Source organism: Pyrus communis, chromosome 10 (genome assembly GCF_041283825.1).
Source record: "Pyrus communis isolate YQ-2024b chromosome 10, ASM4128382v1, whole genome shotgun sequence".
Classification (NCBI taxonomy): Eukaryota; Viridiplantae; Streptophyta; class Magnoliopsida; order Rosales; family Rosaceae; genus Pyrus; species Pyrus communis.
In genome coordinates, this window is record NC_142574.1 from 13,564,130 (window position 1) to 13,636,218 (window position 72,089).

The 72,089-nt window shown below is 38.8% G+C and overlaps 1 protein-coding gene and 1 pseudogene across 1 annotated transcript; both read left to right on the forward strand.

Annotated features, from left to right (window-relative positions):
* Positions 1-36,347: 36,347 nt before the first annotated feature.
* On the forward strand, positions 36,348-37,256 carry LOC148693539 (uncharacterized; annotated as a pseudogene).
* Positions 37,257-58,261: 21,005 nt separating this feature from the next.
* Positions 58,262-59,586, forward strand: LOC148693540 (uncharacterized). Its single transcript, XM_088677345.1, has 2 exons — positions 58,262-59,117; positions 59,444-59,586. The coding sequence occupies exons 1-2, from the start codon at positions 58,262-58,264 to the stop codon at positions 59,470-59,472; spliced, it is 885 nt and encodes a 294-aa protein (XP_088533471.1). The 3' UTR covers positions 59,473-59,586.
* The last annotated feature ends 12,503 nt before the right edge of the window (positions 59,587-72,089 follow it).

The following is a 72,089-nucleotide window of genomic DNA, read 5'->3' on the forward strand; positions in this document are numbered from 1 at the left end:
TCTATCTTTGTTTTTAATGTTTAAGTTTAATTATCTTTGTTTTGCGAACATGTGGTTATCTGAGTTATCAAAACTTGTTTATGTATGTTGATTGAGGGTCGACACTGATAGGAGCATATTTATGCAACTTTGTTAGCTTGTTTCTTTGCATTTAGTAAGTTAGTTTCTATTTATTATAGTGTTTTAAGCTATTTTCATGTGTTTGTAGGTTTAAATGACAAAGTTGGCAAGAAAGTGCAATTTGGTGCTATTTGGAGCAGTTTTGGGCTTGGAATGGATTGCATATGCATGGAGCAAGGTGGATGAACGAATTTGAAGATCAAGAGAGGCTAGGAATGTGATTAACATCTGGAAGAATTAAATCAAAGACTTGGAAGATAAGGAATCAGCTACAAAGAAGGAATATTATCCCAATTACCTTATCTTATCCAAACCTTATCCAATCTTATCTTATCTTCTCTTATCCTATCCTAATCTTTTCCTACCTTAATTCCAGCTGCAAAGAGGACTCATTTTCACATTAAATCACCTAAACATCTGGTCTTAGAAGCCATATTTTCGTGCCCTAATTTTATGTCACATGTAACCCTTCTAGAAGTTCTAGAATCTGCCACAAGGACCATTCCTTCTCCTCCTTGGAAACTGATTGAAAGTGTCCTTGTTCTTTGGTGATTTGGAGTCCTAATTCCTCTCATTTTCAGCCCAATTTCATGCCTTCCCTTCACCCTATAAATACATGATGCCGCAACACTCATAAACCACCACCCTCTACCACAAATTCACACCACACCATCCACCACACCTCAAGAGCCTAAATTCACACAAATCCCCATTGTTGGCAACAAGGAAAGAAGGAGGAGCCACCTGGAGTGTTCTAGGTGTATTCTATCTTTGTTTTTAATGTTTAAGTTTAATTATCTTTGTTTTGCGAACATGTGGAACTAACTTCTTTTTAGTTAGAGGTGAATTCGAAGCCATGATTATATTTTTTATATGGATTGATTACGTCCAGTTATTGTTTCTTAAGGCATGAAGGTGATTTACTTATCTAAGTTATTAAAACTTGTTTATGTATGTGGGTTGGGGGTCGACACTTAATTTGCATGCATGAATTTGATGCTCGAGTATAAGGGGCTTTCACGTAAAAGTTATTCACTTATATTCACAAGTAGTGGAGGTTGCTAGTCACAATCGTGTTAAGTAAATCCTTGGTATGAGTCTCATGCGTTTCATAGTGATGAATGCCTTGTCAATGCTTATGATTTTCATAGAACTTAACGACTTTTGACATGTATCTCTATCATGCGTTTCATATAGGGAACATGAGAAAGATAATTTGGTTAGATGCGTATTCCATCTAATTCAATGAAATAAGCAAAATCTGATGGTTAGTTGTGCGATACAACTAACTTGGGGCGTTGTCATTCATAGTCTAAAGGAATAATAACTGGAAATTGGTTCATATGCATATGTATCATGTGTGGAGAATGACCCTCTAGCTAGCTTATCACCCATAGTTTTCCCTAATTTCGTCCAAGTTGTTTAGAGTCTTTATAATCTGTTTGTTTTTACCTTAATTTCGTCCAAAATCCAATCCCCCTTTACTTTGTTTTGTCAAATTAGTTAGAATCTGTCCAAGTTGTGTTTTTAAGTGTTTTGAGTCAAGCTAAAAGTAATTTTCGTCTAAATCACCTTTAGAGTCTAGTTTGAGTCTTTTTGATTGTTTTGTGTTGTTTTGAGTCTTTTTAGTTTGTTTTGAGTCTTAGAAGTCTAGTTAAGTGTTTTTAAGTATAGTTTTATGTTTTTAAGTCAGTTTAGAGTAGATTAGCATCCCTTCTAATCCCCAGCCTAAAACGATCCCTATTTTCATATACTACAATCATAGGGTTTTAAGTTGAGTGTTACAATATTTCACATCAAATTTTGGCGCCGTTGCCGGGGATTAGTAAAATGGCTAATCCCTCTATTTGTTTGTTTATTTTTTTCTTTTGATATTTGATTTAGTTTTATTTCTTTGATTTTAGGTACTAGAGAAGCAAGACATGGCAATTGCTAATCTTCAAGCTCAAATAACGAATCTTACTTCTCAGTTGTCACAGTATGCTGAAGGGTCCACAATGCAAAGTGTCCTTACATTTGGTGCTTCTTATAGGCAAGAATATCAAGCAAATCAATGTCCACAAAGAGGTTGGGAGAATGTCAATACCTGGGGTTATCAAGATCATAATAATCAGGGAACAATTTGTTTTCCAACTTGTATAATTCAGATTGGAGTGATCACTCAAACTCTATGTGGTGGGAATCTCAACAAGTTCAAAACGAAGGATATTGGCAGCCATATGAGGAGTTCTATTCAAGCCTTCTGCAGCCACCACAACCTCATATACAATATGCCCAACCAAACTCAGGTTCATCAATAGATTATGATCAAATTCTTGATGAATTAATTTCTTTGGTGCAGGGCTCACAAAATCAAGCCAAAGAGGCTCAACAAGGAGGATATTGGCATCCATATGAGGAGTTCTATTCAACATCTATGAGGAGTTCTATCCACGATAATTCGCGACGTTCTTCAGGAACATTAACGTTCTTATCTCCCCTTAACGACGGGATGATTGTCTCATAGAAGTGACAATCCGCAAAACGAGTGATTAATAGATTGCCTGTCAAAGGTTATAAGTAACAAATAATAGAAGGAGAATCATATTCGACACAGATTCTCATCCTTCGCTGAGGCTTCATTTTTGTATTTAAGAGGGGCGAGATCGGTACATAGACCACACAACCAAAAATGTGCAGATGCGATATGTCGGGTTCATATCCAATAGCCAACTTAAGGGCACTAAATGGTTATGTTGTAGCAGGCCTTAGGCGGGCCAACTTTTCTGCATGCAATATTGCATGACCTCAAGAAGCAGGCCTCAGGCGGACCAACCAAACTAATAAGATCCCCATCAAGATACGCAATTTCATTCATCCATTGAAATAATTACTCCAGCCATATCTTCAACAATTTTCGAAGATATACTTCTTTGCAAGGAGAGATGAAAACACCATCACAATCAAGTCATTGTGGAAATTCAACGCACTATATTCAAAATCCCTCGAAAGAAACCACTTCTTCTGACCAAGGTTCGAAGGTACCTTGACTTCCTGCCACCCTAGGCGTTCATCTATCATGGTACCATGTCTTGCCTAGACAGTAAATAAAGCGCTTGCTAGGAGGCAACCTAGCTGGGTTTGTGTTCTTTCCTTTTATTTTGCGTCTTTTAGTTTTTGTTTTATTTCATTCCGTGCTTACTCTGCCTTCCTGCATTCCTGCATTTCATTCATTTTTTTTTACACATCAAGGATAATGCTTAGTTTAGGTTTGGGGGGGTGTTGGATTGAAATTTTTTGTTTGCTTTTAGTTTTGGCTAAAGTTTGCTTTTGCTTATTAATGTGAATGTATATGATGGCTGTGTATACAATCTGACTATGGTGCTGTCTTGAAAAATTCCATATCATAATTTTTGCAGTTCACAAAGTTATTACTCTTGAATTATGGTGATTAAATTGTCATGCTCAAATTATTGAAGAAGAATAGTGGAGACTACCCTAGTGAGTTATTTTGAGCCTATTTGCTTCTTTGAGAGGGTTTAAAGTGTTTCTGCTCCTATCTTTTTCTTTCAATTCACTTTAAATGATCTCATTATTTCTTGTTAATTGAATGCTAAGAATAATTCTCTGTTGCAAATACCAAGTGCTTGTTATCACTTATGAATGAACTCATTGAGAGGATGTTAAGCTATGCATGTTTTAACCACTAAAAGGCCTAATTCCCATTCCTTTGTGTGCTCCATTCACCCTTGTTGCAGCCAAACACTTAGCCTAGTTCTTTCATCACCTACACCAAACTCTATCCATCTTAGGTCATTACAGCCATACCTTATAGTTTGGGGAATACCGAAGTGATGAAGACATAGATAGATTGAGCTCTAGATCAAGAAAATGGCATGTACCGAGGTAACATGTGTCGGAATTGAAAAGCAAGAAGAAAAAAAAGTTTGAAAAAAAAGAAGAAAAGAAGAGTAAAAAAATGAATAAAGAAAATGCAATTTCCAAATCCTTCATTATCGCACGTGTGTCCTGGACGCCAAGAACAAACAACGAAGTTCAATTCAAGAGGAGAGAGATTGCTGGTTTCACAACAAAGACACTTTGGTATGTCCCAGGCTCTAGTATTTCCTATCCAATCGAATAGATTTGAACGGATAATCAGGGTGGTGAGCACTCAGCTTGATAACCTGAGCCAACAGTTTAGAGAATGCAATTTTCCTTATGGACAACAAGCACATGTGTGACCAACGTGTGGAAGTGTCAACCTGATAACTCATATATTTCATACATTTATACCATCCATTGCTAGTCCCTTTGTGATATTTTTGAGTTAAACTAGTTGCATTTTACCCTTTTTTGTGTTAGTGTGTAGCTAATCGTATTTTAGAGCTTAGTTGAGGACAAATAAGGCAAAATGGTGGTAAAAGTGGAGAATTGAATAAGGATGCTGATGTAGACAAAGAATTAAAAGTGGAAACTGAATATGGTGATGAATATGGCTCTTTATAAGACCAATAACAGAGGAAAAAAAACATGGGAATTAAATGCCCAATTACTAGGATGTATTGGCAATCTGTAACAACCTCTTTAACCTTATAAAACTGAGAGTTTCAACCACTTTTACATAAGCTTCCCCTTGGGGATGCCCATAGCTCTCTCTTTCTTCTCTTTCTTTGGCCTCTCTTCCAGAAACAAAATCCTTTCTCCATTCACCATCCGCAGCCACTAAAGAAACCACGCAGCCACACTGTTCTTGGAAAAGTTCAACATCAGAATTGCTTCAAAGGGGTTTCTTCTATGAACTTTAATTTCACTCATGTTGTTCTTGATATTTATATATTCTGTATTCATGTTATTTAATTAAGTTCATAGCTGGGGATTTCGATGTAGCCTGGCAAAACTATTCTACGTTATTAAGTTAAAGTATTCGATTCATCAATCTGTTTTCTTGTTTCATTCACTAATTTTATAGTTCAATTTGTTTGTTTATCTTAATGTTTGATCATCATTAGGGTTTCTTACAGATTATGATCAAGGTTATAGTACACATCATGCTTATTCTTGGTGGACATGTGAATGAATGATGAAACTGCTATGCATACATCCTGCCATGTGATTTCTTTGGTTCTTTGAAGTTTTCTTGATCTTAATGGATTCTTACTTGCTAATCTAAGTTGAACATCACAACTAGGTTGCAATTAGGAGTACTTGATCACAACCACACATCAAATGGATGATCATAAATAAGTAAAACGAACCCTACTTGCAGATTGGAGAGTTAAATGCGTTTTGACTTAAATTTCATGGAATTGGCTTGTAATGGTGAAATTAGTATCCCTAGTTCCATTCCCATCATTTCTGAATCAATCTATCATTCATCTTTATCTTGTATTACATTTTAAGTTACTTTAGATTCCCAAACAAAAATCTAAATTCAGTTTTCATTTTCATTGTTAATGAGGGTTCACATAAAGCTAGTAATTTGTAGAGTTCTAATCAGTCCTTGTGGTTTGACACCCTTACTTGTGCCATTATACTATCCTTATATTTGCACTTGAAAGGAACACCACACAACCAAAACCATAAAGTATCCAAATGGTCCGCAGGGAGTGTGAATCGGTCCATAAATGTCCCCCTGAATCTGTTGTAGAAAAATGAAAGGATTCAAACGAATAATGTCACAAGAAGACTTAGTAATAAGTTTTCCCATAGAACATATTTGACATGGGATTCCTTGGATCGAACTTAAACTTTGGGTTAGTGGATGCCCATGTGATGATTTGAGGATACGGTGCATCGCTATTCATCCATGATTTAAGGATCATGCCAAAGTGTAATTTTGTGCGCAGTCCCAGTAGGAGGGCCGGCCACATAATGGCATTCTATAGGGCGTATGGTCGTAGTAAACAGACCACTCGGGATGCAGTTCATCTTCTCTAGAATACGCTTCTAGCCATATTCATAGGAGGTTATGCACAGAAATTCAACTTCGTTTTCTACGTGGGTTTCAACATGGTAATTGTTATCTCTATTGTCCTTGAAACTCAACAATGTTCTTCTGGAACGTGGAGAATAAAGTGCCTTATCAATGGTCAAGATTGTACCATTGCACAACATTATACGTGCCTTATCGTATCCTTCTACTAGGTTGGATGGGCCTCAGAGGTTGTCAGAGGTGCATTCTTAGGTATGAAGTTAGTCAAATAGATGCGTTCATACAAAACGGTGTGCATGGTTACACTATTAGAATGAAAAATTAATTTGAATCAGTCACATGCATAAAAGTTCTAAAAAAAAATACCAATTCAAAATAATTTCATTTATTCAAGGATGGTAATTAATTAAAACTTAATATCCAAACCAAATCACCAACAAATAATCCAAGCATAAAGGAAAATTGTTCAAAAATCAACCAAAAAACAAGGGGAGGGTTCGGCCCCACTGTGCAATTTTAACTAAAAAATTGTTTATGTCTAAGATTCTAATCTTCCATAGTTTATCCTCTTGAAAGTCAGAAACCTCAATCTTTGTAGTCTTTGGTTCGTCCACTTGCACGAAGTTTGATTCAAACTTCTTACAACGAGAATGATATTTAGCTACAACCTTTTGGGGAGCTTGGCAAACACAGGACCAATGGTTCTTTGAACCACAGTGATAGCACATATCGGCATCCAGGGTTTCAGGTGCTTTGCCCTTATTCTTGAAGTTCGCCTTGGGAGTGAGGTTTGAGCACTTCTGGGCTTTGTTTCCTCCATCGGATGCCTTAACTTTGTTGACTTTCACGAGATGGCTTCTGGCCACCTCTACCACGCCTCTTTTAGTGTTTTGGGCATTGGTTTGTGCTATAATGTGCTTCAGGCATAGTGGTCGCCCCAGTAGGTTGAGCTTGATGATCCTTCATCAACATCTACTTCTGCTTTTTAATGAGAAGTAAAACAGATATCAAATCCAACTTCTGACCTCTATATTGTTGTTGCAGGATAATATTAGTAGCAGAGAAGGTTGAATAGGTCTTTTCCAGTAGATCCTCTTCGGTCAAGTTTCGTTACAAAACTTGAGAAGTGATCGGAATCGACGAACTTTAGAATTATATTCATTCACAGACTTAAAGTCTTGGAAGCATAAATGTTGTGAGTCATGTCTTGATTCAGGCAGGAATATGTCATTTTGGTGATCAAAATGATCAGCCAAAGCGACCCATAGTGCACGTGGATCTTTATCAGCAAGGTACTCTATTTGCAAGGCATCATCAATATGTCTTCGGATAAAGATCATAGCTGTGGCTTTCTCAACTTCGCCAATCAGATTGCCCATCTCTTCTTCAATGGTGGGATGCAAGTTCTTTGCATTGAGGTTGAGCTTTACATCTTAGACCCACTTGAGGTAGTTCCTTCCAGAGACCTTCAAAGTGGTGAAGTCGAGTTTGTGCAAATTCAACATGTTCCTATCACAAAATAGATAGACAAGATGTTGTTAGTGTAATGGAGAAAAATATCAATCCATTCACATAGGAGTAGAACATTCATGTCCTAATAAACATGTATTGGTTAAGATTCGCATGAAAAAACTTCGGGTTTTCATGGTTCATGCTTTGTTTAATGAAAACTTCAGGCTTTCAAACAAGGTATGTTTATATAAACGTCAGGTTTCAAAATAATTATGAAATTCAGGTTCATATATTCCTGCATACAAACGCAAATATATAGACAGAAATATGCAAAAATAAAATATGCAAATAGAACTTTGGGTTTGTAATTAGAATTGAATTAATTATTTGGACTTCGGGCCAAATTTAAAGCGTAGGTGAAAAAATATAAAACCCATTGGGCCTAAAATATTAGGCAAATAAACTTGAGGCCCAAAAGAAGGCCTAAGCCCAAGGGTGGGCTAAAAATGTCAGATCGTGTAGCCCAGGCCCAAACAAATTGGGCCTCGGGTGTCTCAGGTGGGACTGCAGGCTACGGTGAGAACCGGCCAGGGAGATGGGCTGCTGCAGGCAAGCCCAAAAACAAAACAATTTTTTTTTTATTCATACTGGCCGCTTCAGGCGATCCTAGAAAAAAATGTTTGTTTTTCTTTGCAAGCCAGGGGAAAACGGTTGGGCCGAAGGGAGCTCCAAAGCCCAACGGGCTGGAGCTATCACCGGGAACATGCCAAGCCCAAAGGCTTGGGTTTTGAACCAAACACCCAAGCATGTGCTGGGTGAGTTTCACCAGAGAGGATAATCGACACCAATGCTTCAGGCGGTCGTGTCTTGGTGCAAAAATCACGGTAAATGATCGTGGTTTTGACGACGACCCATAAAGGTAAACGGAGAGTGGCGACTCTCAACATTTTAGAAACCCTTGGAAAATTAATCGAAATTTCGAAGAAAACCCGATAAGATTCAAAACGAATCTTGGCCGAACAACTCATCCGGGGGGGGGAGGGGGAAAGACAATCTGCAAGTCGTCGGATGAGGACCCAAAGTCAGGATTGGGCTGCAGGTCCACTTGCGAAGGAAGCAGAAGCCATGGATAAACCTCGGTCTGTTTTGGGTTTCAAACCAGGAGCCCATTGCTCCGGCTTATGCTTTTCTGGCTCAACTCAGCCTCCCAAGCTGCAGAGTTGGTTCAATGGAACGAGGTCATGGGTTCAAAGAACCCACGTTGCGTTTTTTGCGTTTTTTTTTTTTCAATTCAATTCATATACAATTCAATTCAATAGTTTAATGCATGTATATATAGTTGATGCAATTCATGGCAAATATCAAATTCACATAATTCAACAATTATGAATATAATGCATACACAATTTATGTAGAATCTAAAATTCGAAAAACTTAAAGTTGGGTCATGCATTATGGTGAATGTTCATTGATGTGTTGTAAACTAGCACTCAAATTAAACCCTCTTATTGACAATTGTAGTAAAGATGCAAGTAGGGAACGTTCTAGGCCGAGGATTAGAAGGGATTGCTAATCTACTAAAAACTGACTCAAAAACACAAAACTAGGCTTAAAAACACCTAACTAGACTCAAAGAACTCAAAACAGCACAAAACAATAAAAAGACTCAAACTAGACACTAAAGGGTGATTTGGACGAATTCGAACTTTAACTTGACTCAAAACACTTAAAAACACAAATTGGACAGATTCAAGCTACTTTGACACAACAAAGTAAAGGGGATTGGGTTGTTGACGAATTTAAAGTTTAAACAAACAGATTTGAATAACAAACTAAAGGAATACGAATTTGGTGAATTAATGGGTGATAAGCTAGCTAGAGGGTCCTTCTCCACACATGACACACTTGCATACAGATTGATTTCTAGTTGCTTTTTCAATAAACCATGAACCTCAACACCCCAGATTAACCGTGACATCACTAATTAACCCTCAAATTTTCCTTAAGTCATTGAATTGGACGACAATGCATCGGCAACCAAATTATTCTTCCCAAGTTCCCTACATGAACTGCATAATAGAGACACAAGCAAAGATCATTACGCTTTGTGAAAATCATAAGCATTGACAAGGCATTTGTAACTATGACATCATGATATCATGCCAGGAATTTAACTTAACAAGATTGTGACCAGGAACCTTCACTACTTGTGAATATAAGTTTGTAACGATTATGTGAAACTCCTTTATATTCTAGCATCAAATTCATGCATGCAAACTAAGTAGGCCTCCTTAATCAACATATAAGAATAAGTTCTTAATCAAACAGTTAAGTAAATTGCATTCACAATTTATGAAATCACAACTGGAATTAATCAATTCATATCGCAAATATAATCATGGTTTCAAAGTCTCCTCTAGCTAAAACAAGTTTAGCCTCTCATGTTCACAGCAAAACAAAGAAAATTTAAATTAAACATTGAAAACAAAAGGTAGATTACACCTAAAAACGTTCCAACAATCCAACTTTAATGGCAAAAACGTCCAAGGCTGCTCCTCCTCTCTTTCTTCCTTGCTAGGCTACGACACAAGAGTTTGGAATGGCTAAATTTGGGTTATGGTGTATTATGGTCAAGGATGGATAAATGGTAGGGTCGTATGATGATTGGTTCGGTGCGGAATTGTGTATGAAGGATGGTTGAATGGTTGGTGTGGCTGTGTGTGTGTAGAGAATACATGATTGCTTCAGAATTGTGTATGTGATATATGGATGTGTGAATGGGCGCGGTAGAATGTATATATTTTAGGGAAAAGATCATGGCTTTAATTAAATGTTTGGGAAAGATTTGGACCCCAAATCCTCAAGGAAATAGGCTAATTAAAGTCAGAATCCCAAGGGAAAAGGGAAGAAGGATGTGGCAAGGACAGAAAAATAGGAAATAGGAAAGAGAAAGGTGCAGCCTTGCACGGCAAGGAAAGGGAAAAGGAAGGGTGTTGCGGCATTGAGTTTGGGAATGGGATTTAGGCTTCTAGAACATATATTTAAGTGTCCTAAATTGATTAGGAACCCCTTTGATAGCTGGAACATAAGTAAGAAAAGATTAGGATTGACTAAGTCAAAATAAGGAAGTTTGACTCATGTTTCCTTCTTTGGGGCTAATTCCTTTTCTTCCAAGTCTTGAATTAATTTCTTCTGACACACCCCGAGCGAGACCAGGGCATGCTGGCCATCACGTGGAAGTGACGTAACCATGTGCACAGTGCGAAAGCTAATAAAATAATAATAATAAAAGTACGAATAAATAAAAACCAGCTCTACACAACGTAAGAACATACATGTGCAAGCGTAAGTGTGAAAACAAGTTCAGAGCACGAAGACCTAATGCAGTCCGGGAGAACAATACTACATAAACACGCCCCAAAGGTGGTCCTACACTGGTGATAATCTGTCAGATATGCCGGGAAAATCCTCCGGGGAGCCACCAAGAGTGCTAGCCAACTAGAACCTGGAGGGGCACAAAACAAAAAGTGTGAGTGGGCAAAAATAAAGCTTTTCAAAAACCATTTCATAAATAAGTTTTAACCCCTCGCCGTAAAACCTGTATACTTCCCAGAAAAGTAGAATATACATATATATATATATATATATATATCATGCTCGGAAATATGCCATGCCAAAAGCCTCGAATAAATGTAAGTGCTCAGGAAAATGTCAAAATCAATGCCATGAATCTGTCAGCCGAAGTCACTTAACGTGACCTGTACGGCTGAATCTAGAGCTCAGATCTCCATCTCACTAACTATACCTGCACACGAGTCAGAACCACCTAAACTGGTCTGTACGACAGGACTGGGTGTATAATAAGTACGCTCAAGTGCTACGATCACGTGAAGACTGGGCGAATAATCGCGGGTCACCTACGAGTCGGAACCACCTAAAGTGGTCTGTATGACAGGACTGTGCACCTAACTTGGATCCAAGATGAGCGTGTGGTGCGGGAGGTGAACATCATGTGAAAGACTGTGCCCAACTCTGGGCGGGAGCACTAACACCGGGGGTGCAGGTTATGAGCTCTCTATGCATCTCAAGTCACTACTGAACATAATATAAACCATACTCACCTGGTACTTACCTGTGCGTCTACAACACTAAACATATATATATATATATATATATCTATATAGGCTACTAACAATGCATAAACAAACGGCAACATAATGCATGACATAAAAACGTATAAATGTTTCAATTCATTTTTTGGGAAAAACATAAGTATATAGGTATATACGGAAAACCAAAAGCCCACTCACTGGTATGTAGAAGGGTCGTAACCCCCTTGCCTCGAGTGACCGCGCTCGTCCTCGGGATAGGTCTCACCTATATGCGAAACAACTATAAAAACTTTAATTTTAAAACACATAACCAACATCACGAAATAACTTCTCATACATTGCTCAAATGGGGTGTATGAATACACCAACGTGATCTACTCAACCTCAGGAACATCCCCACATTTTCAGAAAAATTTTCCATCGCCGCACGCGCCCCCACGCGCCGGCCAAGGCACGGCCACACGCGCCGCCCACGCGCAGGCACATGCCTGGCACACTGACGGCGTCAGTTAACGCCGTCAGGAATATTCCGTTAACTCTGACGGATTCCGTTAACGCAGTTAGGAATATTCCATCCAAACTGACGGAATATTCTGTCATCTTCTCCGGCGAAGCTCCGGCGCCGTCGCCAGCGCTGGAAAATCAGGAAAACTTTAAAACCTTATATCTTCTTCGTTTTTCAACCAAATTTCACAAAATTAGTACCAAAATGAAGCTTACAACAAGAGGAACAAATCCATACCACTTTCAAGCCCTAAAACACACGGAATCTTGATGGGAAAACATCACCAACTCCGGCCAAGCTTGAAATTCACGATCCCGACGTCCAAAACCTTCAAACGAACCACCCCGAGCCTCCTAAGGACCGCACAAGGCGTCCTACATGCTTGAAATTCCCAAAAACACAAGAATTAACGTGTGCATAAACAGTGACCAAATCGGGGTATCCCGAGTTCGACGTGAAAATGAAGGCATCCTTACTTGAAATGTGTATGGTTGAACTCCTACGGACCTCACGAGCATGAATATGTAATTTGTTTCCTCGATCTGTGAAGGTTTGGATGGTTTTGATTGTTGTCCGTACAAGAAGGATATAAATGGGAGAGAGAAAGGGCTCGGGACAGGGATGCAGGACAGGAAAAAGGGTGAGGGGGTGTGGGAGAGTGTGTGTGGTCCAAAACTAGCCAAGCAACACCCAAAAACAACCACACAACGAAACAACCATGCTAGGGGCAAAATCATCATTTCACCCCTACGGTACAAAAAGTCCAGGACGGGCTATCACATCTTCCATCTCTTTAGCAGATTCCTAGCCGCCTTTGGTCTTCAATTTTGTCCATCCACCTTGCTCCAAGCATGTGCTAACCATTCCAAGCCCAAAATTGCTCTAAAATGCTCCAAATTGCACTTTCTTTCCACTTTAGCCAATTTGACCTACAAACACTTAAAATACTAAAATAACTAGGAACTAACAGCATAAATGTAAGAAAACAAGCTAACTAAGTCGCATAAATATACTCCTATCAAATTCCCGCACACTTAGCTTTTGCTAGTCCTCGAGCAAAACAAAACAAACAAAACACAATCTAGACCTTCCAACATTTACCTCAGGGATTTCCAATGAACGTGACATATTAAAGATCACTACTGCCACAAATTTTAGCTCTCTTTACACTTAAGCAAACACTTAACCACAGTTACCACTTACTAGCTAAAATTTAATCAATTAAAACAACATTTTGAATGTAGTAACATGCCTTAGATAGTTCACTCAATTCCTCACAAGATATTCTCTCTATTTTCACACAGATTTTCTGATTACAGTCCCTACACTAAGTATATGTGAGACGATTGAACATGAAAACTAGCACTCACATATATTATAACAAAGAAAGCATTTTCTGGAATTATTAATAGGACATGTATATGATCTCATGAACGGAATGCTACTACTTAGAAGCAAGAACCAGGGATTCCATATGCTCATACCAATTTCAAACTCCACATATTGAAACACATAACAATGAATATAGAAGTCTAAGGGTTGTAACGGGGCTAAGGTATTGGCTAACAAGGAAAGGTAAAGGATAAACAAAGGTTCTTAAAGCAATAGGAAGCAAAGTAATGAAATTAAAATTTAGAATTCACTTTTGATGGCAGAAACTAACTTAGAATTCACTTTTGATGGCAAAAACTAACTTAAACACAAGGGGAAAGTTCATGTAACACTTAGGGTCAAATTCAAACTTTTGGACCCTTTCTTCAACAACCAATACTTGTGAGCTTATTCTCACTTATTTCACAACTCTTTTTCTTTCTTTTCACAACTTTTTCTTCTCTTTTCTCGTTTTTATTCTTTTTTTCATTTCAATGAAAACCCTTCCCCCACACTTGTTTTTCTGCAAGTTGTTGATCAAAGGGAATTCCCTCTAAGTCATGCTTCACTATTCTTTAAGAACAAGGGTATGGATAGTCCTATTCTAGGCTAGGTAAGGATAATGTGGCTAACAAAGAAAATAGGCTAAATAAGGCTCAAAAGGGTTAAACCTACAATACATATGCAAAGGGTAAGGCTTTTTGGCTCTGGTTTACTAAACAACTTCATCTTATTATATGCTATGTACTCAATATCATGCTTTGGATGAAATGGGCATGAGTTCTAGTATTTGGAACTATAATGATGAAAACGCATTCTAAGTAGCAACCAAGCAAAGAAACAATGAGATCATGCAACGACTTTAGAAAATAACAATCCACAGATTTATAACTCTCTAAACAAAGTTTAGGCTCAAGTCTCTCAGGGTTGTAGCGTTAGTTTGAGTTCCTTCCTTCAAGCATGTTACAAAAACTGATTTTTTTTCTTTGTGATTACATGTGAATTCGTAAACAACAACTACAACTAAGCATAAACCAAAGAGCAAATCAAACTTCCATCCGTGTTTGTAACTTTCTTTAATAGTCATGCAATTAAAAACCAAATGCTCATCATTGTGTTCGAAGTACCCTAAGACCCAAACAAACACACAAAAACGACTCTAAAACAACTTTTTTTGGGTTTTTCAAAACTGTTTTTCGATTTTTTTTTTTTTAATTTTCGTATTTTCTGGTCAAAACACATTAAAACACTTCAAAACACACTAAAAACACTTAAAAACAGTGAGAAACAACATTTGAAGTGATAGGTGATAAAATCCCATGAAAATCATGTAAAAACAGCTTGTTTACCCCCCCCCCCCACACTTAAACCAAACATTATGCTTAATGTTTCAAAGAAAGACTCACACTCAAACAAGCAAACAACACAACTAACAATCATAACTATCATGGCAAGGTAAAAGCAATAAAGAGAAAAGGTTAGGAACGCAAATCTATTTGTGGATGGTTGAAGATGCCTAGGTCTTCTTTATTTGAATGCATGGGTTGCCTCCCAAGAAGCGCTTCCTTTAACGTCTTCCAGCTGGATCATACCTCCTTTTAAGTTCTATTGGAGCCCACAACAAGGAGGGGTACGTCCTCCACAACCTACACCTCGACATTCTCATAATATGGCTTCAAACAATGCCCATTCACCTTGAATTCTTGGCCATTCCTTAAGCTTTGAATTTGGACTGCACCATAAGGAAAAACATTAGTAATAACAAAATGACCAATCCATTTAAAACGTAACTTACCAGGAAACAAACAAAGGCGGGATTTGAAAAGCAACACTTTCTGCCCTATAGAGAACGTCTTGCTACGAATCATCTTGTCATGGAATGCCTCTGTCTTCTCCTTGTAAATGTGAGCATTCTCATAAGCCTTGTGCTTAATCTCTTCAAGTTCATTCAATTGAAGCTTCCTATGAATTCCATATGCATCTATGTCCATGTTGAATGTTTTGACAGCCCAATGCGCCTTGTGTTCTAATTCCACGGGAAAATGGCATGGTTTGCCATAGATAAGCCGAAATGGGGACATTCCAATGGGTGTTTTGTAGGCCGTACGATATGCCCACAGTGCATCCTCCAAACGCAAGCTCTAATCCTTTCTTGTTGGCCCAACAGTCTTCTCCAAAATCTGCTTGATCTCTCTATTTGAAACCTTGGCTTGGGCATTTGTTTGAGGATGATAAGGTGTTGAAACCTTATGTGTGACATTATATTTCTTGAGCAGCGCCTCAGTGGTGCGATTACAAAAATGAGACCCTCCATCACTTATGAGCACTCTCGGCATCCCAAATCTAGAGAAGATGTTAGTTTTGATGAAATTTGCAACCACTCTAGAATCATTAGTACGGGTGGCTTTTGCTTCCATTCATTTTGAGACATAATCAACCGCAAGCAAAATATAAGTGAATCCATATGAAGAAGGAAAATGACCCATGAAGTCAATCCCCCAAACATAAAAAATTTCAACATTGAAAATAGGGTTCTACGGCATTTAATCCTTTGCACCAATATTGCCCATTCTTTGACAAGGATCACAAGTCATACAAAAAGTTCTAGCATCCTTAAAGATTGTAGGCCAATAAAATCCACATTCTAACACTTTAAGGGTTGTGCGTTGTATGCCAAAATGACCCCCACATGCATAAGTGTGACAAAAAGTTAAAATTGAATTAAACTCAGAATCATGCACACCCATACGAAGAATCTGATCAGAGCAATATTTCCACAAATATGGGTCATCCCACACATAAAACCATGCATCCTTTTTGAGTTTATCACGTTGGTGTTGCTTAGGGTGCTTGAAACTTGTTTAGACACCAAATAATTCACCACATCTGCATACCATGGCTCACTTACCTCAATGGACAACAATTGCTCATCTGGGAACATCTCTTAGATGGGTAACAACTCCTCATTGTGCATCAAAAGACTCAAGTGGTCAGCCACCACGTTTTCACTTCATTTCTTGTCTCTAATTTCAATATCGAACTATTAGAGGATGAGCATCCAGTGAATTAGCCTTGGTTTGGCCTCCTTCTTGGTGAATAAGTACTTCAACGCTGCATGGTCAGAATAAACAATAACTTTAGTGCCAAGTAAATAAAAACGAAACTTATCTAAAGCAAACACAATAGCAAGTTCTTTTTCAGTGGTAGAGTAGTTCAATTGAGCATCATTCAAGGTCCGAGATGCATAATAGATGACATGTGCCTGCTTGTTCTTCCTTTGGCCTAAAACAGCCCCTATTGCATAATCTGAGGCATCACACATAAGCTCAAAAGGTATGCTCCAATCTGGTGGAACTATGATGAGGGCCGAGGTAAGTAGCTATTTTAGGTGTTTGAATGCCTTCTCACATTCCTCGTTGAACTTGAATGACACTTCCTTTTGAAGGAGACGGCAAAGGGGTTATGAAATTTTTGAAAAGTCCTTGATGAATCGCCTATAGAATCCTACATGTCCAAGAAAAGAACGAACCTCTCTCACCGAAGTGGGAGAGGGTAAGTGGCATACAAGATCTATTTTTGATTTATCAACCTCAATTCCTTTTTAAGAGATTATGTGACCCAAAACTATGCCTTATTTGACCATAAAATGACATTTTTCCCAATTTAAAACAAGGTTAGTTTCAATGCATCGTTTCAAGATTAAAGTGAGATTATGTAAACAATCATCAAACGAATCACCAAAAACACTAAAATCATCCATAAATACCTCAATGATATTTTCAACATAATCTAAAAATATACTTACCATGCATCTTTGAAATGTGGCTGGTGCATTGCACAAACCAAATGACATTCAACGATAAGCAAAAGTACTAAATGGACAAGTAAAAGTGGTATTTTCTTGATCATATGGAGCTCTAACAATTTGATTATATCCCGAATAACCATCAAGAAAATAATAAAAAGAATGACTAGCTAACATTTCAAGCATTTGATCAATGAATGGCAAAGGGAAGTGATCTTTCCTTATGGTGGCGTTGAGCTTTCTATAGTCGATGCAAACTCTCCAACTTGTTTGGATACAAGTGGGCACAAGCTCATTCTCTTCATTTTTCACCACAGTGACTCTGGATTTCTTTGGAACAACTTGGACCAGTGAAACCCAACAACTATCAGAGATTGGATAGATCACTCCACAATCAAGTAGCTTGATATTCTCGTTTTTCACGACTTCCATCATTGGAGGGTTGAGTCGGCGTTGAGCTTCTCGAGGTGGTTTAGCCCCCTCCACCAAAAGTGTACAATGCATGCATGTAGTAGGGCTTATTCCCTTGATATCGGCCAAGGTCCATCCAATTGCTGTTTTGTATTCCTTTAGCACCCTCACCAACTTTTCTTCTTTTTGTGCCGTGAGTGAGGAAGAAATTATGATGGGCAAAGTTTCTTGTTCTCCCAAGAAGACATACTTCAAGTGGTTTGGTAATGGTTTAAGCTCAAGGGAGGGTGGCTGTATCACTGAAGGAAGCAACTTATTAATAGAAACAGAATCTAAAATTGGGATTGGAGACTTACCATATTGTTGTGGCAATGATTCTAAAGTAGCAACCATCTCAACTACTTCCTCACAGGGGGCATACCATGGTATTCTTCAATGGTGTTGTGGGTGTGATTAGGTGCTGCCCCTTGGTTTTTGAGTCTCATTCCATTTGTAATGACTACTTCAAGTGCATCCTCATGTAATTGTTCAAGATGTTCCTGCACCAATGAATCAATAATATCAATAGAAAAACATGAATGATCATCACTAGGATATCTCATAGTTTCAGAAATGTTAAAATCAATAATCTCGCCATCAAATTCCATTGTCAATGTCCCTTTGAACACATCTTGGTGCGGGTTGTTTTCATGAAAAGTCTCCCAAGTAGGATCGGCAAGGGTGTGGAATGGGCCGAATCTTCCATATCAAGCATATAGAAATCAGCCAGAAAGATTAAGTTATTAACCTGCACCAAAACATCTTCCAAAACTCCTTTTGGATATGCATTAGAACGATCGGCTAATTGAATAATAACACCATCATTTTTAAGCTCTCCTAAGTTCATAGATGCATAAATAGAGTATGGCATGACATTAATGGTTGCACCTAAGTCTAACATGGATGTTCAAACTTAGTATTGCCAATAACACAAGGGATTGTGAAACTACCTAGATCTTTGCATTTAGGAGGCAATTTCCTTTGTAAAACCGTTGAAACATTCTCACTTACCCTTACCATTTCCTTATTCAAAATCCTCGTCCTTGTTGTGCAAAGCTCTTTCAAGAATTTGGCATACTTTGGAACTTGTTTGATTGCATCAAGGAATGGAATATTGACTTGCACATTCCTAAATGTCTCAAGAATGTCCTTGTCACTCTCTTCTTTCTTTGATTGCATAAATCTGCGAGGGAAAGGTACATTGGGTGGAATAGGGTTAGAATTAACAGAACTTGAACCCATCTTACCTGTATTGGATGGATTAGGGGGTGTAGGGGGCTGTGGCAAGGATGGTGCTACCTTTGTTGGGGCCTTTCCTTGTTCATCTTCCTCAAATTATAGCTTCTCATCCTCTTTTTGACTTAATTTGGATGGCCTTGGGTCATTTCCAACTTCTTTGCCACTTCTCAATGTGATGGCTTTGGCGGTTTAAAATCCTCCTCTTGGATTCACAATGGTCGAACTAGGCAGTTTGCCTTGTTCTCTGAATTGGCCCATGAATTTTTCCATTTGCCCCATTTGTTTCTTCAATTCATCCACCTTCTTACCTAGATTTTGCATCTCTTTGGTTTGATTTTGTACTCCATGCATCAAAGAGGTGAGTAATTGAATAACTTTATCATTATCCAAAGACATACCAGAATTTGGTTGAACCAGAAGTGGTTGAGGTTGCATTGGTGTGAATGGCTTTTAAAATATCCCAGGGGGTGTTGGACGAAATCCTCCTTGTTGTTGAGGTTGTTAAGGCTCCCTCCACCTCATGTTTGGGTGATCTCTCCATCCTAGATTATAAGTATTGGAGTATGGATCATGCCTTGGCTGATTTTGTCCTTGATAGCTCACAACATTGACACTTTCCCATCCTCCATTCTCAATCAATTGAGGGCATTTTAAAGATTGGCGTCCTTGTATAGAGCATTCACCACAGATTGTGTTTTCTTGCATTTTGGGTCTTTCAACAACCTATGACACAAGAAGAGTGAGATTAGCCAATTGAGATTGAATTTCAGATATTAAACTTACCTCATTCACATGTTGCTGCCGTAGGGTGTCTCTCTGTCCAACTCCTTCGTATTGTTGTGCATTCAAGGCTCGGTTTGCAATTAAAGTCTTGGCATCAATTGGTGTTTTGTCAACCAAAGCTCATCCCGCTAAGGCATCTAGCATTTGTCTTTCAATTGGAAGAAGTCCTTCATAGAAATATTGAATTAGAAGCTCTTCTTTCATTTGATGTTGAGGGCATGATGCAACAAGAGTCTTGAAATGCTCATAATATGCTAGAAATGACTCCCTTTGATTTTGTTGAATTCCACTAATCTTCTTCCTCAAGAGAATGACTCTCGAAGTGGGGAAACTTTTTTCTAAGATTGCTCTCTTCATGCTTTCCCAAGATGTGATAGTTCTAGGTGCTAATTCATAGAACCAATCCTTAACTTTTTCCAAAAGAGAGAATGGAAAAGCTTTCATCTTCAAAATGTTGGCATCCACGTTGATTGGGGTCATGCTTGAACATACCACTTCAAATTCTTTCAAGTGCTTGTTCGGATCCTCCATGGACAGCCCATGGTACTTTAGAATGTGATGCAGCAAGCTAGACTTCAATTGGAACTCATCGGTTTTGTCCTAAGCTGCCCTAAGATATTGAATGCATAGGGGTGTGGCTTTGTCCAATCCCGAGGTTGAAAGTTCCTTGATTGTTCAATTATCTGCTGCCATGACTTATGCTTCTTCTTCCACCTGAGCCGTGGCCTCTTCTTCCTCCTCAAACTCAGATTCTGAGCTAGAACTAGGCGGATTAAGTTCTGGCTCCTTCCTCTTCCTTCTCAAAGTCCCTCAAAATCGTCGTCAAAGTCCAAGATATTTACACGAACAGGTTGAGAGCTTCGAGTCATAAACTAGTACCTAAAAACAAGAAAACAAAACAAGGTCAGTAACTAAAACAAAAACACACGAAAAAGAAACAAAAAGAAACAACGGGGGATTAGCAAAGTTGCTAATCCCCGGCAACGGCGCCAAAAATTTGATGTGATAAAAGATAGCACTCAAATTAAACCCTCTTGTTGACAATTGTAGTAAAGATGCAAGTAGGGATCGTTCTAGGCCGGGGATTAGGAGGGATTGCTAATCTACTAAAAACTAACTCAAAAACACAAAACTAAGCTTACAACACCTAACTAGACTCAAAGAACTCAAAACAAACTAAAAAGACTCAAAATAGCACAAAACAATCAAAAAGACTCAAACCAGACACTAAAAGGTGATTTGGACGAATTCTAACTTTAACTTGACTCAAAACACTTAAAAACACAAATTGGACAAATTCTAGCTAATTTGACACAACAAAGTAAAGGGGATTGGGTTTTTGATGAATTTAAAGTTTAAACAAACAGATTTGAATAACAAACTAAAGGAATACGAATTTGGTGAATTAATGGGTAATAAGCTAGCTAGAGGGTCCTTCTCCATACGTGAGACGCTTGCATACAAATTGATTTCCAGTTGCTTTTTCAATAAACCATGAACCTCAACACCCCAGATTAACTATGACAACTAATTAACCCTCAGATTTTCCTTAAGTCATTGAATTGGACGGACAACGCATCGGCAACCAAATTATTCTTCCCAAGTTCCCTACATGAACTGCATAATAGAGACACAAGCAAAGATCATTAAGCTTTGTGAAAATCATAAGCATTTATGCGAACTAAATAAGCACACAAATTAAAACCCTCTTTTGACAATTGTAGTAAAGATGCAAGTAGGGATCGTTCTAGACCAGGGATTAGGAGGGATTACTAAATCACTTGGAAACTGACTCAAAAATGTAAAACAAACGTTAAAAACACTAAACTAGACTCAAAGAATGCAAACTAAACAATAAAACACTTAAACAAATCAAAAGACTCAAAGAATGCAAAACACTTATAAACACAAACTAAGACACTTTCTAACTAAATTGGACACTAAATTAAAGGGGGATTGAGGTTTTGACGAAATTAAGCTAAATGCACAGATTGCAATTAAAAGGCAGAATGTAAATATGAATGTGATGAAAATATGGATGGAATGCTAGCTAGAAGGTTCTTCTCCACACATGTCACACTTGCATACAATTTGATTTTCAATTGGTCTTTCGATGAATTATGAAACTCGACACTCCAAGTTAATTAGGTCCGCTTAAATTAACCTTCAGATTTCCATAGAATCATTGAATTGGATGAATATGCATCGCAACCAAATTATTCCTAACAAGTTCTCTATATGAACAGCATGATAAAGATACAAGTTAGAATTATTACGTTCTTTGGAAATCATAAGCATCGACAAGGCATTTGTAACTATGAAAAGCATGATACTCTTGCTAGGAATTCATTTAACGCGATTGTTTATAAGCAACCTCCACTACTTGTAAATATAAGTTCATAACTATTAGGTGAAATTCACTTATATTCTAGCGTCATATTCATGCATCGAAATTAAGCGTGCACTCTCAACAAACATACACAAATAAGTTATCGATCAAGCAGTTAAACAAATTGAATCCACAATACATGAAATTCCAACCAAAAGTAATCAAATCATATTGCAAGCATAAACATGGTTTCGAATCACCCCCTAGCTAAATAGGGGTTTAGCCTCTCATGTTCACAGAAAGAGAAATAAAATTGAGTTTAAACATAACGAACAAAAGATTGATTGCACCTAGAACGCACAACGAATCCACTTGAATTTCTGCGCGTCCAAGCTCATCTTTCTCCTTTCCTTGCTGCGACAGTGAGGTTAAATGGTGTTTTTGGATGATTTTCTGGGTTATAGATGGCTTTAGGGGAGGGTGGTGGTGCAGCAAGGTAGTAGGGAGGTGTGGAAGGTGGCTGGAAGGGATATGGTGGCTGCGGCAAGGATGGGGGAATGCTGGAATTGATGGGGAAGGCACGGATTGCAGGGAAAATATGGAAGGGTGGTTGCGGCTGTGATGTAAATTGTAATGGGTGGTGAAGGCACGGCTTAAAAGAATAATAATATATGGTGGCTGCGGCTGGGATTTCTTTTTGGTTTATTAGGGTAAAATAATATATGGGGGGCCACGGCTTAGAAGAATAATTAGGATGAATGGCTGATTAAAATATCAATGAATGGCTTATGGTGCTGCGGCAAGAGTCAATCTTTTGTTTTTTTAGGGTGAATGATGAATGTGGCAGGTTGAAAAGTGAATGAATAATCCCCCCAAGGTTAGGAAAAAGGTGCGGCTGCTATGGTTTTGTGAATATGAATGCATGCAATGAATTAGGTTGGCTAGGGTCCAACTAAAAGGGTACGGCTGAGATTGTAATTAGAAGGCTTAGGGTTTGGATTTAAGTGAATGATATTGGACACAAATGCCCCCCTTTGCACAGCAAGGGAAGGAAAAGAAAGTGCAAAGGCACGGCTTGGGCTTTAAAGTGGCTAGGGCCATTGTTTTGTGTCCTAAAGTGCATACAAGGCCTTCAAAGTGGATAGAAAATACGGACGTTTAAGTTTAGGAAAGGTTACCAAAACGGGAAACCTAGGGTTAACTTTCCTACTTCAAGTAGGAAACCTTGTTTGAGTAGGATTCCTCATTTTGGTAGGGATTCATCGTTGGAGTAGGAATTCGTCGTTTCTTCAAGTCTTCAACTCATTCATTCCTCTTTCGCTCCAAAATACTCCAATTTGCATCTTCTTGCACACTTTGGCCTTATAATCTGAAAATACACAAAAGTGGCCTTAAACACTAAAATAACTAAGTAAACACAACATAAATGCACAAGAACAAGCTAATTAAGTCGCATGAATATGCTCCTATCAAATTCCCCCACACTTAACTTTTGCTAGTCCTCGAGCAAAACAAAACAACTAAAGTAAACAAGACGAAACAAAACAAACAAAACATAACCTAAACCTTCCAACGTTTGCCTCAGGGATTTCCAATGAAACATGACATGTCAAAGATCATTACTCACATAGCTTTTAGTCTTCCTTCCCCTCGAGCACATACTTAATCATAGTCACCATTCACTAGTTCGCATTTAATCAATTAAAACACATTTTGAATGTAGTAACATGCCTTAGAGAATTCCCTCAATTCCTCACTAGTTATGCACTCAATTTTCACTCAGATTTTCTGACTACACACCCTACACTAGTTATATGTGAGAAGATTGATGTAAACATGAAAGACTAGTACTCACCTATGTTATAACAAAGAATGCAATTTCTGGAGTAATTAAACATGTTTAGATATGATCTCATGAATGGAATGCTACTACTTAGATGCGAGAACCAGTGACACCATATGCTCATACCAAATTCAAACTCCACAATTGAAATGCACAACACTCAAGATAGAAGTCAAGGGTTGTAACGGGGCTTGGGGTATTGGCTAACAAGGAAAGATATGGATAAACAAAAGTTCTTTAAGCAATAGCAAGCAAAGTCTTGAAATTGAGACTTAGAATTCACTTAGAGTGCATAAATCAACATTTAGACAAATAGGGGAGATTCAAACAACTCTTAGGGCCTAATTCATTGTTTTGGGCCCTTACTTCAACAAACAATACTTTTCAACTCTTGTTTTTTTTTTTTTTTTTTTTCTAGCCGTGCCTATGGCGCATACTCACATCAATAATCCTTCCCCCACACTTATTTCCTGCAACACATTACTATGCTTCAAGAACATGGGTACAGATGGTCCTAATCTAGGCTAGGTGAGGATGATATGGGTTAACAAAGACATGGCTAACACGGCTCAAAGGGGGTTAAACTTAAACACAAAATGAGTGAAGGGCACACGGCTATTTGGCTTTGATGGTGGTCACTACACAACTTCATCTTGAATATGTGGTATGCAATTCAATAACATGCTTTGAATGAAATGGGCATGAGTTCTAGCATTTGGAACTAAGTGATGAAACGCCTTCTAAGTAGTAACCAAGCAAAGAATAATGAGATCATGCAACGATTTTAGAAAACAATAATGCACAGATTTTAACTCTCCAAATAACGTTTAGGCTCAAGTCTCACAGGGATGTAGCGTTTGTTAAGTTCCTTCCTTCAAGCATGTTACAAAAACTAATTTTTTTCTTTTGTGATTACATGTGAATTCGTAAACTATAACTACAAACAAGCATAAACCAAAAAGTATATCAAATGTTCATCCATGTTTGTAACTTTCTTTAACCATCATGCAATTAAAAACCAAATCCTCATCATTGTGTTGGAAGGTGACCTACGACACAAACAAACACACAAAACAACTCTTTTTGGGTTTTTCAAAACAATTTTTCAAATTTTTATGGTATTTTCGGATTTTAAGTCAACACACTCTAAAACACTCTAAAATAGCTTAAAAACACTTAAAAACAGTGGGAAACAAGTTTAGACATGTTAGGTGGTAATACCCTACGAATTTCATGCAAAAATATCTCAAAACAGAATGTTACCCCCCCCCCCCCCCCACACTTAAACTAAACATTGTTCTCAATGTTTTAGACACAATTGAACACATTACACATAACATAAAGAAAGCAACAAGGGAAAGGGTTGAGGGACGCAAATCTGAGTGTGGAGCGATTCCCAAGTTCTTCCTTTGTTGATTGCATGGGTTGCCTCCCAAGTAGCGCTTTCTTTAACGTCTTCCAGCCGGACGAGTCCTTCTTTTCTCACTTAGGACTCACGGCATGCCATGGGATCTCTTCCACAACATGCTCAACAAAGTTTTCGTAGTACGGCTCAATGAATGGTAGGGGATAGTGATCCTCCCTGATTTTGGTGGTTGGGTTCCTAAAATCCATATAAATGCTCCCACCACCTTGAAATTGATTGGGTACCTACACCAAAGAAGGTAACAACCTATTAGTTGAAATGGGAATTGGAATTGGGCTTGGTGACTTACAAACATATTGTATTGAAGGCTCAAAATCGGCAGCCCTATCAACAATGTCCCCATTTGAAGTTTCGGCCATATTGGGTGGTTGTAGGGCAATCACTCCAAGTTCTTCTCCAATGGTGGTGCTTGATACATCCTTCGTGGTAAGTGTGGATCCTTTCGGCCCTTTATCCTTATGCACATCTACGACAAAACAAGAATGACTATCGTTAGGATTCTTAACAGAGTCATAAACATTGAATTTAATTACGTCACCACCAAACTCCATTGTTAGTGCTCATTTGGCCACATCAATGTCGGTTTGGGCTGTTTTCATGAACGGACGGCCTAGCAAGAGTGGCAATGATGGAGCATCGCTCGAATCCTCCATTTCTAGGACATAAAAATTTGCAGGAAAGATGAGATGATTGACCTCCACTAAAACATCCTCAAGTACTCCCTTGGGATAAACATTAGAACGATCGGCCAATTGAATTATAACGCCATCTTGTTTTAACTCACCCAGGTTCATAGATGCATAAATGGAATATGGCATGACATTAATAGAAGCACCTAAATCTAACATGCATTGTTTAAATCTAGTGTTTCCAATTGTGCATGGGATAGTAAAGCTCCCTGGATCCTTACATTTTGGAGGCAACTTTAGTTGCAAAACCGCCGATACATTTTCACTCACTTTCACAACTTCTTTGTTTGAAATTCTTTTCCTAGTTGTGCATAACTCTTTTAAAAACTTTGCATACCTTGGGACTTGCTTTATGGCATCAAGTAAAGGAATGTTTACTTGGACCTTCCTAAACGTCTCAAGAATGTCCTTTTCCTCTTCCTCTTTCTTTGTTTGCATGAACCTACTAGGAAAAGGCACATTCAAAGGAAAAACATTAGTAGGAACCGAATTTGACACCTTCTTACCCTTTTTGGACAACTTGGACAAGTTGGGATCTTTAGAAGCTTGCGGCAAAGGTATGTCCACCTTTGCCGTGGGTTGTCTTGCTTCCTCCTCTTCAATTCTCCGTTTTTCATCCTCTTCGGGACTTGATGGTGATGGTTTGGATGTAATGCCAACTTCTTTTCCACTTCTCAAGGTGATTGCGTTGGCCATTTCGAACCCTCCCTTTGGGTTTGGAATGGTTGAGCTTGGGAGTTGGCCTTGCTCACGAAACTTTCCTACAAAATCTGCAATCTGCCCAATTTGTTTCTCAAATTGATCCACCATTTTTTCTTGATTTTGCATCGCCTTGGCTTGATTCTCTTGCCCTTGAGACAAATTAGTTAGTAACTTAAGAAGTGTATCATTGTCTAAGGTGTTACCTGAACTTGTTTGGGCAGATTGTTGTGGAGCATGTGTGGGTGCGAATGGCTTAGTGAAGAAACCCGGGGGTTGTTGCCTAAAGCCTCCTTGTTGTGGTGGTTGTTGGGGCTCCCTCCATTTGAAGTTTGGGTGGTCTCTCCAACCTGGATTATACGTGTTCGAATATGGATCGTTCTTCGGTTGGTTTTGTCCTTGAAACCCAATCGCATTTGCACTTTCCCATCCACCATTTTCAATGAGTTGTGGGCACTTCTCAGAAGCATGTCCTTGGATAGAACACACTCCGCATACAATTGGCCCTTGCACCCTCATTCCTTCGGCCATCTGAGACACAATGGAAGTAAGATTAGCTAATTGTGAATGAATGTCGGGTGTGGTACTTACCTCATGTACTTGTTGCCGTGGGGGTCCTCTTTGGCCTACTCCTTCGTATTGTTGAGCGTTCAACGCTCAGTTAGCAATCAAAACCTTGGCATCCCTGGGTGTCTTGTCCACCAATGCTCCACCCGCCGAGGCGTCGAGCATTTGACGTTCGATTGGTAGGAGCCCCTCGTAGAAGTACTGAAGAAGTAACTCCTCCTTCATCTGATGCTATGGACACGAAGCAACAAGAGATTTAAAACGTTTATAATACGTAGGAAAGGACTCACCTTCTTCTTGTTGGATCCCACATATCCTTTTATGCAAAAGGATGATGCGAGAAGTTGGGAAAAACTTCTCCAGAAAAGCCCTTTTCATGCTCTCCCATGATGTGACGGTTCCGGGAGCTAAGTCATACAACCAATCCTTAGCTTTGTCCATTAAAGAGAATGGAAAAGCCTTCATCTTCAGAATACTTCCATCGACGTTGATGGGAGTCATGCTCGAACACACCACCTCAAATTCCTTCAGGTGCTTGTTCGGATCCTCCATGGACAACCCATGGTACTTCGGAATGTGGTGAAGCAAGCTTGACTTCAACTCAAACTCGTCGGTCTTCCCTTCGGCAGGTGGGGGATATTGGATACACAAGGGTGCGGCATTATCCAATCCCGAGGCCGAAAGCTCCTTGAGTGTCCGGGTATCCACGGCCATGACTTGTGGTTCTTCAAATACCCTTGCCGTGGGTTCCTCAAATACACCTGTCGTGGCCTCTTCTGCTTCAAGGTCAGATTCCGGACGTTGTGGACTTGGTTCGTGTGGCTTCCTCTTCCGTCTCAAAGTCCTCTCAAAATCGCTGTCAAAATCCGAGATATGCTCACAAATCGGTTGAGAACTCTGAGTCATGCACTAGTACCTAAAACAAGGTCAGAATTCTTAACAAAAACTAAATTAAATAGAAAGTAACAATCCAAGGGATTAGCAAAGTTGCTAATCCCCGGCAACGGCGCCAAAAATTTGATGCGAACTAAATAAGCACACAAATTAAAACCCTCTTTTGACAATTGTAGTAAAGATGCAAGTAGGGATCGTTCTAGACCAGGGATTAGGAGGGATTACTAAATCACTTGGAAACTGACTCAAAAATGTAAAACAAACGTTAAAAACACTAAACTAGACTCAAAGAATGCAAACTAAACAATAAAACACTTAAACAAATCAAAAGACTCAAAGAATGCAAAACACTTATAAACACAAACTAAGACACTTTCTAACTAAATTGCACACTAAAGTAAAAGGGGATTGAGGTTTTGACGAAATTAAGCTAAATGCACAGATTGCAATTAAAAGGCAGAATGTAAATATGAATGTGATGAAAATATGGATGGAATGCTGGCTAGAAGGTTCTTCTCCACACATGTCACACTTGCATATAATTTGATTTTCAATTGGTCTTTCGATGAATTATGAAACTCGACACTCCAAGTTAATTAGGTCCGCTTAAATTAACCTTCAGATTTCCATAGAATCATTGAATTGGATGAATATGCATCGCAACCAAATTATTCCTAACAAGTTCTCTATATGAACAGCATGATAAAGATACAAGTTAGAATCATTACGTTCTTTGGAAATCATAAGCATCGACAAGGCATTTGTAACTATGAAAAGCATGATACTCTTGCCAGGAATTCATTTAACGCGATTGTTTATAAGCAACCTCCACTACTTGTAAATATAAGTTCATAACTATTAGGTGAAATTCACTTATATTCTAGCGTCATATTCATGCATCAAAATTAAGCGTGCACTCTCAACAAACATACACAAATAAGTTATCGATCAAGCAGTTAAACAAATTGAATCCACAATACATGAAATTCCAACCAAAAGTAATCAAATCATATTGCAAGCATAAACATGGTTTCGAATCACCCCCTAGCTAAATAGGGGTTTAGCCTCTCATGTTCACAGAAAGAGAAATAAAATTGAGTTTAAACATAACGAACAAAAGATTGATTGCACCTAGAACGCACAACGAATCCACTTGAATTTCTGCGCGTCCAAGCTCCTCTTTCTCCTTTCCTTGCTGTGGCAGTGAGGTTAAATGGTGTTTTTGGAAGATTTTCTGGGTTATAGATGGGTTTAGGGGAGGGTGGTGGTGCGGCAAGGTAGTAGGGAGGTGTATGGAGGTGTGGAAGGTAGCTGGAAGGGATATGGTGGATGCGGCAAGGATGGGGGAATGCTGGAATTGATGGGAAGGCGCGGATTGCAGGGAAAATATGGAAGGGTGGCTACGGCTGTGATGTAAATTGTAATGGGTGGTGAAGGCACGACTTAGAAGAATAATAATATATGGTGGCTGCGGCTGGGATTTCTTTTTGGTTTATTAGGGTAAAATAATATATGGGGGGCCACGGCTTAGAAGAATAATTAGGATGAATGGCTGATTAAAATATCAATGAATGGCTTATGGTGCTGCGGCAAGAGTCAATCTTTTGTTTTTTTAGGGTGAATGATGAATGTGGCAGGTTGAGAAGTGAATGAATAATCCCCCCAAGGTTAGGAAAAAGGTGCGGCTGCTATGGTTTTGTGAATATGAATGCATGCAATGAATTAGGTCGGCTAGGGTCCAACTAAAAGGGTACGGCTGAGATTGTAATTAGAAGGCTTAGGGTTTGGATTTAAGTGAATGATATTGGACACAAATGCCCCCCCTTGCACAGCAAGGGAAGGAAAAGAAAGTGCAAAGGCACGGTTTGGGCTTTAAAGTGGCTAGGGCCATTGTTTTGTGTCCTAAAGTGCATACAAGGCCTTCAAAGTGGCTAGAAAATATGGACGTTTAAGTTTAGGAAAGGTTACCAAAACGGGAAACCTAGGGTTAACTTTCCTACTTCAAGTAGGAAACCTTGTTTGAGTAGGATTCCTCATTTTGGTAGGGATTCATCGTTGGAGTAGGAATTCGTCGTTTCTTCAAGTCTTCAACTCATTCATTCCTCTTTCGCTCCAAAATACTCCAATTTCCATCTTCTTGCACACTTTGGCCTTATAATCTGAAAATACACAAAAGTGGCCTTAAACACTAAAATAACTAAGTAAACACAACATAAATGCACGAGAACAAGCTAATTAAGTCGCATGAATATGCTCCTATCAAGCATTGACAAGGCATTCGTAACTATGACATCATGATACTCATGCCAGGAATTTGACTTAACATGATTGTGACAAGCAACCTTTACTACTTGTGAATATAAGTTTGTAACGATTATGTGAAACTCCCTTATATTCTAGCATCAAATTCAAGCATGCAAACTAAGTAGGCCTCCTTAATCAATATACAAGAATAAGTTCTTAATCAAACGGTTAGGTAAATTGCATTCACAGTTTATGAAATCACAACTGGAATTAATCAATTCATATCACAAATATAATCATGGTTTCAAAGTATCCCCTAGCTAAAACAAGTTTAGCCTCTCATGTTCACAGCAAAACAAAGAAAATTTAAATTAAACATTGAAAACAAAAGATAGATTACACCTAAAAACGTTCCAACAATCCAACTTGAATGGCAAAAACCTCCAAGGCTGCTCCTCCTCTCTTTCTTCCTTGCTAGGCTGCAGCACAAAAGTCTAGAATGGCTGAATTTGGGTTATGGTGTATTATGGTTAAGGATGGATGAATGGTAGGGTCGTATGATGATTGGCAGGGTGCGAAATTGTGTATGAAGGATGGTTGAATGGTTGATGCGACTGTGCGTGTGTAGAGAATGGATAATTGCTTCAGAATTGTGTATGTGATATATGGATGTGTGAATGGGTGCAGTAGAATGTATATATTTTAGGGAAAGGATCATGGCTTTAAGTAATTGTTTTGGGAAGGATTTGGACCCCAAGTCCTCAAGGAAATAGGGTAATTAAAGTCAGAATCCCATGGGAAAAGGGAAGAAGGATGCGATAAGGACAAAAAATAGGAAATAGGAAAGGGAAAGGTGTTGCCTTACACGGTAAGGAAAAGGAAAGGGAAGGGTGTTGCGGCATTGAGTTTGGGAATGGGATTTAGGCTTCTAGAACATATATTTAAGTGTCCTAAATTGATTAGGAACCCCTTTGATAACTGGAACATAAGTAGGAAAAGATTAGGATTGACTAAGTCAAAATAAGGAAGTTTGACTCATGTTTTCTTCTTTGTGGCTGATTTATTTTCTTCCAAGTCTTGAATTAATTTCTTCCATCTCTTTAGTAGATTCCTAGCCTCCTTTGGTCTTCAATTTCGTCCATCCGTCTGTTGGAAATATGCCCTGAAAGTCAATCTTTGGAAGAAACCTTTCAGGACAATGAATTGATGTATATATGACTCTTATACATCGGAAGGCAAAGATACTAATTAGGACTATCTCAATGAACAAAATATGTCCTAAATAGTGAATCCATGGACAATGGATCGATGGAAGAAGTAACCTAATGATGTTAGATTACAGAGACCTTCTTCTCATAACCATCATGTCCAAAAAGGTTCCTGGTCATAAGGATTGTCGGAGGGATACTGACAATCCATAGACCCGTACATACTATGTCCGCTTCAATTGGAAGGATGGAAAGTCTCATCCCATTCGTGTAGCGACACTAAGACAAGCATGTAGGTGCTCATTAAGGGAATGAGTTCACTGAACACAATCGAACGAGAGTACTTGCATGGAGGTCTACTCACATGTCAAGCAAGTAACTCTAATGGCTGGAATAATGTAAGTAATCCTTTGACCTGAGGCATCGTCGTTGTCTTGTGGTTAAGTACTTAATCTTTGATTATGTTAAAGTCATTCCGTTCGCGAGTGTCCAAGGCATCGTTGGGGTTAAGCCACTTAGCCATGAAGGCAAGTGAATGCGCAACAAGGAATCTCTAATCCTCGATAAGAGAGGATGAATACTCTAAGATATGATTCGGGAATCTTCGGCCGAAGTATCGAGCGTAATAAAGGAAAGCGTTCCTATACGTCTCAAATGAATCGTATAAGAAGGAATAATCACATTAGGGGTTTGACATTGTAAATCCATACCCTAGTAATGTGATTGAGAGTATTGTTTTAGAGAAGGATCGAATTACATTGTAATTCCAACTGAATAGGTTCTCCGAATAACTTCTACATTAGCATGGGTAGCCATGATATATGGTTAGATGTCACTCATGGCTTGTGAGTTCTTCTAGATGATTAAATGTAGTCATCAAAAGGAAGGTGAATTAAAAGTAAGTTTTAATTCACTAAGTGATTGGATAATCAATTGGAATGGTGCCAATCACCTCACTGCCTTGCTAATTAGAACCTAAAAGATTGTTCACCAATACACTCTTGTAGTGAGTAACTAATGGATGAAGGAAATAATTAATTGGATTAATTAAGTGTTTTGATTAATTTAGAAAGTCTAAAGAAATCATAAAAGCGATAAAGATCGTTTTGGGCTTAAAGAAACGTTCGGGTTTAATTAGGGCCATTGGGCCAAAACCCATTGGGCTTTTATTCAAGCATTGGATGACTTGAAATAATTAAAAGCCCAAAGCCCAAACCAAACACATATGGCCGGCCACCAAGGGAGAGATAGGTTAAAATGTTGACTTGTTTCTTTTGTCTATAAAAGGAACTTTATAACACAAAGTTCATTAAGGGTTTGATGTGTTCTAAAACAACAAAAGAGAAAAGAAAAGCTCTCTCTCTTAAACACAAAGGGCCGGCCACCAAGGGGGTGATTTAACTAATCATCTATACACCCTTTTGGTTATTCCTTCATCTTTCTCATTACAAAGTGGGTGAGGATCTTTAGAGGTTTTCATATCTTTGGAAACTTGAAGAGAACCTAGGAGCACTTACTTTACAAAGTGGAGGAAGCAAGGAGGGAGGCTAGGCTCAAGGAGTTTGAGGAGCAAAGATCTTGAAGGTGGTCCATCCTTGGTCTAAGATCTAGATCAAGAGGTATAAAACTAAACCTCTAGTTTGTTCTTCTTCTAAATTTTGTTTTGATGCATCTTATATAAACCTATGCATCTTGAAGGGGATTTGCATGACTATAGCTTTGATAAAATGTATGACATGCTTCCGTTGCTTTTGTATATAAATTTTGAATTGTATATGCATGCTAGTCACTAGAAATCCCACATGAATCTCATAGATTTCCCTTCACCATCTTGCTCCAAGCATGTGCTAACCATTCCAAGCCCAAAACTGCTCCTAATTGCACTTTGTTGCCATTTTAGCCAATTGGACCTACAAATACACGAAAATAACTTAAAATACTAAAATAACTAGGAACTCACAACATAAATGTAAGAAAACAAGCTAACTAAGTCACATAAATATGCTCCTATCATTCATGTTATCAGGGCTGCAAAAATATCGAGATAAAAACCGTTGTTTTGAAAGAACCTGATTGCATGATGATATGGATGAACTGGTTTGATGCAAAAAATTTCCTTGTCAAATCCCTAAGCACAGTGGTAAGAGCGTGCTGATAACGTGTTTGGCCTATTTTATCTGACAAGGGTAAGAGGGCCGGTGGCAAGGAGAAGAAAGATTGAGAGAGATGTGTTTGTAGAATTGTAGAGGAATGTGTATGTTATCCCTCATACATGGTGCCTTTATTTATAGTAGTAAAAGAAAGAAGAAATTCCTTCATCCCCAAGGAATACAAGTTGTAATAGGAAAGGATAACTAGAATCACATCTAATCTAGGATTTACACAATCACATATAAACAAGGAAAGTTTACAACATGGAGTTTTTAATTTGAGGGGCATTTTGGCCCAGTTATTTTTTGTGAAGTCTTGCGACTCCAATTATACTTCTGGCCTTTTAATAAACAGCATCTTGTCACATGCGTACGCATGTGACAATTGTCTTTTTTTTATTTTTTATTTGAAAAAAAAATAGAAAAAATTGTAGACATCGAAATTTCGGTGAAATGAATGTTGACCAATAATTAAAATTTCAACGCTCACGTGTCATATAAATTTTACACATAGCGTGTGACTAAACGAAAAATCGAAATAAATTGGAAAAGTGATCAAATAGGACACATGTCAATACCTGGCAAAAATGATTTATTTCATCTGATTATTTAAATCCAAAAATCAAGTTTTGGAATTCTATAAATAGGAAGCCAAGGCATTCATTTTGAGAGGAAGTGATATCACACCAAAACCTTGAAGTTTGAAACTCTAAAGCTCTCAAGCAAATCCCGAAGGATCAAGAAAGCTCTCTTCCTTTTTCGTCAAATCCTCCTTCAAGATCAAGCCCCGATAGCCCTTGAAGAACTTTCACCAACTTAAGATCAAGCCTTGACGGCCCTTAAAGAAAGTGTTCATCGTTCATCATCCGTTCATCCTAAGATTAAGCCCCTACGGCCCTTTAGATCAACAACATCAACAAATCCACACATCCAACTGTTCTTCAAGACCAAGCCCAAAAGCCCTTGAAGATCCGTTCATCACTATTCTTCAAGATCAAGCCCAAAAACCCTTGAAGATCCGCTCATCCATCAACCTTCAAGATCAAGCCCAAAAGCCCTTAAAGAAATCCGCATAACCATTATTCAAAGGTCAAGCCCTGACGGCCCTTGAAGAAGCTCCCACCTGTTCATCCTAATATCAAGCCCCAATGGCCCTTTGGATCAACAACTTCAAGATCAAGCTTAAAAGCCCTCGAAGATCTGTTCATCCTTGTTCTTCAAAATCAAGCCCCGACGGCCCTTAAAGAAACTTCCAACTGTTCATCCAAGATGAAGCCTTGATAGCCCTTGGATCAACAACACGTCAGCAAACCTACATCTTATGAAGATCGAATCAGAGGACCAAATTACAATGAGATTGTAACCCCAAAATCATTAATACAAGATATATTTTGTACACGTGTTCTTGTCTCATTCATCGCAGGAATATTTGTGTTTACAAATTTGGCACGCTCGGTGGGACAATTTCTACCTCTCATCTCTTTCTCCATTCAAGAAAACCAAAGCGAACCTCTAAAATCAATGGCATCAAGCAAAGGACGAGTCGTTCTTGTAACCACCAAGGGAACAAGCCTGAGCATTTCCGCCACGAATGGAGCATCCATTGGCTCCACCACCACTCCTCAACATGCCACTTCAAAGTTGGTACCACTAAGCAAGTAAGAGAAGCATCAAAGGCGCGAGTCTATCATTAACATGACCTTGTTAGGGGCACCGAAGCATGCTGCTAAAGCGCACAAGATGACATCCCAAAATGGCCAATAGGGTTCTTCGTCAGGACCCTGGATGTCTGAAGGAAAGTCGTGTCTATTGGTTGCACAAGTTATGACCATCAGCGTTACCTCTATTGAAGAACAATTGGCTTAAATGAGTGAAACAATTGCAAGGCTCACAAGGACCGCGGAGGAGAAAAACTTGCAAATCACCGCACTCATCAACCAATTGGAGACGCAGCATGAAGAAAAAGTTGATCACGACCCGAAGGTTGATCCACTAAAGAGAGAAACCGACGAAGAAGATAAGCCTCTGGTGGAGAAAGATGTAGAAAAGCCGGAGCCAGACCAAGTAATGGCACTCATGGGATCTTTTTCCATCCAGCAGCTTCAAGACATAATTGCCAACATCGTCAGAGCATAGAGGATTGATAGCTTGCGTATGTCGTCAGGGTATCAACCACTAAAGTTCATGCCGTTTGACGGAAAGGGAAACCCAAAGCAACATGTCGCCTATTTCATTGAAACTTGCAACAATGCTGGGATGGAATGCGACTACCTCGTCAAGCAGTTCGTGTGCTCGCTAAAAGGTAACGCCTTTGACTGGTACATCGACCTCGAGCTTGAGTCTATCAACAGTTGGGATCAACTAGAAAGAGAATTCCTCAACCGTTTCTACAGCACTCACCGCACTGTGAGCATGCTTGAGCTGACCAGTATGAAATAGTGGAAGGATGAACCTGTCGTCGACTACATCAATAGATGGCGTTCATTAAGTTTGGATTGCAAAGATCGGCTTTCTGAAACCTCTACCATTTAGATGTGCGTTCAAGGCATGCAGTGGGGACTACACTACATCCTTCAAGGCATCAAACCACGAACCTTTGAGGAATTAGCCACCCGCGCCCATGATATGGAGTTAAACATCCCCCATCATGGGAAGAAAGAATTGATTGCCGACTACAAGAACGACAAAGTTTTGGTGCCAAAGATGGATAAGGCTTTGTGGAAACCCACGAAGGAAGCAACGACGGTCAGCACAACTCCAGTCAAAATCTGTACACGAGGCAAGGCGATTCAAACCGAAGCTTTTCGTCATCAAGAGATGCGTAGACGTACTTTGAAGGAGCTTGAGGAGAAGACTTATCCATTCCCCGACTCTGATGTGGTTGCCATGTTGAAAGACTTGCTTAACGAAAAGGTGATCGACCTATCTAAGTGCAGACGGCTGGAAGAGATGAATCGTAATGACAGTCCAAGGTACTGTAAATTCCACTACGTGATCAGTCATCTGACGGAAAAGTGCTTCGTGCTGAAAGATCTCATCATGAAGTTGGCTCAGAAAGGAATCATTGAGCTAGATCTTAACGATGTGGTGAAGTCAAACTATGCCACCGTCACTTCTAGCTCTTTTGACTCAAAATCTTCATATTAACCGCTAGGGGCATGCTCCAAAACCATGTCAGTCAAGTCAAGTGAAGTTGAAGGATGGACTCATGTCACTCCAAAGAAAATGCACAAGAAGCATACGTCTCATCCACTAGTTCACCAATCGGAAAGGGGGCCAAGCAACTGTCGTCAACCTCCAAAGCTACATGAAAGTGTTAAGGATGATGAAATTGTGACACGAAGATCGTCCGTTACGGTCACGATGCATGATTTCTTCCCCGAAGACTTCTTCAATCACTCGGGCAAGACTCCTTGGTATGAAGATTGCAAGGAATGCCTCTCCAAGATCGTTTGACAAATTAAAAAAGAAAGCTCCTCGTTCGCACGAGCCTAAAAGGCGACAACCATAGCTCTTTGTCTGCACAATCATAAAAGGCAACAACAAACGCTCCTTGCCTGCATGAGTTGAAACTGCAAACGGCACCAAATGCTCATTACCTGCACGAGCTAAAACTGCAAACGGCACCAAGATGCTTCTTGCCTGCATGAGCTGAAACTACAAACAGCACCAAATGCTCCTTGCCTGCACGAGCTGAAACTGCAAACGGCACTAAATCAACACCAAAAACTCCTTGTTCGCACGAGCGTAAAAGGAAACAACAAAAGATCATGGCCTGCAAGAGTATAAACTGTGTACGGCACCAAAAAAACAAAAAAAAGTATTTGAGCTACGTCATGACTTGATCCCTCCTCAACCAAGGGTACGTAGGCAACTTGAAACTTCAAAACTTCAAGTACAGTCACATCATCAACAAAAACACAAACACTTTGAAGAATAAAGAGCAAATTCAAAATATGAATACTTTATTCTTTAAGGGAAGAATTTGGTTACAAAGCTTTAGTACAAAAAAAATAAAAAAATAAAAAAATAATAAAAAAATAAAAAATAAAAAAACATGAACAGCAGGACGACGGACAGTGCAATGGTGTGCAGCGATAGCGGTGCAACAAGCAGCGGCAAGAGGCAGGACAACGTCACCACCAAGGAAAGTTGTGACCAAAAGGCACTACACAGCAAAATCCCATTGCAGTCTTTTGCATAGCACCACACGATAGCATACCACCGAGGGAAAGTTGTGACCAAAAGGCACTACACAGCATAAACTCGTTGCAGTCTTTTGCACAACCCCACACGGTAAAAGTGACACACTGCGACAAGCTCCAAGCAGCGGCAAGAGGCACGACAACGTCACCACCAAGGAAATGACCAAAAGGCACTACACAGCATAAACTCACTACAGTCTTTTGCACAACCCCACACGATAAAAGTGACACACTGCAACAAGCTCCAAACAGCAGCAAGAGGCACGGCAACGTCACCACCGAGGAAAGTTATGACCAAAAGGCACTACACAACATAAACTCGGTGCAGTCTTTTGCACAACCCCACACGATAAAAGTGATGCATTGTAACAAGCTTCAAGCATCAAGACTCACAGCGGCGGCAGCAAGGACAACGTGCACAGCAAGAAAGAGATATATGTAGAAGATGTACATTTCCTCATACATTTGGTCTTTCTTATATAGGAAAATGAAGATGCACAATGACAAATCAAAAAACATCCACTTACTTCACATACAAGCTCCACTCATTTCACCTACATCATCCACTTACTTCACCTACAACCTCTACTCATTTCACGTACAACATTCACTTACTTCACCTACAATCTCAACTTATTTCACCTACAACATCCACTTACTTCACCTACAACATCCACTCATTTCACCTACAACATCCACTCATTTCACCTACAACCTCCACTCATTTCACCTACAACATTCACTCATTTCACCTACAATCTCCACTCATTTCACCTACATCATCCACTTACTTCACCTACAACCTCCACTCATTTCACCTACAACAACCATTTACTTCACCTACAATCTCTACTCATTTCACCTACATCATCCACTTACTTCACCTACAATCTCCACTCATTTCACCTACAACATCCACTTACTTCACCTACAACCTCCACTCATTTCACCTACATCATCCATTTACTTCACCTACGACCTCCACTCATTTCACCTACAACATCCAACATCCACTTACTTCACCTACAATCTCCACTCATTTCACCTACATCATCCACTTACTTCACCTACAACCTCCACTCATTTCACCTACAACATCCACTTACTTCACCTACAATCTCCACTCATTTCACCTACAACATCCACTTACTTCACCTATAATGTCCACTCATTTCACCTACATCATCCACTTACTTTACCTACAACCTCCACTCATTTCACCTACAACATTCACTTACTTCACCTGCAATCTCCACTTATTTCACCTACAACATCCACTTCACCTACAATCTCCACTCATTTGACCTACAACATCCACTTACTTCACCTACAAGCTCCACTCATTTCACCTACAACATCCACTTACTTCACCTATAATGTCCACTCATTTCACCTACATCATCCACTTACTTTACCTACAACCTCCACTCATTTCACCTACAACATTCACTTACTTCACCTGCAATCTCCACTTATTTCACCTACAACATCCACTTCACCTACAATCTCCACTCATTTGACCTACAACATCCACTTACTTCACCTATAACCTCCACTCATTTCACCTACAACATCCACTTACTTCACCTACAATCTCCACTCATTTCACCTACATCATCCACTTATTTCACCTACAACATCCACTTATTTCACCTACAACATCTACTGCATAGTGGGTGATGCTAACTAATTAAGCACACAAATTAAAACCCTCTTTTGACAATTGTAGTAAAGATGCAAGTAGGGATCGTTCTAGACCGGGGATTAGGAGGGATTACTAAATCACTTGGAAACTGACTCAAAAACGTAAAACAAACGTTAAAAACACTAAACTAGACTCAAAGAATGCAAAACTAAACAAATAAACACTAAAACAGATCAAAAGACTCAAAGAATACAAAACAATTATAAAGACAAACTAAGACACTTCCTAACTAAATTAGACACTAAAGTAAAGGGGGATTGAGGTTTTGACGAAATTAAACTAAATGCACGAATTGTAATTAAAAGGCAAAAGTAAATATGGATGTGATGAAAATATGGATGAATGCTAGCTAGAAGGTTCTTCTCCACACATGTCACACTTGCATACAATTTGATTTTCAGTTGGTCTTTCGATGAATTATGAAACTCAACACCCCGGGTTAATTAGGTCCGCTTAAATTAACCGTCAAGTTTTCCTTAAGTTAATGAATTGGATGATTGCATGCGACAACCCAAAGCATTCCCCACAAGTTCCCTACATGAATTGCATAATAGAGATACAAGCAAGAATCATTAAGCATCATGAAAACTATAAGTGTTGACGAGGCACTCGTTACTATGATTGCATGAAACTTATGCCAAGAATTTATTTAACGCGATTGTTTATAAGCAACCTCCACTACTTGTGAATATAAGTTCATAACTATTAGGTGAAACTCACTTATTTTCTAGCGTCATATTCATGCATGAAAATTAAGCGTGCACTCTCAATAAACATACACAAATAAGTTATCGATCAAGCAGTTAAACAAATTGAATTCACCATTCATGAAATTCCAACCAAAAGTAATCAAATCATATTGCAAGCATAAACATGGTTTCGAATCACCCCTTAGCTAAATAGGGGTTTAGCCTCTCATGTTCACAAAAAGAAAAATACAATTGAATTTAAACATAAAGCACAAAGGATTGATTACACCTAGAACGCCCAACGAATCCATGTGAATTTCGGCGCGTCCAAGCTCCTCTTTCTCCTTTCTTCTTGCTTCGGCAGTGAGGTTAAATGGTGTTGGTGGATGATATTTTGGATGTAGGATGGATTTAGGGAAGAAAGGTGGTGCGGCAAGGTTATGGGGTGGTGTAGGGAGGTATGGGTTGGTGTAATGGTGGCTGCGGCAGTGGTTTTAGGTGGTGAAAAAGCTGCGGCTGTTAAGGGAATTAGGGTGGAATGATTGGGAAAGCTGCGGCAAGGTTAAAAATCTGAATGTGGCTGATGATAAAATAATATTAATGGTATGCACGGTTTTTGGGAGGAAAAATGGGAGAATGAATGGTGGCTGCCCTCCTTTGTTTTTTTTTTGTGTGTGTAAAAATATAATGGAATGGTGGTGGCTGCGGCACAAGTGGGGGAAGGCTGGATGATTATGCAATATGGGTGATAATGGAGAAGTATGGTGCGGCTAGGGTGTAATTAGCGTCCTTAGGGTGTTTTTTAGATGGGATTTGCGGCTGAAAATGTGTGGCTGAATATATGGCTGAATAATTGGAGCCCCTAGGGTGCGGCTAGGTTTTGTTTTGGAGAGAAATGGGTTAAAATTCAAAAATAAAAGGGAAAGTGGCTGCAAGGAACAAGGGTTAGGGTTTAAGTGAATGACAATGGACTTAAATACCCCCCCTTGCACGGCAAGGGAAGGAAAAGAAAGTGCAAGGGCACGGCTTGGGCTTTAAAGTGGGCTAGGGCCATGGTTTTGTGTCCTAAAATGCATACAAGGCCGTCAAAGTGGCTAGAAAATACGGACGTTTAAGTTTAGGAAAGGTTACCAAAATGGGAAACTTAGGGTTTAACTTTCCTACTTCAAGTAGGAAACCTTGTTTGAGTAGGATTCCTCGTTTTGGTAAGAATTCATCGTTGGAGTAGGAATTCGTCGTTTCTTCAAGTCTTCAACTCATTCATTCCTCTTTCGCTCCAAAATACTCCAATTTGCATCTTCTTGCACACTTTGGCCTTATAATCTGAAAATACACAAAAGTGGCCTTAAACACTAAAATAGCTAAGTAAACACAACATAAATGCACGAGAACAAGCTAATTAAGTCGCATGAATATGCTCCTATCAGTGGGCATTCATTTACCATGGGCATTCATTTACCATCCATTCACCATCCATTTTCACAACAAATCTAGAATTTACACAACAAATAAAATAAAATAAAAAAATAAATAATAATAAATAAATAAAAGAAAAAAATGTACACTCAGTGAAATAAAGCTTATTTACTGATATCTCTAAAAAAAATTACAAAAATGTGGATGTACATGAGTTTGAAAAAAAATAAAAAAAATAAAAAAATAAAAAAAAGAGCCTTCATTGATCAGGTAGAGCCTCATCACTCGGCGGAACTCCAGGAAGAAGAGGCGCTAGAGGTTGATTGTTTGGAGCCTCAACACTTGGTAAAACTCTAGAGGACGAAGGCAATAAGTGCCTCTAGAGTAAAGCCACAAACATCTGATGGTCACTCTGAATCCGACTTTCGGATTCCTGAAGCTGGTTAAGCTTTCTCTTCATACTCGTTAAGTAACTAATGGCAAGCATGTGCAACTCTCTGTTTTCATGCTTAAGCCCTCTAATCTATTGCTTAAGACTCACCACCTCAGCCATAAGTGACTCAATTTGATGAGTTCAAGCAAGAAGGCATTGGCCCATGTTCGATACAAAGCTCGCACACTGAACACTGAAAGCCAAAGAGTCTTGAACAACTAGCTCATCAGACCACTTGGAAAGGATCCTGTTATCATTGGGGGTAAGAAGATTTCTAGCAACCACCGTAGCGGTTATGTCGTTCTTCATCACAGAGTCTCCAACAGAAGAAAACCGTTGGGGGATACGAAGGATGGGTGCCATATGTTGTCCTAAGAAGGCATGTCAGCATCTTCCCCAACATTCAAATCGATACAACGATCAGACGGGTAAGCCATTTGCAGAAATGAGGAAGGAAGCAGAGGTCAGGTAAATCAAAATCTCAGAAATACAAAGAGGGTAGCTTCTACAGGCAACAACTTTCAAGGGTGCTTTTGAAGCACAATTGTTCCCTATATAAAAAGAGAAGGGGCAACAAGGTTGTTCATTCAAAAATCGAAGAGGCGCTTGCTTAGAAATCAAAGAGGCATTTGTTCAGAAATCGAAAAGACGTTTGCTCAAAAATCAAAGAGGCGTTTGTTTAGAAATCAAAGAGGTATCATCCTCCAAACCTCAAAAGCTGGGTCGCTTGTTCAGAAATTAAAGAGGTATCACCCTCCAAACCTCAAAAGCCGGGTCACTTGTTCAAGGATCAAAGAGTCATCACTCCTTGAATTTCAAAAGCCGGATTTGCGGGATCAAAACTTGTCAGTACCTTTCACACGCAACCTCAGCTTTATGGACATTACGGGCAACTTTGTCAAAGATTTCTGACAAAGTTGAAAACACGTGAATCTTACTGTTTCAATTACCCAACGATTGCCAACAATAGTAAAGGAGCAGTACCACCATTTGCTATTGGGAAATCCCTATATATGTCAACCTTCGTCTTTCATGGCAAGGCAGACCTGCAAAAAATGGCTAACTCTTCCTTACCTCCAAAGGTGCACTCCCAGCAAAGCCTCTTGAAATACTCAGTTTTCTTCATCCCCAAGGATACCTCTACAAACAAGTTACACCAAAGCAAAAGTATCACATATCATCATGGTTGAAAGCAAAAGTATCTCATATCATGCTTTTTCCCTATCTTTTCCTTTGCCCTTGCTCTTACCTGCAGGATAAGGAGAAAGAGAGCAATCAATCGGAACCTGAAATCAAACTTCCAATCTGGAACTGATTGCCTAGAACCTTTGCATGGTTGCTTACCTTGCATTGCTCTCGAGTACTCATCATTGTTAAGAGGTAATGTTCTGAAAGACCATTTAAATGCAAAGGTTGCATTCTACTCTTGCATCAGGGACAAATATTGCAAGAGATTGAAGCAGAATGATCAATGGTGAGCTAGAGCAGATCACTATAGCATGACGCCCTTCCTTGCCGAATGGCATAATCTAGATGGAGGAGTCTAAGTCAAATCCAAGCTCGGCATCGTTGCTCTAATCAAAGAGCTCAAAAAGCTTCAACAACCTTTCGATGGCACCATCGTCGAAAAGTAAAGCCTCGTCGTGCAACACTGTCAAATCGCCACCACTTCTTCGAAAGCAAGAGTATCTCATATCATGCTTTTCCCCTGTCTTTTTCTTTGTCCTTGTTCTTACCTGCAAGACAAGGTGAAAGAGAGCAATTAGGCAGAACTTGAAGTCAAACTTCCAGTCAAGAACCGACTACCTGAAACCCTTCCTTGATTGCTTACCTAGCATCGCTCTACTGGGGAAATAAACAAGGCAGCAGAAGATACCACATCTGCCTGGAGAACAAATAAGTCAAGCGAAAATGATACATTGAAACATGTGGAGACACGCACAACAAAACACGTGCCGATTCATCTGTTACTTCTTCAAAAAGCAAAAGTATCTCATATCAGCGTTGAAAAGTATTGTAGAATTGACAGGCCTGTTTTAAGTCAGCTCACTAAGATGTTGCCATGTAAGACCCCTCGTGGTCCAAATTCCATTCAAGAACAAGCCTCGACAGCCCTTGAAGAAATCACAAGTCTGATTCAAGAACAAGCCTCAACGGCACTTGAAGAAAACTTTCAGCCCAATTCAAGATCAAGCTTCTGTGGCCCTTGAAGAAATTTCTAGTCCATTTCAAGATCAAGCCTTGATGGCCCTTGGATCGACATCTACATTAAGGGACTTCAAAACGCATCTCCTACACGTGACAAGCACATGTATGCGACAAGCCATGAAGTGGGGGCATTTGTAGACATTGATAGGAGCATATTCATGTGACTTAAATGGCTTGTTCTCGTGCATTTACGTTATGTTTCTCTAGTTATTTTAGTCCTTTATGCTTCTTTTGTGTGTTTTCAGGTTCTAAGGGCTTAGGGAGCAAGAAAGTGCATTTTGAGGCTATTTGGAGCATTTTTTGGCATGGATTGGATAGCTTAATCATGGAGCAAAGAGGATGGACGAAATTGAAGCCTTGTATGCTCTTTAGGACATAAAACAAAGGGCTTAGGGAGCCTAGCCCAAAATTTGATGCGAGAATTATACGCGCATACAAGGCTTCAATGCCTACAAGGCTTCAATTTCGTCCATCCTCTTTGCTCCATGATTAAGCTATCCAATCCATGCCCAAAAATGCTCCAAATAGCCTCAAAATGCACTTTCCTGCTCCCTAAGCCCTTAGAACCTGAAAACACACAAAAGAAGCATAAAGGACTAAAATAACTAGAGAAACATAACGTAAATGCACGAGAACAAGCCATTTAAGTCGCATGAATATGCTCCTATCAAATTCCCCCACACTTAGCTTTTGCTAGTCCTCGAGCAAAATAGAAAAACAAAACAAAACGAAATGAAACAAAACAAACCAAAGACAATCTTAAACCTTCCAACGTTTGCCTCAGGGATTTCCAAATCACATGACATGTTAAAAATCATCATTCCCATAGATTTTAGTCATCTTTACACTTAATTACATTCTTAATCATAGTCACCACATACTAGTTCCCAATTAAGCATTTAAAACCATGTTTTGAATGTAGTAACATGCCTTAGAGAATTTGCTCAATTCCTCACAAGATATGCACTCAGTTTTCACTCAGATTTTCTGACTACACACCCTACACTAAGTATATGTGAGAAGATTGATGTAAATATGAAAGACTAGTATCTCACATATGTTATAACAAAGAAAGCATTTTCTGGATTTACGATAATGACATGAATATGATCTCATGAATGGAATGCTACTACTTAGAATGAGAACCAGTGATTCCATAAGCTCATATCAATTCCAAACTCCACATTATTGAACACATAACGATCAAGATAGAAGTTGAGGGTTGTAACGAGGCTTAGGTATTGGCTAACAAAGAAAGGTAATGGAAAACAAAGGTTCTTAAAGAAATAGTGAGCAAAGCACTTGAATCAACTTAGAATTCACTTTTGAATGAAAACTCAACTTTTGAACAAAAAGGGAGAATTTAGACAATTTACGGCCAGAATTGGTGTTTTGGACCCTTTCTTCAATCACTCATTCTTTCATTTTTTTCAAGCTCTTTTTTCTTTCTTTCTTTCTTTTCTTTTCTGTTTTTTCTTTTCTTTTGAATCTCAAAACATACATAAACTCTTAAACATTCTCTCCTCCACACTCATTTTCTTTCATAATGTAACTCAAAAGGAATTCAATTAAGTCATGCTCACTATCTTTTAAGAACAAGGGTGTGGACTGTCCTAAACTAGGCTAGGTGAGAATAATGTGGGTTAACAAAGAATAAAGGCTAAACAAGGCTTAACGGGGTTAAAACTTACAACATATACGAAATATGGGAAGTAAGGCTATTTGGCTATGGTGGCAACTACACAACTTCATCTTGATATATGTTATGCAATTCAATGTCATGCTTTGAATGAAACGGATATAAGTTCTAGCATTTAGTTCTATCATGATACAATTGCATTCTAAGTAGCAACCAAGCAAGGAATAATGAGATCATGCAACAACTTTAGAAAACAAAGAATCACAGATTATAACTCTCTAAAGAAGGTAATGGCTCGAGTCTCACAGGGTTGTAGCGTTTGTTTGAGTTCCTTCCTTCAAGCATGTTACAAAAACGAATTTTTTCTTTTATGATTGCATGTGAAGTCATACATTATAACCATAACCAAGCATATACCAAGAGTAAATCAAACTTTTCTCTATGTTTATAACTCTTTTTAACAGTCATGCAATTACAAACCAAATCCTTATCATTGTGTTGGAAGGTACCCTAAGACACAAACACACAAAAACGACTCAAAACACTCTTTTTAGGCTTTTCAAAACATTTTTTTCAAATTTTTATGTGATTTTCGGAGTTATAAAACAAAACACACTAAAACACTCTAAAACAATTTAAAAACACCTTAAAACAGCAAGGAACAACATTTGAAGTTATGGGTGATAAAATCCCACGAATTTGCATTAACAACATTAGTTACCCCCCCCTCCCCCCACACTTAAATCAAACATTGTCCTCAATGTTTCAAGCATAGATTCACACAAAACATAAGTAAACACACAAAAAGCAACTAAACATACTAAACATGGCAGAATGTAATTAACAAAGAGAAGAGTTTAGGGACGCAAATCTGGTTATGGAGTGTAAATTCCCTCTTCTCCTTGGTGATTGCATTGAGGCTTTGATCTTTGTGATTCCACAGGCTTACTCTTGAACTGGTTTCTGCCCATCGTTGATTTTCCTTTGTGCTACTTCTTGAACTGGGCAGCAGGATTCTTTTGGTCTTCCCCGAAGGTCTAAGCTTCCTCCTTTTATCTGTTTCTTTGTTTAATCTTTCCAATTCGTATTGAAGAGGGTTAGAGGATAGCTCAGCATATGCAGTTGTTCCTTGTCTCCACATGCTTCAATGTATCATTTTCACTTGCCTTACTTGCTCCGTTGAAGATGACTACTCGAGAGCAACGCTAAGTAAGCAACCAGGAATAGATTCCAGGCAGTTGGCTCCAGATCGAAAGACTAACTCCAAGTGCCGGCTGATCGCTTCTTTCACTTTGCCATGCGAGTAAGAACAAGGACAAAGAAAAAGACAGGGAAAGAGCATGATATGAGATACTTTTGCTTTTGACCTTGATGATATGAGATACCTTTACTTTTGAAGAAGCGGTGAATGAATCAGCACATGTATTTGTTGTGCTGTTTCCTCCTGGGTCATCTGTACTCCAGGCATTTGGTATCATCTTTGGGGAAGAAGAAAAAAATGAGTATTTCGAAAGGCTTTGCGGCCTCAGAGGTGAGGAAGAGCTGGGCATTTTCTTCAGGTCTGCCTTGCCATAAAAGATGAAGGTCGACATATATAGAGATAATAGCAAGTGGTGGTACTGTTCTTTTACCCTTGTCGACAAACGTTTTGATCCCGCAAATCCGGCTTTTTGAAATAGTGGCGCCTCTTCGATCTTTGAAGACGCCTCTTCAATTTCTGAGCAGGCGCCCCTTCGATTTCTGAGGAGGCGCCCCTTCGCTTTCTGAACGACACGTAGTAGTGCGGATGCGGCTCATTTTGACAAAGCTGCACGCGTCTTCTGAAAAGCAGAGAAAGCGTCGCCGAACTTTGCGCTTGTCGGCTAAAGATGTGTAGTTGCGATGATGGCCTCCATGTGTTTTCAGCTTTGTCAGAAATCTTTTGACAAAGTTGAACGCGTTTTCTGAAAAGCCGAGGGAGCGTCGCCTAACTTACGCCGGAAAATCCGGCTCTTTGAATCGGTGGACGCGTCGCCTTGGCTTCTTATAGAGCTATCGATCACCGCCAACATACACACTCTGAAGACTTCCCATTCTTGAACATCGTCTCCGGCCCTTTGAAATTTTAACTTCATCCACCCCTTCTCTTTGAACACTTTTGAAAAAATGGCAAACTCATCGAACCTTAGCTTAGATTTGAGTCTCAGCAGCGATCCGGTTGCGCCCCGTCAAGGTAATGTATGGCGCCCTTCTTTTTTATCTTCTAACGGTCTTCTTACAGGTGAAGACTCCGTGATGCAGGACGCCACAACAGCTACAATAGTAGCTAGGAACCTCCTCACTCCAAAAGATAGTAGGCTGCTGTCAGGACGGTCCGATGAGTTGCCCGTTCAAGAGTCCCTCGCACTTAGTGTTCAGTGTGCGAGTTCTGTGTCCAACATGGGCCAACGCCTGCTTGCCCGCTCCCGTCAGGTGGAATCATTGATGGCAGAGGTGGAAAGTCTTAAGCAAGAGATCCAGCAGCTTAAGTACGAGAATAGAAGTTTGCATGTGCTTGCAATAACTATTCGTCGGGCATGAAGAGGAAGCTTGATGAGCTGCAAGAATCTGAGGGTCGAATTCACAGTGACCGTCAAAGGCTTGCGGCTTATCTCCAGAGGCACCTTTTTCCTGGGTCATCCAGCGTTTGGCCAAGTATTGAGGCCTGGAATGCTCTAGCTTCGATGCCTTCCGCTCCGATGCCTTCCGCTTCTATGTCTCCCGCTTCTATGCCTTCCGCTCCTATGCCTTCTGCTTCTATGCCTTCTGCTTCGACGCCTCGTAGTGGGGCTTCACGTAAACATCCTCTGTGAAGGCTCCATCTTTCTGCCATGTTTATTTTTATTCAATAAATAAATTTTTTTTTTTTTTTTTTTTTTTTTTTTTTACATAAATAAAATCAAACGGCATGGAATTGGTCCTTGAATGGAAGGTGATACTTGAAGTGAACCGGCATTGGTTTGAATTCTAGTGTAGGTGCCTGATTCATAAAAAACAGCAAGTTAGTATAAAATGTAATGGAATTTGGAAAAGAGGACTTACTCGTTTTGTCCGACAAGAACTCAATGACAAACACCACTCCTTTGAAAGTTTTAGGGATATTGGACTTGGCCAGATTGCAAGTGATGGTTATGACTTGTCCAATGTCATCAAATTTAACTTCTTTGGATTTTGTGGTTTCAAGAACGTCCTCTTTGATGAATTCATGACATTCCCTACTTATCACCTTTGGAAGGGCTTCCAAGATGTCTTTTTCACCTTCTTCTTCCTTGGAAGTCATGAATCTGCAAGGAATAGGGATACTTGTTGGAACGGGGTTAAAAATAATGAAATTTGGAACAACCATACCTGAATTAGATGGCATAGGAGCAATAGGTGCCTCCGGTAAAGGTGTTTCCACCCTTGCCGTGGGTTGGGTGTATTCCTCTTCCTTGTGGTTTGATTTTGATGGTTGAGGGTCCGTTCCAACCTCCTTGTCACTTCTCAACATGATAGCATTGGTGGTTTCAAATTCTCCCTTCTGATTTGCAATGGTTGAACTAGGGAGTTCGCCTTGGTCTCGAAACTGTCCTACGAACTCCGCGATCTGCCCAATTTGCTTTTCCAAATGGTCCAACCCTTGTGGTGGCTGCATAGGTGTTGAATAGAACTCCTCATATGGCTGCCAATATCCTTCTTGTTGAGTCTCATTGTCTTGATTTTGTGAGCCCTGCACCAAACAAATTAATTCATTAAGCTTTTGATTATAATCTATTGACGAACTTGAGTTTGGTTGGGCATATTGAATATGAGGTTGTGGTGGCTGCCAATATCCTCCTTGTTGAGCATTTTGAGGTTCCCACCACATAGAGTTTGAATGATCACTCCAATCCAAATTGTAAGTATTGGAAAACACGTTATTCCTTGATTGAAGATTAAATATATCAACTCTTTGCATTTGGGACCTTTCCATGAGCTGTGACAAAAGAGAAGCATTATCAAGTGCCATGTTGTTCTTCTCTAGTACTTGAATTCAACAAACAAAACACAAATAAAAAAAAAACTAAATCTAAAATACATAACAGAAACAAACAATCCAAGGGATTAGCAAATTTTCTAATCCCCGGCAACGGCGCCAAAATTTGATGCGAGAATTATACGCGCACAAATTAAACCCTCTTTTTGACAATTGTAGTATAAGTATAAGTAGGGATCGTTCTGGACCGGGGATTAGGAGGTTAATCTCTTGGAAACTGACTCAAAAACGTAAAAACAATATAAAACACTAAACTAGACTCAAAGAATGTGAAACTAAACGTTAAAACACTAAGACAAACCAAAGGACTCAAAATGCTTTAAAAACACAAACTAAATTGAACATTAAAGCAAAAGGGGGATTTAGGTTTGACGAAAATTGAAATAACGAAACAAGTTAATAAACTAGACAGAATGTAAATATGAAATTGATGAAATGGAATGAATGGATGCTAGCCAAGGGGTTCATCTCCACACATGTTACACTTGCATAATAAAAAGATTTCTAATTGCATTTCAATAAACCATGAATTCTCAACACCCCGAGTTAATTAGGTCCGCTTAAATTAACCGTCAAGTTTTCCTTAAGTTAATGAATTGGATGATTGCATACAACAACCCAAAGCATTCCCCACAAGTTCCCTACATGAATTGCATAATAGAGATACAAGCAAGAATCATTAAGTTCTTTGAAAACTATAAGTGTTGACGAGGCATTCGTTACTATGATTGCATGAAACTTATGCCAAGAATTTGTTTAACGCGATTGTTTATAAGCAACCTCCACTACTTGTGAATATAAGTTCATAATTATTACGTAAAACTCACTTATATTCTAGCGTCAAATTCATGCATGAAAATTAAGCGTGCACTCTCAATAAACATACATAAATAGGTTATCAATCAAACAGTTAAACAAATTGAATTCACAACTTATGAAACGTAATTAGAAGTAATCAAATCATATTGCAAGCATAAACATATATTTCGAATCACCCCCTAGCTAAGGGGGGTTTAGTTCCTCATACGTACAAAACAAAGAGAATTGAAATTAAACATTGAAATCAAAGAAACACCTAAACATTCCAACAACTCAAACTTGAATTGTATGAACATTTAGGCCCTCTTCTCTTCCTCTTCGTTGTAGCATAAGGTCTAAGGATAGTTTGATGGTGTGGATGGTTTGGGGAGTGGTGGAAATGGAAGCAATGGAGGAGAAGTGGAAGGGGGACTCACGGTTTTGGATTCTAAGGGGAAGTGTTTGTGTTAGTTGTGGTGTGAGAAATGGAGAGATGGAATGGGGAGTGAATGAATGAATTGTATGAATGCAATGCATGGTTTTATAGGGAGAGAATGGATGGGAGAACATGTGAATGGCAGCTAGGAATGATTAAAGAATGGAATGCTAGGTTGGAAATGCATGTGAATGCAAGGAGGAAAGCTGAAAATGCAAGGGAAGCTCACGACACAATGTTGTTTTGCTTCTTGAAATGCATGTGAATGCATGTGAGTGCAATATGAAAAGAATGACTAATTAATGTATGTAGGGTGCAGCTAGGTTGGAAAGGTGTGGATTGTGGCTGCAATTTAGGGAAAGGAAATAGGTTTAATGCATAAATAAAAGGGCAAAGTGGCTGCAATGATGAAGAAAAGCTGGAATTGGTGTGGAAGGCACGGCAAAGACTTGTTGTTTGTGTGAAGTGTGTGTGAATGCATGTGAGTGGCTGATTTGTGGTGCAATGATGAAGAGTTGCATGTGGGTTAGGTTGGAATTGCATGTGGAATGGCTGGAATGAAGGGGAAGTCACAGCATTGAAGGTGTTTTGTGCTTGAAATGCATGTGAATGCATGTGAGTGCATGTGTTGGTGTTTTTTGCATGGCTTTGATGGATTGTTTGATTGGGCTAGAGGTTTTCCATGGCTCAAAGGATTTGTTTGATTGGGCTAGGCCCTTTGTTTTATGTCCCAAAGAGCATACAAGGCTTCAATTTCGTCCATCCTCTTTGCTCCATGATTAAGCTATCCAATCCATGCCCAAAAATGCTCCAAATAGCCTCAAAATGCACTTTCTTGCTCCCTAAGCCCTTAGAACCTGAAAACACACAAAAGAAGCATAAAGGACTAAAATAACTAGAGAAACATAACGTAAATGCACGAGAACAAGCCATTTAAGTCGCATGAATATGCTCCTATCAGACATCGAAATTTCGGTGAAATGAATGTTGACCAATAATTAAAATTTCAACGCTCACGTGTCACAAAAATTTTACACATAGCATGTGACTCAACAAAAAATCGAAATAAACCAGAAAAGTCATCAAATAGGACACGTGTCAATACCTGGCAAAAATGATTTATTTCATCTGATTATTTAAATCCAAAAATCAAGTTTTGGAATTCTATACATAGGAAGCCAAGGCATTCATTTTAAGAGGAAGGGATATCACACCAAAACCTTGAAGCTTTGAAACTCTAAAGCTCTTAAGCAAATCCCGAAGGATCAAGAATGCTCTCTTCGTTCTTCGTCAAATCCTCCTTTAAGATCAAGCCCCGACGGCCCTTGAAGAAAGTGTTCATCGTTCATCATCCGTTCATCCTAAGATCAAGCCCCAACGCCCTTTGGATCAACAACATCAACAAATCCACACATCCAACCGTTCTTCAAGATCAAGCCGAAAAGCCCTTGAAGATCCGTTCATTACCGTTCTTCAAGATCAAGCCCAAAAGCCCTTGAAGAAATCTGCACAACCATTATTCAAAGATCAAGCCCTGACGGCCCTTGAAGAAGCTCCCACCTGTTTATCCTAAGATCAAGCCCTAACGGCCCTTTGGATCAACAACTTCAAGATCAAGCACAAAAGCCCTCGAAGATCTGTTCATCCCTGTTCTTCAAAATCAAGCCCCGACAGCCCTTCAAGAAACTTCCAACTGTTCATCCAAGATCAAGTCTCGACAACCCTTGGATCAACAACACGTCAACAAACCAACATCTTACGGAGATCAAATCAGAGGACCAAATTACAAAGAGATTGTAACCCCAAAATCATTAATACAAAATATATTTTGTACACGTGTTCTTGTCTCATTCATCACAGGAATATTCGTATTTACAAAAATAAAATAATAATATATCTCAAAAAATAATAAAGTTGGTTAACCACTATGTGGAATGGTTTTTTTGTTTTTGTTTTTGTTTTTGTTGTGATTTTCTTATTTTATTTGAAAATTTAATGGGAGAGGACAATTTTGAGATTATGAACGTTTCATCATTTTTGGTTTTGCCTTTATATATATATATATATATATATATATATATATATATATATAGACTAGCCTTTCCATACGCACTCACGCGCATGCGATAGGCATTTTTTAGTCACGAGCGCTACTGGCTCCTTAAGATGATGTGTTGTGTTAGTTGATTTGTTTCTCATACCATGTCCTAAAACTAAAATACAGCATACAGTTACGAATAAAAGGAAATGGAATATAATTAAGTCGCGTGTAAAATGCGTGATAAAAGAAAAGTTTCTTGTATGTGCAGAAGCATATTCAAAGAGAGGCAATTTTTTTAATTACAGGCGCTCGCGTCCTTTAAGATGTGTTGTGTTAGATGTTTTATTTACTGCATCATAAAAAAATCAACATAGAGTTGCAAATAAAAAGTAATAAAATATAATTAAGTCGCATATAAATGTGTGATAAAAGAAAGTGTCCTTGCACGTACGCCTAGAAAGCATGTATGAAGATGTTAATAAATAATAAAGGAAGAAATACAATTAACGAATCAAATAGTAGTGTAAGAGAACAAATTAAACAATTAATCTATGACATTAAGTTGAAGAGCAACACTGCCTATACATCTCATCTCTGTTACACTACTACACAGTACAACTCACTTCTATTACATATGTTTGAATAGTTTATGGTTTCATAGCATAATATCCCCTATTTTTCTTGACATATATTTTACATTTCCCATTCCACATGCAAACTGCTTTGTCAATCCACAACATTAATGCTTGTTTCCATAGCTACAAATAGAGTGTTTAAAATGTGAATATGAGTTCAAGTATAAATTGCATTATAGTATGTAGTAATTAAACTTTAACACCATAAGATTCATTGTGTCCAACATGTCTCCCACGCTATTGAATAAAATCTAGTAGAGCAGGGACGGGCGGGGGATTTATGGATACAACGGTGTTTTCCCTTCAAGAAAGGGTTGGTACGTTGCACATGAGTTTTGATGAAGAGCTAATCTTGCTTAATCGTTTTTTATTTTCATTTTAAAAAGATAGACGTGCAAATTGAAAGGAAAAAAATGAAATTTTATGCTATGGCATATAAACTCTGCAATGTTAAACTGAAAGATTAATTGACAATGGCTTTAAAATTAACGGAAGATCTTTCACTCTTTTTTCGTTGATCACCAATGGCAGCAAATTTGTTGATAAGCTATAATATATTTTAACCTTCCATTTCGGTTCTTTGGAACATGATAAGCTACAATATATAGCCATCATAGAATTTCAACTTGTTGTGGAAACCAAACCAGCACGCTGCCTCACATCGATTCCCTGAAAAAGCCATTCCATATTATTTGAAATTCATGAAGCTACAAATATTTAGGATAGTAAAATTTGGTTATAAAAGCATATAAATTCAACAATAAAAGTGAAATGAAGTCAAATGAATGAAGGCATGCATATCTGAACTGTAGTTTACAAACTGTCACGGATATTACACACAAAAAATAAACTTCAAATGAAATCCAAATTGATAACTGATCGGTTTGGGAAAGAGAGGCTAATGTTGAAAATTTCAATCGAAGATTCACCTCACATCGCATCAACTCTTCAAGACCACCACAAATATCTCATAAGAAAACTATGTCAAATATTGGAAGGCACTTTCTTCCTTAATTCAAGGGATTAATCATCACTTTCTTCCTTAATTCAAGGGATTAATCATCTCCCTTAATTCAAGGGGATGTTATTTTATTATTCCCTAAGCCAGACAACTTCCGTAATTCAAGAGTGCTTTCTTCCTTATTCAACTCCCTTAATTCAAGGGGATGTTATTTTATTTTTCCCTAAACCAGCTGTTGTGGTGTAAAGCAAGAGGTTAATCCTCTTATATATTGCTGTACAATTGTAAAAGAACACACAAGAGAAAAATAATTCAATCCTTGAAAATCAAGATGGTATCAGAGCAGGAAAATTAACCTGCGTCTGCTATACTGCTATCCGAGCGTGTTCAATCCTCAAAATGTCTGAAGACAATCCGCTGATATCCGAAGCTGAAAGCTCACAGGAGCCTTCCTTCATGAACGTGCATGAGGTGGACGTCAACCCAAATCAAAGATTAAGCTCAGTCGTGTTGAATGAGTTTAATTACTTGCCTTGTGATAGGAGCATATTTATGCGCCTTAGTTTGCTTGTTTTCTTGCATTTATGTTGCTAGTACTTAGTAATTTTAGTACTTTAAGCTATTTTCGTGTGTTTGTAGGTCCAAAGGGCTAAAGGAGCAAAAAGATGCATTTTGGAGACTTTTGGAGCACTTTTGGGCTAAGGATGGATAGCTTATGCTTGGAGCCAAAGTGTTGGACGAAATTGAAGACCTAATTGAAGACCAAAGTGTTGGAACCTTGTTCCCTTTAGTTTTAGGACATTTAAACCTTTCCTATATCCTTAGCCGTGCATTCCATCAATTCCAGCACCTCTATTTCCACCATTGCCGTGCATAACATTCCAACGTTCCACTCCTTCATTTCAGCCACACTCCCACATGCATTCATCATCATTCACCATAATCATTCCCTCACATGCTCTCCCTTTAATCATTCAGCCACCATCATACATTTATTCTCCCATAAACCATCCACACCTTTGTGCCGTGCAATCACATACACAACCTGCCATCACTTATCACAACAACAACCTTGCACATGCACTTCCCCCTTTAACAATCCCACACCTTGACATTCTTCTTTCATCAACCCACCACAAATCCAACCTTGTCGTGCACTCCCACTTCATCATTCCAGCTTTCCAACCTAATTCACATGCATTCCATCCTTTAATTCACCCACATACAATCATAATCATTCACACCTTGCAGCCACATGCACTCCCTTTAATTAATTCAACCTAGTTGTCATTGCACATGCATTCATTATTCATTCACTTTGCATTCCCTTTGCATTCAACCACATGCACTTATTCTTTCATCATTGCACCACCAATTCAACACATGCACCCATCACCAAAACCACTCCCCTTTGCCGTGCATAACCCACTCCAGATTTTCAGCCATCCCAACTCATCATTACAGCCACATTTCCAACCCACATGCACCCTTTAATCCATTAAATCCTCATGCTTTCCTATTCAATTAAATTAGCCACATGCATTCATATTCTCCTTTGCCGTGCATAATCTCTCATCATTACAGCCACATTTCCAATTACATGCACATTCAACATTCCAGAAATGAAGCCAACCCGTGCATTACTCATTTAATCCAGCCATTCCACATGCTATTGCAGCCACATGCATTCTCCTTTTGCATTTGCAGCTTTCCACCAAGTTCCTAGCTGTCATATTCCCTCTTCTTCACCTATAAATAAGCATCCATTGCAGCCACAATTCATTCACTCTCCCCATAAATCCATTCAGAAAATCATCCATTCCCCATCCATTCATACACACACCATTCACACAAACCCCCTTGTGCCGTGCCTTCCCTACCAATCCAAACACCATCACTTCCCTCACCATTCCACAAAACCTATCATTCTACATCATCCATAATCCCCAAAACTCACCTTAGACCTTGTGCTACAACAAAGAGGAAGAGAAGCGGGCCTAAACGTTCATACAATTCAAGTTTGAGTTGTTGGAATGTTTAGGTGTTTCTTTTCCTTTGAATTCAATGTTTAATTTCAATTCTCTTTGTTTTGTACGTATGAGGAACTAAACCCCCCTTGGCTAGGGGGGGATTCGAAATATATGTTTATGCTTGCATTATGATTTGATTACTTCTAATTACGTTTCATAAGTTGTGGATTCAATTTGTTTAACTGTTTGATTGATAACTTATTTATGTATGTTTATTGAGAGTGCACGCTTAATTTTCATGCATGAATATGACGCTAGAATATAAGTGAGTTTCACCTAATAGTTACGAACTTATATTCACAAGTAGTGGAGGTTGCTTATAAACAATCGCGTTAAACGAATTCTTGGCATAAGTTTCATGCAATCATAGTAACGAATGCCTCGTCAACACTTATAATTTTCATAGAGCGTAATGATTCTTGCTTGTATCTCTATTATGCAATCATGTAGGGGACTTGTGGGGAATGTTTTGGGTTGTCGTATGCAATCATCCAATTCATTGACATAAGGAAGATTTGAAGGTTAATTAGTGCATCACGGTTAACTTGGGGTGTTGAGAATTCATGGTTTATTGAAAAGCATTTGGAAATCGTTTAATATGCAAGTATAACATGTATGGAGATGAACCCCTTAGCTAGCTTCCCATCCATTCAATTCTATCACACATTCACATTTACATTTTGCTTTAATTTACAATCTGTTCATTTAGTTTAATTTCGTCAAAACCTAAATCCCCCTTTACTTTAGTGTCCAATTTAGTTAGAAAGTGTCTTAGTTTATGTTTAAGTGTTTTGATTCAATTTATTACAAAAATTCGTCCAAATTCACCAAAGTGCTCAAAACTGCCCAGAAAGTGTTTTTAAGGCAGTTTTGAGTGTTTTGGGTGATGTTTGAGTCTTTTGGTTTGTTTTAGTGTTTTAAGCGTTTAGTTTCGCATTCTTTGAGTCTAGTTTAGTGTTTTAAACTTTATTTTTACGTTTTTGAGTCAAATCCAAGTGATTAACAATCCCTCCTAATCCCCGGTCCAGAACGATCCCTACTTATACCTATACTACAATTGTCAAAAAGAGGGTTTAATTTGTGTGCGTATAAATCTCGCATCACCTTGGTCGAGAGCTGTGTCTTTGGCGCTAGGTGGAAGGTCCAAGCTGGGGTTCATAAATGGAAGCTTCAAAATACCTGATGCTTCCTCACCAAACTATGAATCCTGGCTTAGCAAGGATCAGCTGGTTATGTCTTGGCTTTTGAATTCCATGGATCGTAAATTAGCTGAAATATTCAGCTATTCAGAATCCTCGTACCAGTTATGGGAAGCGGTCAAGGAAATGTATGGCAGCCAAAACAATGCTGCACGGGTCTTCCAATTAAAGAAGGACATCTCCGATCTGCAGGAAGATAGCAAACCGTTTGTGCAACTCCTAGGAAGCATGAAAAGCATGTGGAATGAGTTGGAAATCTATCGCCCTCACACAACCGACGCAGCACTGCTACGAAAGAGAGCAGAAGAAGACAAGATATTTCAACTCTTGTCTAGTCTTGATTCAACGTATGAAGATCTTCGATGTCACGTACTCATGAACACTGAGCTTCCTTCTTTCACCAGTGTGTGTGCGACAATTCAACGGGAAGAAGTAAGAAGGAAAGTCATGAACATAAGTACAACGACCAGTGTACCTGAGGCTAGGGCATATATAACCAACGAAAAGAGGTACAAAGGAAAACATCCGAACTTGAAGTGTCAACACTGCAATAATATAGGTCACGTCAAAGACACATGCTGGATCTTACACCCAGAGTTAAAGCCTGAGTTCATGAAGGACAACAAGGGTGTGCAAAAGATGAACCGTGCTCCACATCGAGCGAATCATGCGTCTACCTCCACCTCCAATGGGCCAGATCCACTCAAGAACTTCACAGCGAATCCTGCTGAACTCATGAACGAGTTTATGTCGTATCTTCAAATCAAGAAAGGAGTTGCTGGAAGTGATCGTGCTGATAGCATAGAAGAAGGGAACTCGACGGCATTGCTCGGTAAGTTTGTAGGGTTCTTGGCAGATACGAGATCCATACCCCAAGAGGACATGCAAGGTATCATGAAAGCCTTTAAAACTGCTCTTAAAATAAATATGTTGCATGATTTTTGGGTTGTAGATTCGGGTGCCACAGATCATATGACCAACCATGTGTCTAAGTCTCAAAAATTTGAAAAATTTGCAAACCCTTCTCAAGTTTCAATTGCAAATGGTGAGAATGTAAAGGTCTTAGGGAAGGAAAAAATAAAATTAATGTCAGACAAAATTGAATCAATGGCTTTATATGTTCCTTCCTTCCCATTTCAACTTCTATCTGTGGGAAAGATCACAAATACCTTGAATTGCTTAGCCATTTTTTCTCCTCACAATGTTATCTTTCAGGATTGTGCCACCAAGAAGACGATTGGTGAAGGGTTTTATTTAGATGGTCTCTATTACATATCAAAGAGCAATCCGAGAGGGTTTCAAGCCAAGCTCAACCACATTCAAGATAATCAATTGTGGCATCAACGTTTAGCTCATCCTTCTTCACCCATTTTGTCAACTCTATTTCCCAACTTAGGAAAGGATGATATTTCATGTGAAACATGTCACTTGTCTAAATCCACTCGACTACCTGAACTAGGAACTAGTTCATTCAGATGTATGGGGACCAACTAGTGAATCATTTGATGGCTATAAGTATTTTGTGATTTTTGTGGATGACTTTTCTTGAGTCACATGGTTATATCTCTTAAAGTCTAAGAATGAAGTTATGAAAGTTTTTAAGGACTTTCATAACCTTAAGGTCTGACAATGGCACCGAATATATGTCCCATATCATGAAACAATATTTGAGCACTCATGGCATCATGCATCAAACAAGTTGTGTTGGAACACCTTAACAAAATGGTGTATCCAAACGCAAAAATCGTGACCTACTTGAAAAAACAAGAGCACTAATGCTACAAATGAATGTACCAAAGAGATTTTGGTCTTAAGGTGTTATGGCAGCTGCATATATCATCAATAGATTACCCAGCCGAGTCTTGAAATTCAAGTCTCCACTCGAGGTTATGAAAGGAAGGAAAATTGACCTCTCACATCTTAGAGTGTTTGGCTGCATCTGTTTTGTGCATATTCAATCTCTTCACAGAGATAAATTAGATCCTAGAGCTGCCAAATGTATTTTTCTTGGTTATTCCTCTACACAAAAGGGATATAAGTGTTATAATCCCCAATTAAGGAGATTGATTGTGTCCAAAGATGTGCGATTTCATGAAACTAACCCTTTTTTTCAGCAAGTCAAGTGAACTCACAGCCCAAGGGGATGGCATCTTGGATGTGTTCCCACTACCAAGAATTGAACTGGATGAACCACATCAACACGAGCTCAGTTATGTCAACGTTGATGCTTCTCCCAATGAAGATAGCAATGAAGGATCTTATTATGAGGATACACTGCATGACAATTGTGACAATGAAGATGATGCGAACGAGTGTGAAACAACGCTTCCAGCTCCTCGACGCAATCCAATACGAGTTAGAAAAACTCCCACAAGACTTCAGGATTTTGTTATGTACAAACCCACACATCCCATCTCCAATTGTGTGTCTTACAAGAGAGTGACACCAAATCATGCTGCATTCCTAAGCACTATATCCAGTTACCAGGAGCCTCAGAATTTCCACGAGGCCAACAGCCAAGAGGTGTGGAAAGAGGCAATGCAAGAAGAACTTAAAGCTCTAGATCAACACAATACCTGGAGCATCACCAAACTTCCAACAGGCAAGAAAGCAGTAGGTTGCAAATGGATTTATAAACTCAAATTCAAGTCAGATGGTTCAATTGAGAGACATAAAGCAAGACTGGTGGCTCGGGGATTCACTCAAACATTTGAGGTGGATTACAAAGAAACGTTTGCACCTGTGGCCAAAATGAACACAGTAAGAGTGTTATTGTCTGTAGCTGTAAACAAAGGATGGTCCATGTACCAAATGGACGTAAAGAACGCATTCTTGCACGGTGATCTCAAAGAAGAAGTCTATATGAAATTGCCACCAGGGCATCCACAAAGCAATGAACCGAATGTGGTGTGCAGATTGCACAAAGCCATTTATGGCCTAAAGCAGTCCCCACGAGTTTGGTATGCCAAACTGAGCTCAGTTCTCACTAGTGTTGGTTTCAAAAGCAGCAACGCCGATTCCTCATTATTTGTTCACACAGGAGCTGTGGGCACATTAGTTGTGCTTATTTATGTTTATGATCTGATAATTACGGGTGATAATACTGATGAGATCTCCACTCTCAAACAGTCTCTCAGACAAAGATTTGCAATTAAAGACCTTGGGATATTGAAGTACTTTCTATGTATAGAAGTGGCAACCTCACACAAGGGACTGTTTCTTAACCAAAGAAAGTATGTCTTGGATTTGCTCAATGATGCCAACATGAGCGATGCTAAAGTAGCCACCACTCCTCTTGACAGTAAGCAAAAACCTAGCTTGAAGGGCACGCCACTCATGGATATCACCCATTATCAGCGATTGGTTGGAAAATTGATCTACCTCACAATCACTAGACCCGACATCACCTATTCTGTAAGTCTTGTGAGCCAATTCATGCACTCGCCGACTATTGAACATTTGACTCTGGTTAAACGAATCTTACGCTACTTAAAAGGTTCAGTGGGTGATAGGAGCATATTCATGCGACTTAAATAGCTTGTTCTCGTGCATTTACGTTATGTTTCTTTAGTTATTTTAGTACTTTAAGCTATTTTCGTGTGTTTGTAGGTCCAAAGGGCTAAAGGAGCAAAAAGATGCATTTTGGAGACTTTTGGAGCACTTTTGGGCTAAGGACGGATAGCTTATGCTTGAAGCCAAAGTGTTGGACGAAATTGAAGACCTAATTAAAGACCAAAGTGTTGGAACCTTGTTCCCTTTAGTTTTAGGACATTTAAACCTTTCCTTTATCCTTAGCCGTGCATAACATTCCAACATTCCACACTATCACATATCATACACCACATATCACTTATCATATATCATTCACCACTTATCATATCATACATTCATTTATCACACACCACATATCACTTATCACATATCACTTACCACTTATCATTCACCACTTATCATATCATACATTCATTTATCACTTATCATAATCATTCACTTATCACTTAACATATCATACACTTATCACTTATCACTCATAATCATCTACACATTTCAACCATTTAAACACATGTACTTCACCTACAACATCCACCTACTTCACCTACAACATCCACCTACTTCACCTACAACCTCCACTTACTTCACCAACCTCACACACTTACTTCACCTACAAATGACATAGCCATATGTTCCCTCCACTACTCCTATAAATACCCTTGCATTCATTCATTCATGGACATCTCATTTTCATACACAACACACCACAAACACTTCCATTCCTTCTCTTTGCCGTGAGTTCCCTTGTAATCCAAACACCATTTTTCCATTTCCCTATTAATCCAAACACCACTCCCCAAACCATTCACACCATCAAACTATCCTTAGACCTTGTGCTACAACAACGAAGAAGAGAATAGTGCCTAAACGTTCATACAATTCAAGTTTGAGTTGTTGGAATGTTTAGGTGTTTCTTTGATTTCAATGTTTAAATTCAATTCTCTTTGTTTGTACGTATGAGGAATGGAAGAGAAGAGTGCCTAAACGTTCATACAATTCAAGTTTGAGTTGTTGGAATGTTTAGGTATTTCTTTGATTTCAAAGTTATAATAAACTAAACCCCCTTTAGCTAGGGGGTGATTCGAAATATATGTTTATGCTTGCATTTTGATTTGATTAATTCTAATTGCGTTTCATAAGTTGTGGTTCAATTTGTTTAACCGTTTGATTGATAACTTATTTATGAATGTTTATTAAGAATGCGCGCTTAATTTTCATGCATCAATATGACGCTAGAATATAAGTGAGTTTCACCTAATAGTTACGAACTTATATTCACAAGTAGTGGAGGTTGCTTATAAACAATCGCGTTAAATAAATTCTTGGCATAAGTTTCATGCGTAGTCCATAGTAACGAATGCCTCGTTAACACTTAAAGTTTTCATGATGCTTAATGATCTTTGATTGTATCTTTATTGTGCTTTTCACGTAAAGGACTTTTGGAGAATGTTGTGAATTGCGTTGCGCTAACCCATCCAATTCATTAACTTAAGGAAAACTTGACGGTTAATTTAAGCGGACCTAATTGACCCGGGGCATTGAGAATTAATGATTTGTTGAAATGCAATTGGAAATCGTTTTATTATGCAAGTATAACATATGTGGAGATGAACCCCGTAGCTAACTTTCCATCCATTTGTTCTTTCTTTTCTTGTTTCTGTTTTCATGTTTAATTTAACTTGTTATTCAATTATGTTAAACATGTGAAACTAATTTCTTTTTAGTTAGAGGCGAATTTGAAGCCATGGACATATGTTGGTCATGATTTGATTTACTCCAGTTATGAATTCATGAACTTTAGATGTGGGTTACTTTTCTGTTTTGATTAAGAACTTGTTTATGTATGTGGGTTGAGGGTCGACACTTAATTTGCATGCCTAAGACTTGATGCTAGGATATAAGGGAATTTCACCTAATCGTTATGAACTTATATTCATGAGTAGTAAAAATCGCTAGTCACGATTGTGTTTAGTAAACCCTAGGCTGGATTAACATGCGTATTCCATAGTTATGAATGCCTAGTCAATGTTTATGATTTCCGTTGAACTTAATGATCTTTGTTGAATGTCTCTATCATGCGTATTCCATGTGAGAGACTTTGATTAGGAATAATTTGGTTGTAATGCGTATCCCATTCAATCCAATGAATCTAGGGAAATCTGAAGGTTAATTTAAGCGGACCTAATTAACTTGGAGCATTGTCATTCATCGTTTGTTGAAGTCATAACTGGGAGTCAAATTATATGCTTATGTTCATGTGTGGATAAGGAACCCTCTAACTAGTTTTTCTTCATTCTATTCCATCAATTTCGTTTGTACAATCTGTTTTGTTTCCAAGTTTCTATTTTAGTTTAATTTCGTCCAAAACCAATCCCCCATTTATTTTAAAGTGTTAGATTAGTTAGAAATACATTTATTTTGTGTTTTTACGTTTTTTTGAGTCAAATCCAAGTGATTAACAATCCCTCCTAATCCCCGGTCCAGAACGATCCCTACTTATACATATACTACAATTTGACGAAAAGAGGGTTTAATTTGTGTGCGTATAAATCTCGCATCAAATTTTGGCGCCGTTGCCGGGGATTAGAAAATTTGCTAATCCCTTAGATTGTTTTATTTTCGTTTGTTTTTATTCCAGATTCTTAATGTTGTTTTGTTTCTTGTTCTAGGTACTAGTTTATGACTCGGAGTTCTCATCCGATTCGTAAACATATCCTGGAGTGATTGGGTTCTTCGTTCGGCTGCAAGACGTAAAAGAAAGCGCTACTTGGGAGGCAACCCAATGCATTTTGAAAAAAAAAAAAAATAATAATAATAATAATAAAAGTGGCGAGGCTTCACAAAGGTTGTTTACTTAAAGACCCACTACGTGGCAAAACTCTTGAAGCGGAAGGCATCGAGACGGAAGGCATCGGGGCAGAAGACATAGGAGCGGAAGGCATCGGAGCTAGAGGCATCAAAGATAGAGCATTCGAGGCCTCAATACTTGGCCAAACGATGGATGATCCAGGAAAAAGGTGCCTCTGGAGGAAAGACGAAAACCTTTGACGGTCACTTTGAATCCGACCTTCAGACTCTTGCAGTTCATCAAGCTTCCTCTTCATGCCTGTCGAATAGTTGTTGGCAAGCACGTGTAAACTTCTATTCTCATGCTTAAGCAGTTTGATCTCCTGCTTAAGACTTTCCACCTCTGCCATCAATGATTCCACCTGACGGGAGCGGGCAAGCAGGCGTTGGCCCATGTTGGACACAGAACTCGCACACTGAACACTAAGTGCGAGGGACTCTTGAACGGCCAACTCATCGGACCGTCCTGACAGCAGCCTACTATCTTTTGGAGTGAGGAGGTTCCTAGCTACTATTGTAGCTGTTGTGGCGTCCTGCATCACGGAGTCTTCACCTGTGAGAGGACCGTTAGAAGATAAGAAAGAAGGGCGCCATACGTTACCTTGACGCGGCGCGGCCGTATCACTGCTGAGACTCAATTCTAAGCTAAGGTTCGATGGGTTTGCCATTTTTCAAAAGTGTTCAAAGAGATGGGGTGGATGGAGTTAATTCTCAAAGGGCTGGAGTCGATTTTCAAGAATGGGAATTCTTCAGAGTGTGTTTGTTGTGGTGATCGATAGCTCTATAAGAAGCCAAGGCGACGCGTCCACCAATTCGAAAAGCCGGAATTTCCGGCGTAATTTAGGCGACGCGTTCTCTGCTTTTCTGAAGGCGCGTTCAACTTTGTCAAAAGATTTCTTCTTTTCAGACAACACGTGGAGGCCATCATCGCAACTACACATCTTTAGCCGACAAGCGCAAAGTTCGGCGACGCTTTCTCTGCTTTTCAGAAAACGCGTGCAGCTTTGTCAAAAGGAGCCGCATCTGCACTACCACGTGTCGTTCAGAAAGCGAATGGGCGTCGTTCAGAAATCGAAGGGGCGCCTGCTCAGAAATCGAAGAGGCGTATTCAAAGATCGAAGAGGCGCCACTATTTCAAAAAGTCGGATTTGCGGGATCAAAACGTCTGTCGACAAGGTTAAAAGGTACCACCACTTGATATTATCTCTATATATGTCGACCTTCGTCTTTTATGGCAGGGCAAACCTGAAGAAAATGCCCAACTCTCTCTCACCTCTGAGGGCGCACTCCCAGCAAAGCCTTTCGAAATACTCAATTATTTCTTCTTCCCCAAAGATGATACCAGATGCCTGGAGTACATATGACCCAGGAGGAAACGGCGGATTGAAGCATGTGCTGATTCATTCACCGCTTCTTCAAAGCAAAGGTATCTCATATCATCAAGGTCAAAAGCAAAAATATCTCATATCATGCTCTTTCCCTGTCTTTTTCTTTGTCCTTGTTCTTACTTGCATGGCAAAGTAAAAGAAGCAATCAGCCGGCACTTGGAGTCAGTCTACCGATCTGGAGCCAACTGCCTGGAATCTATTCCTGATTGCTTACCTGGCGTTGCTCTCGAGTAGTCATCTTCAACGGTTGATACACTTCCAGAGAAGGGACCACTCCTGCAAAGATTGAACAAAGAAACAGATAACAGGAGGAAGCTCAGACCTTCGGGGGAGACCCTAAAAGGAATCCTGCTGCCCAGTTCAAGAGTAGCACAAAGGAAAATCAACGATGGGCGGAAACCAGTTCAAGAGTAAGCCTGTGGAATCACAAAGATCAAAGCCTCAATGCAATCACCAAGGAGAAGAGGGAATTTACACTCCATAACCAGATTTGCGTCCCTAAACTCTTCTCTTTGTTAATTACATTCTGCCATGTTTAGTATGTTTACTTATGTTTTGTGTGAACCATATGCTTAAAACATTGAGGACAATGGTTGATTTAAGTGTGGGGGGGGTAACTAAGTTTATTTAATGCAAATTCGTGGGATTTTATCACCCATAACTTCAAATGTTGTTCCTTGCTGTTTTAAGGTGTTTTTAAGTTGTTTTAGAGTGTTTTAGTGTGTTTTGTTTTATAACTCCGAAAATCACATAAAAATTTGAAAAACTTGTTTTAAAAACCCTAAAAAGAGTGTTTTGAGTCGTTTTTGTGTGTTTGTGTCTTAGGGTACCTTCCAACACAATGATAAGGATTTGGTTTATAATTGCATGACGGTTAGAAAGAGTTATAAACATAGAGAAAAGTTTGATTTACTCTTGGTATATGCTTGGTTATGGTTATAATGTATGACTTCACATGCAATCATAAAAGAAAAATTCATTTTTGTAACATGCTTGAAGGAAGGAACTCAAACAAACGCTACAACCCTGAGAGACTTGAACCTATAACGTTCGTTGGAGAGTATAATCTGTGATTTCTTGTTTTCTAAAGTCGTTGCATGATCTCATTATTCTTTGCTTGGTTACTACTTAGAAGGCGTTTTTTCATATAGTTCCAAATGCTAGAACTCATGCCCATTTCATTCAAAGCATGTTATTGATTTGCATAACACATATTCAAGAAGAAGTTGTGTAGTGACTACCACCATAGCCAAATAGCCTTACTTCCCATACTTCGTATATGTTGTAAGTTTTAACCCCGTTGAGCCTTGTTTAGCCTTTATTCTTTGTTTACCCACATTTTCCTCACCTAGCCTAGTTTAGGACAATCCCCACCCTTGTTCTTAAAAGATAGTGAGCATGACTTAATTGAATTCCTTTTGAGTTACATTATGAAAGAAAATAAGTGTGGGGGAGAGAATGTTTAAGTGTTGATGTTTTGAGATTCAAAAGAAAAGAAAAAAAAAAAAAAAAAAGAGAAAAGAAAAAAATGAAAGAATAAGTGATTGAAGAAAGGTTCCAAAACACCAATTCTGGGTGTAAATTGTCTCAATTCTCCCTTTTTGTTCAAAAGTTGAGTTTTCATTCAAAAGTGAATTCTAAGTTGATTCAAATGCTTTGCTCACTATTTCTTTAAAAACCTTTGTTTTCCATATCCCTTCTTTGTTATCCACATACCCCAAGCCCCGTTACAACCCTTGACTTCTATCTTGAGTGTTGTGTATTTCAATTTGTGGAGTTTGAACTTGGTATGAGTTTATGGTATCACTGGTTCTCGCGTCTAAATAGTAGCATTCCATTCATGAGATCATATCTAAACATGCTTATTAACTCCAGAAATTGCTTCCTTTGAAATACATATATGTGAGTGTTTGTTTTTATGATTACATCAATCTTCTCACATATAACTAGTTTAGGGTGTGTAGTCAGAAAATCTGTGTGAAAAACGAGAGCATATCTTGTAAGGATTTGAGCAAATTCTCTAAGGCATGTTACTACATTCAAAACATGGTTTTAAATGCTTAATTGTGAAATAGTATGTGGTGACTATGATTAAGAATGTATTCAAGTGTGAAGATGACTAAAATCTATGGGAATAATGATTTTTAACTTGTCTTGTGCATTGGAAATCCGTGAGACGATTGTTGGAAGGTGTAGGTTGTGTTTTGTTCGTTTTGTCTAGTTTCGTGTTCTTTTGTTTTGTTTTGCTCGAGGACTAGCAAAAGATAAGTGTGGGGGTATTTGATAGGAGCATATTCATGCGACTTAAATAGCTTGTTCTCGTGCATTTACGTTATGTTTCTTTAGTTATTTTAGTACTTTAAGCTATTTTCGTGTGTTTGTAGGTCCAAAGGGCTAAAGGAGCAAAAAGATGCATTTTGGAGACTTTTGGAGCACTTTTGGGCTAAGGACGGATAGCTTATGCTTGAAGCCAAAGTGTTGGACGAAATTGAAGCCCTAATTAAAGACCAAAGTGTTGGAACCTTGTTCCCTTTAGTTTTAGGACATTTAAACCTTTCCTTTATCCTTAGCCGTGCATAACATTCCAACATTCCACACTATCACATATCATACACCACATATCACTTATCATATATCATTCACCACTTATCATATCATACATTCATTTATCACACACCACATATCACTTATCACATATCACTTACCACTTATCATTCACCACTTATCATATCATACATTCATTTATCACTTATCATAATCATTCACTTATCACTTAACATATCATACACTTATCACTTATCACTCATAATCATCTACACATTTCAACCATTTAAACACATGTACTTCACCTACAACATCCACCTACTTCACCTACAACATCCACCTACTTCACCTACAACCTCCACTTACTTCACCAACCTCACACACTTACTTCACCTACAAATGACATAGCCATATGTTCCCTCCACTACTCCTATAAATACCCTTGCATTCATTCATTCATGGACATCTCATTTTCATACACAACACACCACAAACACTTCCATTCCTTCTCTTTGCCGTGAGTTCCCTTGTAATCCAAACACCATTTTTCCATTTCCCTATTAATCCAAACACCACTCCCCAAACCATTCACACCATCAAACTATCCTTAGACCTTGTGCTACAACAACGAGGAAGAGAAGAGTGCCTAAACGTTCATACAATTCAAGTTTGAGTTGTTGGAATGTTTAGGTGTTTCTTTGATTTCAATGTTTAAATTCAATTCTCTTTGTTTGTACGTATGAGGAATGGAAGAGAAGAGTGCCTAAACGTTCATACAATTCAAATTTGAGTTGTTGGAATGTTTAGGTATTTCTTTGATTTCAAAGTTATAATAAACTAAACCCCCTTTAGCTAGGGGGTGATTCGAAATATATGTTTATGCTTGCATTTTGATTTGATTAATTCTAATTGCGTTTCATAAGTTGTGGTTCAATTTGTTTAACCGTTTGATTGATAACTTATTTATGAATGTTTATTAAGAATGCGCACTTAATTTTCATGCATCAATATGACGCTAGAATATAAGTGAGTTTCACCTAATAGTTACGAACTTATATTCACAAGTAGTGGAGGTTGCTTATAAACAATCGCGTTAAATAAATTCTTGGCATAAGTTTCATGCGTAGTCCATAGTAACGAATGCCTCGTCAACACTTAAAGTTTTCATGATGCTTAATGATCTTTGATTGTATCTTTATTGTGCTTTTCACGTAAAGGACTTTTGGAGAATGTTGTGAATTGCGTTGCGCTAACCCATCCAATTCATTAACTTAAGGAAAACTTGACGGTTAATTTAAGCGGACCTAATTGACCCGGGGCGTTGAGAATTAATGATTTGTTGAAATGCAATTGGAAATCGTTTTATTATACAAGTATAACATATGTGGAGATGAACCCCGTAGCTAACTTTCCATCCATTTGTTCTTTCTTTTCTTGTTTCTGTTTTCATGTTTAATTTAACTTGTTATTCAATTATGTTAAACATGTGAAACTAATTTCTTTTTAGTTAGAGGCGAATTTGAAGCCATGGACATATGTTGGTCATGATTTGATTTACTCCAGTTATGAATTCATGAACTTTAGATGTGGGTTACTTTTCTGTTTTGATTAAGAACTTGTTTATGTATGTGGGTTGAGGGTCGACACTTAATTTGCATGCCTAAGACTTGATGCTAGGATATAAGGGAATTTCACCTAATCGTTATGAACTTATATTCATGAGTAGTAAAAATCGCTAGTCACGATTGTGTTTAGTAAACCCTAGGCTGGATTAACATGCGTATTCCATAGTTATGAATGCCTAGTCAATGTTTATGATTTCCGTTGAACTTAATGATCTTTGTTGAATGTCTCTATCATGCGTATTCCATGTGAGAGACTTTGATTAGGAATAATTTGGTTGTAATGCGTATCCCATTCAATCCAATGAATCTAGGGAAATCTGAAGGTTAATTTAAGCGGACCTAATTAACTTGGAGCATTGTCATTCATCGTTTGTTGAAGTCATAACTGGGAGTCAAATTATATGCTTATGTTCATGTGTGGATAAGGAACCCTCTAACTAGTTTTTCTTCATTCTATTCCATCAATTTCGTTTATACAATCTGTTTTGTTTCCAAGTTTCTATTTTAGTTTAATTTCGTCCAAAACCAATCCCCCATTTATTTTAAAGTGTTAGATTAGTTAGAAATACATTTATTTTGTGTTTTTACGTTTTTTTGAGTCAAATCCAAGTGATTAACAATCCCTCCTAATCCCTGGTCCAGAACGATCCCTACTTATACATATACTACAATTTGACGAAAAGAGGGTTTAATTTGTGTGCGTATAAATCTCGCATCAGTGGGTCGTGGTATCATCATGCGGAAGAATGACAACACTCAAGTCGTAGGGTATTGTGATGCTGATTGGGCAGGCAACGCAATCGATCATAAGTCCACCTCAGGCTACTGTACATTTGTCGGTGGAAACTTGGTCACCTGGAAAAGTAAAAAGCAAATTGTTATCGCCAGATCCAGTGCCGAAGCTGAGTACCGTGCAATGGCTTCCACTGCGTGTGAGTTGATATGGCTCAAGGGTCTTCTGTGTGATTTAGGGTTTCCTGCAACTCTTCCTATGTCCTTATTCTGTGACAATCAGGCAGCAATGCATATAGCATCTAATCCCGTGTTTCACGAGAGAACGAAACACATTGAGGTTGATTGTCATTTCGTTCGGGCACAGGTGCAGTCGCAGGTAATTCAGACACGGTATACACGAAGCTTCGACCAATTGGCCGACATTTTCACCAAGCCCTTGGCTTCTCATCAGTTTCAATGGCTTCTGTCCAAGCTTGGATCCATAAACCTTCTGGATCCAGCTTGAGGGGGAGTATTGGAAGGCACTTTCTTCCTTAATTCAAGGGATTAATCATCACTTTCTTCCTTAATTCAAGGGATTAATCATCTCCCTTAATTCAAGGGGATGTTATTTTATTATTCCCTAAGCCAGACAACTTCCGTAATTCAAGAGTGCTTTCTTCCTTATTCAACTCCCTTAATTCAAGGGGATGTTATTTTATTTTTCCCTAAACCAGCTGTTGTGGTGTAAAGCAAGAGGTTAATCCTCTTATATATTGTTGTACAATTGTAAAAGAACACACAAGAGAAAAATAATTCAATCCTTGAAAATCAAGATCAAACAACTATTAACAGGACACGGTTGAGTTTTGTTGAGTTTTAAGTGTTTGTTTGTATTATGATTCATAAGAAACAACAACACAAGGATACAAGATATATAGGGCAAGGCGTGATCAACACACTGATCACCCTTGAATCATTCTTACACAGCAACTCCATAAAACAAGGAGCAGAAAGTAAGATAAGGGCAAAAGCTCAAAAGCTACAACCACCCTATAAGTATGGGAAAGAAGATACAAGACCTTTACAATATATAACTAGAAGAAATGTGACAACTACACCCTAATAATCAACCTAACCAATAGCTCCAATTACCCACTCTTGACTTCCAATAACTTTCCCTTACATTTT

Coding starts and splice junctions, on each gene's coding strand:
- LOC148693540 (XM_088677345.1), top strand. CDS start 58,262: ATGTCTTGGCTTTTGAATTCCATGGATCGTAAATTAGCTGAAATATTC. Junction 59,118..59,443: donor ACCCCAAGAGGACATGCAAG/GTATCATGAAAG, acceptor GTTATCTTTCAG/GATTGTGCCACCAAGAAGAC.